The sequence below is a fragment of the Malania oleifera genome, chromosome 10, assembly GCF_029873635.1.
Source record: "Malania oleifera isolate guangnan ecotype guangnan chromosome 10, ASM2987363v1, whole genome shotgun sequence".
Classification (NCBI taxonomy): Eukaryota; Viridiplantae; Streptophyta; class Magnoliopsida; order Santalales; family Ximeniaceae; genus Malania; species Malania oleifera.
In genome coordinates this window covers 7,213,209-7,269,909 of record NC_080426.1, presented here as the reverse complement: position 1 = coordinate 7,269,909, position 56,701 = coordinate 7,213,209, and the positions used below count along the sequence as shown (strand labels likewise).

At 37.4% G+C, this 56,701-nt stretch overlaps 1 protein-coding gene across 6 annotated transcripts; it reads left to right on the top strand.

The window, feature by feature from the left end:
• Positions 1-28,569: 28,569 nt before the first annotated feature.
• LOC131165833 (ultraviolet-B receptor UVR8) lies at positions 28,570-52,080 on the top strand. Of its 6 annotated transcripts, none has more exons than XM_058123937.1 (11): positions 28,570-28,970; positions 30,073-30,146; positions 30,242-30,326; positions 30,461-30,592; positions 30,684-30,920; positions 31,093-31,332; positions 32,439-32,482; positions 44,630-44,812; positions 45,227-45,317; positions 51,378-51,421; positions 51,643-52,080. In XM_058123937.1, exons 1-11 carry the CDS (start codon positions 28,757-28,759, stop codon positions 51,763-51,765), a joined length of 1,467 nt encoding a protein of 488 aa, XP_057979920.1. In that variant the 5' UTR covers positions 28,570-28,756; the 3' UTR covers positions 51,766-52,080. The 6 variants fall into 6 exon arrangements, with proteins under 6 accessions (XP_057979920.1, XP_057979918.1, XP_057979919.1 ...); XM_058123935.1 differs by having other exon boundaries at positions 28,575-28,970; positions 51,619-52,080; XM_058123936.1 differs by having other exon boundaries at positions 28,576-28,970; positions 31,087-31,332.
• Positions 52,081-56,701: the final 4,621 nt, after the last annotated feature.

Genomic DNA, 56,701 nt, shown 5'->3' with positions numbered 1-56,701 from the left:
TAGAACCTAAAACCAAAGACACTAACTTATATCTAACTACCCAACCCTATACAATTCAATAATCAAAACAGTCATTTACTTTTACTTTTACTAGTTCAGCGCTAAGCCCTGCTGAACAGGTGTGGATATCTCTGACGCATTTGCTCCTCTAATTCCCATGAAACTTCTTCAACTGCATGATTGTGCCAGAGTTTTTTCACCAATGGGATCCTTTTTGTGCGTAATTCCTGTTTCTTTCGGCCCAGAATCTGAACGGACACCTCTTCACATGATAGAGTATCTTTGAGTTCCAACCATTCATAACTGATCATGTGTGAAGGATCTGAGATGTACTTCCTCAACATGGATACATAGAATACGTCATGGATTCTTGACAGCACCGGTGGTAATGCTAGCCTATAGGTAACTGGACCAACTCTTTCTAATATCTCAAATGGTCCAAGGTACCTAGGGTTAAGCTTACCCTTCCTCCCAAATTTTATAATTCCTTTCATCGGTGCAACTCTCAAGAACACGTGATCTCCTACATCAAACTCCAGCTCTCACCGACGAGTGTCTGCATAGCTTTTCTGTCGACTCTAAGCGATCTTAATTTTGTCTCGAATGAGTTTGATTTTCTCAAAAGTCAGTTGTATTATTTCCGGCCCCAAAATCTGCTTTTTACCGATTTTATCCCAATATAATGGGGATCAACACCTCCAACCATATAACGCCTCATACGGTGTCATCCCAATACTGGCCTGGTAGCTATTATTATAAGAAAATTCAACCAGTGACATATACTGGATCCAACTACCACCAAAATTCAATATACAGGCCCGCAGCATATCTTCTAGTATCTGTATCCTCTTCTCTGTCTGTTCATCAGTTTGAGGGTGAAATGCTTTACTGAATGTTAGTTGTGAACCCAAAGCTCCTTGTAAACTTCTCCAAAATTGATATGTGAATTGTGGGTCCCAGTTAGAAATGATGGACATTGACACTCCATGCAGTCTGACTATCTCCTATATGTATATCGCTGCTAATCTACTCATGGAATAGTTAACTCTGATGGGAAGAAAATGGACAGTCTTCGTCAGTCGGTCAACGACTACCCAGATGGCGTCCTATCCATGAAGTGTCGGCGGTAATACTAAAATGAAGTCCATGAAAATATGTTCCCATTTCCAATCATGGATGTAAAGTGGTTGCAATGATCCCACCGGTCTCTGATGCTCAGCCTTCACCTATTGGCATGTCAAACACTGCTTTACGTATTCAACAATTTTCTCTTCATATTGCTCCACCAGAAGGATACCCGTAAATCCCTGTACATTTTTGTACTTTTTGGATGTACCATATACAAGGAACGATGTGCCTTTTCCAAAATAGTCTTTTTAATATCAGCGTCATCGGGTACACATAACCTGCTACGAAACTGTTAGTTTTGGTACAATCCCAAGAGGGGGGTGTGAATTGGTATTTAAAAATTTTATCTCTTAGGTCAATTCACTAACATCAGTATTACACAAACCTAGGGTCAATCTATGCAATTTATAAATAAACATACATGTGCAGTAATAGTAAAGTGCGAAAGGGTAAACAGTACACGCAATATGTTAACGAGGTTCGGCTAAATTGCCTACGTCCCCGCCTTGGCTAACAAGTACAAGGATTACCACTATAGGCTCATTTAACGGGTGGAGCGGCACCTAAACAACCAGGTCAATTAGCTCGGAGCCTACCTCAACCTTTACAACCAGGTTAATTAACACAGGATTGACCTCAACCTACACAATCCTTCCCGGGCTGGATTACCGCCCCCTCAGGTCACGCCTGCAAATATAACAGTAAGTTCACAATAAAATGGTACAGTGATTATGTTTTCATGTAAAATAGATATGTACCCCAATACACATAGTATACTTAATCAATCATATACACATCAACAATGTAGGTAAATATAAGCTCAATGATGTGTATATATGTGCAAATAACACTCAACAAGATATGATCACAATAATGTTCAAGGAGGTTCTAAACAAGCAATACCTTGGAATTTAAGCAAAGCACAAATTAATAGAAAATTAGTATTCCAAAGATATCAATCAGATATTCAAACTAGTTCAAGAAAATTTTCTTCAATGAAATAGACACACTACTAGTTTGAAAATATTTTGCTTATTTGAAAATATCTTTGCACAACCAAAAACAAAGCTATTGGACACTTGCAATAACAATGCAAATATGCTAAGCTTACTAGGTTATCACTAGGTTATCCCAACACAAGATTTATAGTATAAAATCTGTGGGATAAACCTAAGCTAAACTCCCCAAAAATAATATCTCAATCACACAAGCACACTGGGAGTTTTAGCACTCACTAGCAATTACAAGCACACTCTATAAGCTCTCACAATCTCAAAATGTATCAAAGGAATGAAAATTTGAGAGTATTTGGACAATAAAAGTGCTTTTAGAAGAGAGGATTTTTGGCTATTGATTTTTGCTAATCTAACACTAATCCACACAAATGAACCCATATTTATAGACAAGGTAAAAAATATAACCGTTTGTGTAACGACTCGAATTTAAAAATGAAATTTAAATAATAAGGAAAGAAAAATGGAAACCGAAAATAAAAGGAAGCCGTAGACTTCGTCGACGAATCCCTTGTATTCGTCGATGAAGGCTTAAGAGAATTCGTCGACGAACACAGGGGGCTTGTCGACAAGAAAATACCGAGAGAGGTTCTGAGGCAGCCTGAATTTCGTTGACGAACACAGGGTTTCGTCGACGAAATTTGTGAAGGATTCGTCGACGAAGGTCGGGCTTGTTGACGAAATCCTGTTTTATAAGAATGAAAAATCCGGGAGAGATATCATTTTTTTACAAAACCTCTCTCTCTCTCTCTACGGTTCTCTCTCCCTTCTCTCTACGTTTCCGGCCCCACCAGTCGTCAGATCGACAATCCGAAGTCATCATGACGCTCCTGGCGGAGTTCTCTCCAAATCTTCTGGAGCAGATTGTGGGAGAAAGTTAGTTGGAAATCATCCCAAAGTTGAGGTAAGGCTTTTTAAGCCATATTTGGTCTTGCGCTAGTCAGAAGAAATGTTGTGTGCATGAAAATACTGAAATTTAATACTGGCGGTTTTCAGTTTCAGAGTGTTGGTCAGGGAACCCCTCAGGTGTTAAACTTGAATGCTTTTGGGTGAAAACTTTCTACTCAATATGCGGGTTTTTGACAGTTGAGGAAAATATTGTATGCTTAGAAATACTAAACTTTAATTCTGGGATTTTTTATTTTCAGGGTGTTGAGTTAGGAACCCTGCGGGTGCGGGGCAATTTTATTAGGGGTTTTTCAGGAATCAGTTAAGTGGATAAACTAAGCTAGTACTGTTTTGGAAAATGCTTATAAATATATATAGTTATCATTTGATTTATGGAAAATGTATATATTTATATATATGTATGTTTTATATTTGCAAAATACTGTGAAAATGATCGTATGTTGAGTATGTGGAAAATCTACTGTGTGGCATGAGTAAAAATATTGTGTAATGCTGTTTTCTAGGAATGTGGATTTTTATGAGGGAAAATCGGCGTACAGGCCGAGATGTTTTTGTACATATATATATATATATATATATATGTGGATGTGTTTGCCGACGTACGGGCCGTGCTATGTGATTTGCCGGTGTACGGGCCGTGCTATGTGGTTTGCCAGCGTACGGGCTGTGCTATGTGATTTGCTAGTGTATGGGCCGTGCTATGTTAAAATGAGAAATACCGGCGTACGGGCCGATGATTTTTATGATACATGTATATATGTGAAATGATACGATTGATGTGAAAATAAATGAAATGAGATATTTATGTATCATGGTTTCAGTATATGTATATGATATCAGAACCTAGTTGGCTTGGTTTAGGCTAGCACTTGCACGGTACCGTTGCTATATGTTCATGATCCCCGTGATCATGATATCTGTGTTAACGCCGCTGTACGGAGTGGTGTGAGATTGGATGGTCGATGTGGTTATTTTTGAGAAGTGTGTTGTTATCGCCCCTGGTGTACGAACCAGTCTGGGTAGACCCATCGGACCTACAGACTAGACTATTGACTTGACAGTGGTCGGCCAACCATTGTCAGGTCCCGCCTTCGGGCCACACAACCCAGTCATGTGGGGGTAATACATGACAATAGCCAGCTAAACCACCAGGATGATTTTTATGTTATTATTATTATGACATGAGTTGAGATATGTTATGAGAATGCAGTATGTTATGCTTTGTTTAGATATATATATATATATATATGTTTTCCCAGATTTGATGAAACAGTACTAAATGTGTTATATATGATATATGTTGAACACGAATTACTCATGTTACCACACACTAGTATTAGTTTATTTCCCTTATTGAGAGGTGTCTCACCCCTAAATTTTATTAACTTTTTAGGAGCCCCGGATAGGAAAGCGGAAAAAGCCCCGTAGAAGTAGTGTTGTTTATCTGCCCTCTACGAAGGGTAAGTTTTTGGTAGGGACAGTTAAGTTTTTGTGGGAATTGTCCCTAGATTCCATTTTTGGGATGTATGTATATTAAGAGTTAGTGTTTATAGTACTCTGGTATGTATTGGGCATATTATGATGAGATGTATATAATTTTATACTTTCTACTGCGTAGGCTTCTGCTGTATGTTTTGTTATATCCCTGTTACCCACGGGTCCAGGTGGATGGTGACCTGTTGAGCTAGATTGTGGGATATGTAGTATTGATTTTATAATGTTGATAATATATATAAAAAAAATATGTGAAAAATAAGCAGGTCGTGACAGTTTGGGTCCTATTAGGTATTATTAGAAAAGTTCAAAAATGCTTAAACACATTTAATCCAAATTAATTCGATTTTACCATGGTTAAATTAATTTTAACCCGCCGAGGTTTGGGTGGCTGAACCGAGGAATAAAAGTAATTTAAATGCGTTCAGTGGCCCGTGTCATGGTTAGGCAGCCCGAATCAAAGTTAGTAGCATTGGTTCGTAACTTCTAGTGCCCGGTCCTAGGTTCGATTGCCCAAACTCTTGTGTTCGGTTGCCCGGGGCTTATTTTGAACTATACAATTCGGTCGCCCGAGTTAGTGAAAAGCACTCTGACACGGGTTCGGGTGCCCGAGGAAGATACATTCAAAAAATGGTCGGTCGCCCGAAGCATGGTCAAACTATTGACTTCTCAACAGTTCGGGCGCTCGAGGTGATTTTTTCACCTAGGGTTTGGTCGCCCGAGCTCTCTCAAAGTTTCCTTATTTTGTCCAATTTTATTTCAATTCTTTCCCCTAATAATGTAAGTGATTATGGGGGCTTTGTGCACAATGTGTAGGAACCTAGGATCTTTTCAAGTACGCCTAAAAACCTGGCATCGGTTGATCGGGGCTAAAGTCATTCGATCCTTATGGTCAAACTACGGTCTTTTTGAGCTTACAAAACCTACATGCATGACATGCAAAGACTTTTACAGATCATTTCTCCTAATTACTATTATAGACCCTCATTGAATTAAAATGAATTACAATATGAAAGAAGTCTTCAGGGTCTTTAGAATTTGAGTCTTCATGTGCCATTAGTTGATCTGCTAATTATATACCTGCACACAAACTCAAAAGTCATCAAATACCAAGAGTATTTGTCATTATCAAAACCGGGTGTGACCTATAAGGTCAACAGAAACCTCAAAGCTCCGTCATCTGAAATATTAAAATTGGTTCCCTATCCACTTTGCACTTTATCCACTATCTTTACCAACTCCACATCTTTCATCTGAGTAGCCTTAATTCTTTCTTGTAAGGTGGGCTGAATTACCAGATTGGCGATGAGTGCCTGGTGATCTCCCTCTATCATCTCCACACCAAGTATTTCTAAATCTATTCTGATATGATATTGCACCACAACTGCTGATACTGAGGCACTTCCTAACTTTCAGCTCAAAGCATCAGCTACCACATTAGCCTTTCCTAGATGGTAACTGATGGTACAGTCGTAATCTTTGATTAGCTTGAGCCACCTCCTCTGCCTCATATTTAGCTCCTTCTGCATGAACAAATGCTTTAAACTTTTATGATCTGTGAAATGCTTCCACTATATAAATAATGTCTCCAAATTTTCAACGCATAAACAACTGTTGCTAATTCCAGATCATGTGTCGGGTAGTTCTTTTCATACTCCTTGAGCTGCTGAGAAGCGTAGGCTACAACTTTCCTCTGTTGCATTAGCACACAAACAAGCCCCTTCAGAAACGCATCACTGTAGGTTGCAAAACCCCCTTCTCTCGAAGGGATTGTTATTACCAGTGCAGTGATCAGTCGCTGCTTTAAATTCTGGAAGCTCCGTTCGTATTGTTTTTTTCATTCATATTTTACATTCTTTCTAATCAATCTTGTCAAAGGGCCTGATAGTTTAGAAAATCCCCTTACAAATCAGCAGTAGTATCTTACCAATCCCAAGAAACTCCTGATCTCGTGGACATTCTTCGGTCTTGTCACGCCTTGAACTCGAAAATGGGACCCAAGGGTGAATTAGTAACTTAACCTGTCCCTGTATCATACAAATAACAACGATACAACATAATGAATAAGGGTCCGACCCCGTGGGATTACCAGGCACCCTATACACATCCATTCACAAATCATATACATAGCGGAAAATGTCATTCTATACATGTATTGTACCATACCAGAGTCTATACAAGAGAAAACAGAGTCCAGGCTTCATACATACAAAATCGTACATTTGGGTGCCATCATACCCCAAAATGGCAACCCACGAAACAAAATTCCTAGCACTTACCTAAGCGCTACCCGTAGTACACCGGTCACTACGCTCCCAACTCAAGGACGCTTGTTCCGGTTACTCGATGGACCTATAAAAATGTATGTACAACAGGGGTGAGACACATCTTAGTAAGGCAAACACAGGTTATATTAGTCTGTGACATTCGATTGTTATCATGACGACAAATAAACACAGTTAATGCAATTCCAGTATTCTCATAATACAGTTCCAGTATAGTGCATACACGTACACACACACATACGCACGCCCATGATCTACACGGTGTCGTCACACCCCTCGGCCCGAAGCCGGTCCGCAACATACGGTGTTGGCCCGTAGCCAACCCACGAATACGGTGCCACCGACACATGACTAGTCCCAGACTCCTATGGCATCATACCAGTGCTAACTAGTGGATCCACACCCTTCGGTGATCAACTGGTATAGGCTCACACCCTCGGATATAGAGCCGGACACCCTTGCCTACATGGCAGGCGATAAACACACGCCCTCAGATATAGAGCTGGACACTCTTTCGTACCTGGAACAATTTGGAACCCAGTTCCTATTGCATTTTAACATAACACATTCATGCATGCTCATATAACCAAACCTACCACACCCATTTGGTAATCCGAAAATCATGTTTTCCATTCACATACAGTTAAAACAAAGTCAAGGCACGACCATCCCTAATACACAGTATAAATCACAATATAACAACGATTTTCAACAAAACCAGGGATGCAACCCAATACCCCCTTTTTCCCAAAACAGTAACATGAAAAACCCATAATTTTATCCGTCAGATTCACCTAAATGAGTAACCAAAACGCACACAGGACCGTGGACCACGTTCCACCGAGTCCGATTTCAAAAATAACTAATATAAACTGTATTCCCTTACCTTTCCCCTAAAAGACTGATCCTGAACTCTACGGCTCCTAAACAGCGAACCGAATTCTCAAAATCTACAAAACACAGTACAGATCCGTCCTCTATCAAACTACTTAATCAGAAAAGAAAATCGAGCCTTACCTCGATTTTAATCCTAAACTCGAAAATCTCTGAAACGGGATTCCGATCCGTAGGTTTTGTAGAGAATCCTTCCGTGATCCTTGTGGTAACGTTGGATCTACGATTCCAGAGACAAACGACGAAGAAATCTAAAAAGAGAGAGAGTGCCCTTCGAGCTCTAGAGAGAGAGAGGGAGAGAGGATATTTAGATTTCTTAGCTTGGAAGCAAAAGAATGGATATTTATAGCCCTTTAACTCAGGCGTCCTCATCAACGAATGGCGTCCTCGTCGACGAGGCCATATAGTCAGCTCGTCGACGAGATGGTGACATTGTCGATGAGCCTGAGATCCCCGGTTTCCTGAAATTTCTTAGCTTCTCCTCATCGACGAGCCTTTGAACTTTGTCGACGAGCATAACAAAGCCTTCATCGATGAAATTTGGCTTCGTCGATGAAGCTTGCTCAAATTCCAATTTGCCCATCTCTTATTTATTTAAACCTATATTTCATAGTTCGAGTTTTTACAACCTCCCCTCCTTACAAAAATTTCGTCCTCGAAATTTGCAATCTCTCATTTACGAACTCATACATATAATTAGACACTCATACATACTGAACTCTAGAGAAACACTAGCGACTACTACAGCGCAGCCCCAACATAACACATACATACATACCCTCACTTATGGCGAAGGAATACTGTGGTTACAACATAAACTATCTCAGGAGTTCACAATATACACCCTCCCGACGACTAACCACCTATCCCAACCCAAAGCAGGATGACGAACAAGTACTCAAAACAACTGTGGATACTTCCGGCATATTTTCGTTTTCAGTTCCCAATAAGCTTCCTCAACCTCGTGGTTTCGCCACAATACCTTCACTAACGGTATATCTTTGGTATGAAGTTTCTGAACTTTACGGTCCAGAACCTGAACAGGTATCTTCTTATATGTTAAAGTATCCCCAATTTCTAACTCATCATAACTGATAACATGTGATGGATCCAGCACGTATCTCCTGAACATGGACACGTGAAACATATCATGGACCCTCGAGAGTGCTGGAGGTAGTGCAATCCTATAAGTTACCGAACCCACTCGCTCAAGAACCTCAAATGGTCTGATATACCTTGAGCTCAGCTTGCCCTTCCTCCCAAATCTCATCACCCCTTTCATCGGAGCTATACGTAGATATACCTTACCCCCACCTCGAACTCTATCTCACCGCGGCGAACATCTGCGTAACTCTTCTGCCGACTCTGAGCTGATTTAATCCTCTCATGGATTAAACCCACCTTCTTATATGCCTGCTGCACAAGTCCAGGTCCTAACACCTAACGTTCACCAACCTCATCCCAATACAAAGGAGATCGACACCTTCGACCATATAGAGCCTCGAACGGTGCCATCCCGATACTAGCTTGGAAGCTATTGTTATAGGCAAACTCTACTAGTGGCATAAACTGTAACCAGCTACCACCAAAGTCTAACACGCAAGCTCGTAACATATCTTCCAAGATTTGCATCGTCTTCTCCAACTGTCCATCAGTCTGGGGGTGGAACGATGTACTGAAAGTAAGTTTCATCCCTAACGCTTCCTACAAGCTCTTCCAGAATCAAGAACTAAACCTCGGATCTCAATCTGAAACATGGACACCGGTACTCCGTGCATTCTCACTAACTCCTGCACATACAGGTCCGCTAGCCTACTCAAAGGGTAGCTAACCTTCATTGGTACAAAGTGAGCACATTTTGTCAACCTGTCCACAATTACCCAAATAGCATTTTGCCCGTGAAGCGCTGACGGCAATTCGGTAACAAAGTCCATGGAAATGTGCTCCCATTTTCACACCGGAATGGGCAAAGGATGCAACAGCCCTGCCGGTCTCTGATGTTCAGCTTTCACCTGCTGACATGTCAGACACTACTCCACGAATTGAGCAATCTGCCTTTTCATACTAGACCACCAGAAGGTTTCACGCAAGTCACGATACATCTTCGTACTACCAGGATGTACCGTATACAAAGAACAATGTGCTTCCTTCAGAATTGTCCTTCTGATCTCATCGACATTTGGAACACATAGTTTGGTCCCAAACCTCAACACACCTCCGTCAGAGATGTTAAAATTCGTAACTAATCCCTATTGCACTTCCCCCACAATCTCAGCTAACTCCGCATCACTAGCATGCGCGGCTTTAATACGCTCAAACAAAGTCGACTGGATCACCAAGCTAGTAATAAGAGCCTGATGGTCACCGGCCACTACCTTTATACTCGAGCTTTCCAGATCCCGTCTGATGTGATGCTGAGCTACGACTGCAGATACCGTAGCATGTTCCGACTTCCGACTCAACACATCGGCTACCACATTAGCTTTTCCCGGGTGATAACTGATGGTGCAATCATAGTCCTTAATCAATTCAAGCCACCGTCTATGCCTCATGTTTAGCTCCTTCTGCGTGAAAAAGTACCTGAGGCTTTTGTGGTCAATAAAGATCTTGCATTGCACACTATATAAATAGTGTCATCAGATCTTCAGTGTATATACCACAGCAGCTAATTCCAAATCATGTGTAGGATAATTCTTCTTGTATTCTTTCAGTTTCCAAGAAGCATATGCTACTACTTTACCCTACGACATAAGTACACACCCCAGACCCTTCATAGATGCGTCGTTATAAATCAAAAAACTGCCATCCCCCGAAGGAATGGTCAAAATCGAAGCAGTAACCAGCCGGTGCTTTAACTCCTAAAAACACTGCTCGCAATCACTGGTCCATTCAAACTTCACTCCCTTCCTGGTCAATCAAGTCAAAGGCCCAGACAGCTTAGAGAAACCTTCCACGAACCAACGATAATAACCCACCAGTCCTAGAAAACTCCGAACCTCCAGCACACTCTTCGGTCTTACCCAATCAACCACAGCTTCAATCTTGCTAGGATCAATTGAGATACCGTCTCCAGATACCACATGGCCTAAGAATGTAACCTGGTTCAACCAAAATTTTCACTTCTTCAATTTAGCATACAACTTATTCTCTCGTATAATCTGTAATACTAACCTCAGATGACTCTCATGCTCTTCTGAACTCCTCGAGTAGACCAGAATATCATCAATGAATACCACTACAAACCAGTCCAGGTACTCATGAAAAACTATGCTCATAAGATCCATGAACACTGCCGGAGCATTCGTCATCCCAAACGGCATGACTAAGAACTCGTAGTGGCCATGTCTAGTTTGGAAAGCAGTCTTCGTGACATTTGAAAAGACATGCGTCCCCTGCAACTGGTTAAAGAGATCATCGATACGAGGAAAAGGATAATGATCCTTGCAAAATCTCATGGTAATCAATGCACGTGTGCATCGACCCGTCCTTCTTCTTCATAAACGGTACTAGAGCTCCCCAAGGTGAAACATTAGGTCGAATGAATCCCCTGTCCAGTAATTCCTGCAACTGCTCTTCAACTCTCGAAGTTCCACTGGAGCCATTCGGTACAGAACTTTAGAGATTTGTGTCTTTCCAGGCAGCAACTCTATCGCGAACTCCACCTCACGATCCGGAGGTAAATCGAGTAAATCATATGGAAACACGTCTGGGAACTCGCTGACCATCCGAATATCCTCGAGCCTCAACTCATCCCGCGGTAGTTTCCCTATGCAAGCTAGATACCCCTGATAGCTGTCCAAGAGTAATCTCCTCGTCTGCAATGATCCTATAAACTCGTATTCCTACTCCCCAGGAGGTCTGAACACTACTACCCTTCTACGACAGTCGATCACAGAATAACTGGAGAACAACCAATCCATCCCCAGAATAACATCAAACCCCGACATGTTGTATACCACAAAATTTGCCAGTAGCAGTTTCCTCTGAATTACCACTGGGCAATCTTCCAACATCCTCCTATAGAATGACACACTCCCAGATGATGTGGCTACAGAAAACTTTTCATCTATGACTTAGGTCTCCACCCCACAAAGTTTCACAAAATTTACAGAGATAAAGGACTGGGTCGCAACCAAATCAAATAAAATTACAGCTTTATTTAAAAACAACATCGAAGTACCTGTCACCACATTCCCCGCATGCTTGGCATCCGTTGGAGTAGGCGAATACACTCGTGTCGTAGCTGTGTTCGCCTGATATGTCCTCTAGGATACCTGATTACTTCCCTGATTCTGAGTCAAAGAAGGCGTACCTCTCTTTGGCGCATGACAATCCCGAGCCATGTGACCTTATTGACCACAGTTGTTGCAGTTACCTCCAGACGACGGGCATTCATCGCTATGTCATCTGTGGCACTTGGTACAACGATCACTTGTAAGGCTTGCTTGAGAACTCTGACACTCGGTATTCTGACGGTAACTCGAGCCCCTGTTCCTCCTCCTCCATGATCCCTGACGAGATCCAGACTAAGAACCAGAAGGTGCTGACCTCTTTTTCAGCTCCTGATCCACCTCGTCCTCTCGAATACCAGTCTCAATCACAGTGGCTTTATCCACCAAAATCAAGAACTCGCAAATCTGAAACATACCCACCAATCTATGGATGTCCTTCCTCAGGCACTTCTCGAATCTCCAAGTCTTCTTATACTCGCTCGAGATCAAACACAACGTGAACTGGGATATCTCTATATACCGATCCACATACCCTTGTATCGTCATACTCCCCTCATTTAGAGAAGAAAACTCATCCGCCTTAGTGTCACGTGTGGAAGCTGGGAAGTATTTGTCAAGGAACACCTCCTTGAAACGGCTCCATGTCATCTTCGCTGAACCAGCTCTCTACTTCTCTAGCAGATTCACCGCAGTCCACCATCGACCCGCCTCCTTAGATAGCTGGAAGGTAACATAGAGGACTCGCTGCCTATCCATGCAGTGCAGGACCTCCAAGATCCTCTTCGCCTTCTCCACCCAGTCCTCTGCTATCGTTGGGTCATGTCCCCCAGAGAACATCGGAGGATGCATGCGTGTGAACCTCTCAATGGTGCACCCCGTAGCAGTAGGAGAGCATTCGCCTCTCCTGACACTCCGCCCGATCTCACGCAGAACTTACCTTGTCAGTCCTCGAGGCACAGTAGGAGACTCATCACTCGCAGTCTCCTAAGAGCAACTTCCTAGGTCGTTATCCTTGGGTTCCATTCTAAAAACACAGTAGAGTTCTATCAAGACTCCTATAACACGTACAGACGTACAATTAACACAATTATCTATCCCTAATCATGTTAACAATTCCTTGTCAGGTCCATGTCTATCCTATCACACTGACACGGAAGTCATCAATGGTCTGCCCTGCGTTTACTGGAATCGTCATTCCATGAAAAACACAGAATATCGCCAACAAGTCCCGGTCTAGCAACGTAACAACCCTCAACCAACTTTACCTACATCTAACATCCTATACTATGGTATGTACTCACAGCTAAGCCTAACCAAGTTACAAGACCTAACAATCTAATTAGCTCTAATACCAAGTTGTCATGCCCCGAACCCAAAAATGGGACCCAGGGGTGAAAATTTAATCTAACCTGTCCCTGTATCAAACAAATCATCCAAAAATACAGTACAATGAATTAGGGTCTGACCCCATGGGGTTCCCAGACACCCTATACACATTCATACACACAGAATATTCGCAACGAAAAAAGGTCATTCTATACATAATATGTACCATACCAGAGTATATACAGCAGGAGTCCAAGCTCTATAACATAAAACATAAACTTGGTTGCCAATCATACCCCAAAAATGACAACCCGAGAATAAAAGTCCTAGCACTTACCCAAGCGCTATCTGCGGTACACTGACCACTACGCTCTTACATAAGGACGCTAGTTCCGGTTACCCGAAGGACCTGAAAATATGTACGTACAGCAGTGGTGAGAAATCTCTCAGTAAGGAAGAATACAAGTTATACCGGTGTGTGGCATTCGAGTGTTATCATGATACACAACACATACACAGTTAAAATGCAGTTCCAGTACTAGTTTCACAACAGTGCATACAAGCACACACACACACACACGATCAAGCAACCCGGTGTCATCACACCCTTCGGCCCGAAGCCGACCTACAATACCCGACGTCAGCCCGTAGCCGACCCACAGTACACGGCGTCCCTGATACATGATTAGTCCTAGACTCCCATGGCATCGACCGGTACAAACTGATGGATCCACACCCTTCGATGATCAGCCGGTAAGGCTCACGCCCTCGGATATAGAGCCGGACACTCTCGCCAAACATGGCATAGCGATTTCATGCAAACAGATATAGAGTCGGACACTCTGAATACCTGGAACAACTCAGAACCTAGTTCTAATTGCATTCCACAAAACACAACTATGCATGCTCATATAACCAAACATATTACACTCATTTGGAAATCTAAAATCATGGTTTTCCAAATATATACAGTTTAAATAAAGTTAAGGCACGGTCATCCCTATTACACTGTATAAATTATCATATACATACAGTTTTTCCAACAAAAACAGGGATGCAACCCAATACCCCCTTTTTCTCAAAACTGTAATAATGAAAAACTCATAGTTTTACCCATTAGATCCCCCAAAATGAGTAACCAAAACACACACAAGACCGTGGACTACAGTTCCACAGAGTTCGATTTCAAAAATAACTGACATAAACTGAATCCCCTTACCTTTTCCCCAAATGGCAAATCCCGAACTCCAAGGCCCCCAAACAGCAAACCGAGTTCCAAAACCTACAACATACAGTAAAAAATATACTCACGACTCCATTCTTTACAAAACTATTGGAACAGAAATGAAAACCGAGTCTTACCTCGATTTTACGCCAAAACCTGAAAATGTCCAAACCGAAAATTCGATCCTTAGAACTTGTAGAGAATCCTTCCACGATCCTGGTGGTAACTTCGGATTTATGATTCTCGCCTCCTACGACGAAGAAATCTAGAGATATGGAGAGTAGGAAAAGTTTCTAGAGAGATAGAGAGAGAAATTGAGTTTTCTTAGCTAAGAAGTAATGAAAATATCTATTTATAGTACCCTTGTCTCAGCCATCCTCGTTGACGAATTGCGTCCTCGTCGACGAGGCCTTATAGATAGCTCGTCGACGAGATAAGGACCTCACCGACGAATATGATATTACCGGTTTCCCAAAATCCCTCGGTTTCTCCTCGTTGACGAGCCTCTAAATTTCGTCCACGAGCAGCGCATGGACTTCGTCGACGAACTCTAGCTTCGTCGATGAAGCCTACTCAATTCTCAATTTGCCCCTCTCTTAATTAATTAAATCCACCTATCATGGTTCAGGTTCTTACATATACCATGGTTTATGTGAAAACATATCATGTCTATAAAGTAGGTCAAGAACTGCATACTTGCCACCAAAGAAAAAAAGAAAATGACGTCAAATTTCATGAATTGTCAATGAAAATTGCTGCCAAATGAGCTTAGCATATTAGTGGAACTGCATACATGAAGGTTGACAATAATTAGAGGCTTGAACTTTGTTCCTGAAATTTGAACCCTATATCTCCCTCCCCCCCCCCCCAAAACTAAACTCAACATTCATACTCAAGCATGTACCAAACGAAGTCAAATTTTAAACCAGAAGGCTATCTTTTTTAGGCAACATGCCTACACATATGAAACATTATTACAAAAATTTATGATCACGTATCTATTTCAAATTAATCCTACGAAATAGTGTACGTAACAAGTGTAAAAAAGGACTTCGATAAGCAGAAACACCTGTAATGACCTACTACAATTTATAAGTATTTTAAACTTTTCCAATAATAGATACTATGAAAATTCCATATCTTTGATACCTTCATATATATATATATATATATATATATATATATATATATAAATTATCAACATATGCAACGAGAAGTTGAATTCATATGACCATAATCACAAATGTACAATACAACACCGGAGTACTAGATTGTTCCAAAAATACACATAAACAACTAAACTAGAGCTACACAAAAATACTCCCTTTCCAAAAACACTCACTCTTTTATCAGGGCAGCACTGTAGCTCCCTTTATCTGCGAGCCTGATCTGCTCGCCTAGCTGGATCACCTGAAAAATTTTAATTTAATGGGATAAGTCGACACTCAGTAAAATGAAATATGCTATTGCTAGTGTGTGGCAAGTGAATTACATTTATATAAAGATATGATTCTATAAAATCATGAATAATTGAATCTGGGAATACAGGTACAAATAATATATAATACCACCTTGTTCATGTTGCTTAACATAACTGTCTTTATAAGTTTTCTATTCATAATACTTCTAATATACATAAGTACATCCTCCGTTTCTGTAAACTGTATATACATATAAATACTAAAAAACTTCCCTGTGGATAATTGTATGTCATGATTTAACCCCTCATGACAGGGTTGTGTGGCTCATAGGCGGGGTCTATCACTGGCTGGCCTACTGGGATAAACCATTATACTCCGCTAGTCAGATCGGCTCTCCTCAACCCATATCTGATGAGGAGCCTATCCACAACATAGGCACGATCGACTTATCTACCACGTATTATCTGAATATGTGGTTGCACTCTGAACTGTATATAACTACGGTACCGTGCTCTGTAAACTATATCCGTAATGGTCCATCAGGGTCTGATACTATATAATACATTTCTATATACAACTATCTGTTTTACCATGATTTTGTAATAACTGTATTAACCATGACGCTGTAGTAAATTGTAACTATATTAACTGTATTTCTGAGATTAACTGTAAATTTGTATGTCATAGTACTGTAAAACTGTATAATCATGGTATACTGTAGAGCATATTCCTTGTCTATATATTCTGTTTAAACATAACTGATAAAATGTATAAATTCCAGCTCTGAATAATAACCTGGTAAAAACATATAATTTATACTGAAATCATACTAAAGTTACATAGCATAGCATATTTCCCCTACCTGATTCCTGCTAAAATCTCCTACTGTGACGGGTTTTACACCCACTGGGCTCCCCACTCAACACCCTAAAAATCAAATATCCTAGAACAAAATATCATTATTTCCTTGCGTACTACATTTCCTACAACTGCTGGAAGTCCAAACTTTGACAAAAAGACCTTACCCTGAATCTGAGATGAAATTAAACTCTGTCCCACCAATGATCCACTCTGGCAGGGAGAACTTCCCCAAGAGCGTCGTGGTGGCCTCAAATTGTCAATTCGGAGAACGATGGGGCCGAAATCGAAGATAGAGAGAGAGGGAACCGTAGAGAGAGAGAGTTCCGCTGAATTTTTGTGTAAAAATCCTCGTTTTAACACTATTTATACTATGACCTTCGTTGAAGAGCCACGTCACCTCATCGATGAGGTCAAGAAGGCAATTCATTGACAAATTTTCCCCCTCGTCAATGAAATTCAGAGCCGCTCAGATATATTCTCGGTATCTACTCGTTGACGAAGGAGACCCTCATCGACGAGCCCAAAGTGCAACGTCGTCGATGAACGCGAAGTCTGCTGCCTCCTTCTGTTTCTGTTTCCATTTCCCTCCCTCTTTATTATTTAAATACCATTATTCTTCAGGTCGTTACATTCTCCCCTTCTTATAAAATTTCGTTCTCGAAATTTACTATTCATATAACTCATGATCCCTTAAAGGCAAAACGGTCTATTTATTTTATTACCTGCCCTCACTTATGGTGGAGGAATACCGTGGTTACATGGGTAGTTCTAGGAGATTACAACTATAAAATAAAATTCCCCCAAAACCAAAATACTACCTATCCTATACTCTACATTACAATTACATTGTACAAAACAAAATTATCACTACTTAATTTACACATCACTGCTATAACCCACTAAACAGGTGGGGGTATTTCTATCTAATCTCATCTTCAAGCTCCCAAGAAGCTTCTTCTATCGTGTGATTCCTCTATAGGACTTTTACTAGTGATATCTTCTTACTACGCAATTCCTGTTCTTTTCTATCTAAGATCTGTACTGGAGTTTCGTCATATACTAGAACATCACTGAGCTCAAATTCTGCGGAGCTGATAATATGGGAAGGATCTGTGACGTATTTTCTTAACATAGAAACATGGAATAAGTCGTGAATCCAGAATAAAGATGGTCTAAAGCTAGCCGATAAGCAACTGATCCAATCTTCTCGAGTATCTCATGTAGAGACCTAAACCCGTAATAAGCTAGGTTCATCGATGAAGGAGCCACGTTTGTTGACGAAGTCCTTCAGAGCCTCGTTGATGAAATTTAGGGCCTCATCGATGAGCAAATACCGAGCGGGCCGAAGAAATATCCAGAATTAGGCTCGGCGACGAAGGAATGGCTTCGTCGACAAGCTGTGTGGCGGATTTGTCGATGAAGACGCCACCTCATCGGTAAGTTTGACTCGGTCAAAGGCTCTATAAATATCCATTTTGGTTGCTTAGAGGCTAAGTTTCTCTCCAAGCTCTCTCTCTCTCTCTCTAAACCAGCGAAAATTTTCTCTCTCTCTCTCTCTAAGATTCTTCGCCGTTCGACGTCCTTTTCTAAAAATGGAAGTTCCTACAGGGATAAGAGGAGGAAGTTCTGCAACTTTAGCGGATCGGATTGTTGTTTTGAGGATTTTCGGGTTTTCCCAAAAATCGAGGTAAGGATCTGATTTTGATTTCGATTGAATATTTGGATAGTAGTCGAAATTATAGTAAGATTATGTTCTGTGGTTTTTAGGTTTGGAAAAAAACGGGTTGTTGGTTTGGATCATTTTCATACGTAGTTTCGTTTCAAGTTTAAGGTAAGGGGAATTTGATTACAACAATATTTTGTAAAAACTAAATTGCTAAAAAGTTAGGTTATGCTTATATGTATGATTTAACTGGTTATTTGCTAAATTCTACCGAGTAGAAATGCTGGCTTTTACGATTTTACGATTTTTGGTAAAAACGAGGATTTTGGCGTATGATCTCCAAATTTTACGAAAATCACATATTTACATTTATACTATAGTAGGAGATGCTTAAATCCTTTACTTTTTCATTTAAATGTTGTTTACTCGACTCTTTATCATTTAGCGGATTTTTGGATTAAACTTGTGTGATATATGTTGAAATGGAAATGTATGAATTTTCTATACTTTGTATATGAGATATAGGAACTAGAGTTCCACTTTATTATACTGAAAATGTGGAAAATAGGGGCCGGTTATACACCGAGCTGTATCTGTGAAAAAGGGTAAACCGAGAGGATGTGTGCCGATTTATACCCGATGTGATTATCTGAATTTGTGAAAATACTGGAATTGCACAGGTTACTATGTTTTGTCATAAATTGTATATATGATACTGGAACCATAACTTGCTATCAAGAGAAGTTGAAAAAAACTTCGGTGATGGGGTTGAAAAATACTCTAAACTATTATAAGTGTGATGCCCCGATTTTCGTATAATTTTTTTTTTTAAATCAATAATAAATGAATTTTCACTCGTCATAAACAACATCCATAAATCGGCTACGTCAACAATCCTACTATCATTCATATGACCTAACCCGCATTGGGTACCGGGTAAAAAGTTATTTTATTTATATAACCTAACAGCGGAAGTTAATACATACTTAACAACCAAAATACAATACCAGAGTATCAACATACATACAAATATATACACTACCATCACAACCTAAAAACAACACAACTCTAGGGGAATTACACCTCCCCTAGTCCACAAAACTCACCTTATGTGTCAGGGTCCCAGCTCCCTATGATCACAAAGCTCTATCACCCGATCTATCCATGTTCCCTGAAAAAATTTAGATAATTTGGGTGAGACACATCTTAATAAGAAGGAATAAATTATTTACAGTGTGTGGTCATATGAGTTCAGTTATAACATGTTTTACTTTTCAAAAATTACATTTCACTTGAGAAAATACATCGGCAAATATATTCTCATAGTCATATAGATATACAACACAAGCTTTTATAAACTTTAAAAATCATTTTTCAAAATCAATCATTCCAACACATTTTTACCTGCGAAGTTCCTGAGAATAGGGAAGATTACCCGCCCATATAGGTAGCTTCCCTCTACCTTAACACGTTATGCAGTCGGGTATAACCACATCTGATACCTATCAGGGCACTCACATTACTCAGTAAGCCCTTAGGCGGAGAGTTTCACTTCACCTCAATTATTTATGTTATTAACTCACACAGTTCATTTCTCATATTTAACATTCTTTATTTCTCAATTTCCATTCTTTCTTTCATTTCTCATTTTAGCCAATTTTGTCATTCTTTCACTTTCCGATTTCATTTTACTTTCCGGCTCATGAGTATCCTCGATATCAAATACCAATATCGCGTTTGTAACTCATGGCCACGTTGAGGATCTTTCTATCCACGTCATGCTTCCCCCCATGGTCAAGGTTGTGCGGCCCGAAGGCTAGAGCTAACTGCGGTTGGCTGACCCAGTTAGATCAAAGTATCATATCACATATCACGTCTGTAGTACGACTAGTCAGCCTATAACTCTAATCCGGACTCAGGGGGCCTAACAACCCTACAAAATGGCTTAGTCGACTGTCACGCCACACGCTCCAAGAGTCCGTGTGGTTGCACTAACACCACTAGCAACGGTACTATGCTCAATATCATAACCATCTATCAGGGTTCACTACCACATACTCGCAATCATTATGCGGTATTGGCATTTCATCAATCATATTTCAGTATATCACAATTCAATTCAACATAAATATTTTCATCATTTTCTGTGCACATTTCATCATCTTGTAATAATATATATCATATTTCATGTATTTTCACATTTTCCCAAAATACTTATATTAGTAATTTGTACAAACTCATTTCTCATGCAAATAATTTTCACTCACATATAAATACCACATTTCATTATTTTTCACTAATCACATCAATCATTCTCATTTCAATATTTTCTCAAAAAATACCCATCGTTATATTTCACATTTTTCATCTAATATATTCTGTAAAATATAATCCTGAAAATACTGTAAAACATGTTTCTGTATAGATACTATAAGACATGATTCTGTACTGTATCCATATTCTCATGTCACACGGTAATTTAAAATATCTTAAACATAACTGATAAAATGTATAAATTCCAGCTCTAAATAATAACCTGGTAAAAACATATAATTTATACTAAAATCATACTAAAGTTACCTAGCATAGCATATTTCCCCTACCTGATTCCTGTTAAAATCTCCTACTGTAACAGGTCCTACACCCGCTGGGCTCCCCACTCAACACCCTAAATATCCCAAAACAAAATATCACTATTTCCTTGCGTATTACATTTCCTACAACTGCTAGAAAGTCAAACTTTGACAAAAAGACCTTACCCTGAATCTGGGATGAAATTAAATTTCGTCTGACTGACGATCCGCTCTGGCAGACTTAGGGAGAACTTCCCTAGGAGCATTGTGGTGACCTCAAATTGCCGATCCGAAGAACGACGGGGCCAAAATCAAAGATAGAGAGAGAGGGAACCCTAGAGAAAGAGAGAAGAGAGAGAGTTTCGCTGAATTTCTGCGTAAAAATCCTCGTTTAACACTATTTATATTGTAGCCTTCGTCGACGAGTTACATCACCTCGTTGACGAGATCAAGAAGGCAACTCGTCGACAAACTTTCCTCCTCGTCGACGAAATTCAGAACCTCCAGATATATTCTCGGTATCTACTCGTCAACGAAGGACACTGTAATAACCCAAAAAATGGATATAGAAGATTAGTGGAGTGATTCCAAAAAAAAAATAAATAAATAATTAATTAATTAATCGGATTTATAAAAAAAAATAAGAAAAAAGAAAAAAAATAAGAAAAAAATTAAAAAATAAATAATTTTTATTTTTATTTTTATTAATAAAATATATTTGTATTAATATTTATTAAATTTATTATTATTATTATGCTGAAGTTAGAAGCTTCAGGAGATTCATTTTTTTTTTCTTTCTTTTGGTTTTCTTCTTTTCTTTCTTCTTCTTCTTCTTCTCTTCTTCTTTTCTTTTTCTTTTTTGCCTGAACACAGGCACTCTCTCTCTCTCTCCTCTCATTCTCTCTCCCTCTCTCCTCGATATCGTGGCGGATTTTCGCCCGATCGAAAATTGGAAGATACCGCTGGACTTCATTCTTCGCTGCCGTCATTTCTACCCGAGCGGATCGGTGGTAGGAGCGGCGTAGATGTATCTCCTAGGGTAAGCCAATTTCTCATTTTTCTTTAATTTCTTGCAAATTATAAGCTCAATTGACAAACGGACGCCACCACGAGAATCTAGTTATGATTCTCTACAAGTCTAATCGGATGGAATTCTTGTGGAGTCATCGTGGGTAAAACCCCAAATTTGGGGTACGGGGATTATTAAAGGGCTCATTTTGAAGTGACTGGAAGAATAATATGATTTTAATAATAAGAGGGAGAGAAATAGAAATAGAAACAGAAGGAGGCCGTAGACTTCGTCGACGAACGCGGATATTGCATTTTGGGGGATAACCATAATTTCAAGGAAATTTCTAGACTTGTCGACGAGTGCATAAGAAAATTCTTCGACGAACACAGGGCTTCGTCGACGAGAAAATACCGAGAGAGATTCTGGGGTAGCCTGAATTTCGTCGACGAATACAAGGTCTTGTCGACGAATTTAATGAAGGACTCGTCGACGAGGTGACGTGTCTCATCGACGAAATCCCCTGTTCTATAAATATGAAAATCTGGATTTTGACTTCCTAAAGAAGCTAAGTTTGCCCTCTCTCTCTCCTCTTCAGTTCTCCCTATTTCTTTCGTCTATTTCGGGCCAGATCTTCGTCGGATCGAAAATCTGAAGTCACCACGACGCTCCTGGGGAAGTTCTCTTCAAATCTGTTGGAACGGATCGTTGGTGAAAGTTAGGTGGAAACCATCCCAAATCTAGGGTAAGACTTTTTACTCAATATTTGGATTTGTGAAGTTAAGAAAAATGTTATATGCCTAGAAATTTTGAACTTTAATACTGGGAGTTTTCATTTCTAGGGGTGTTGAATTGGGAACGTTGGAAATCATCCCTAAGTTGAGGTAAGGCTTTTAAGCCGAATTTGACTTAATGGTAGTTATAAGAAGTGTTATGCACGTAGAAATATTGAAGTTTAATACTGGGGGTTTGCATTTTCAGGGTATTGGTCAGGAAATCCTACGGGAGTTAGATTAGATTGTTTTGGGGGCTTTCTCTGTAGTCAGGTAAGGGGATAAACTAACTAGTCATTTTGAGAAAATGTATGTATATATGTATAGCATCTGATTTCTGAAAAATAAATATGTTTATATTAATCTATGATTTATGTTTTTGGAAAAAATACTGTTAAAATAACGATATGTTGAATATGTGGAAAATCAGTTCAGTGTGGCATGAGTATAAATGTTGTGAAATATTGTTTTCTGGGATGAGATTATGATATGGGTTTTATAATGGAAAAATTGGCGTATGGGCCGAGATTTTATATATGTGGTTGCCGGCGTATGGGTCGTGCTATGTTGTGATTTGCCAGCGAACGGGCTATGCTATGCTGTGATTTGCCAGCGTACGAGCTGTGCTATGATGTGATTATCGGTGTACGGGCCGTGCTATGATAAAATGTGTAATACCAGCGTACGAGCCGATGATTCTCATGATATATGTATATATGCAAAATGATATGATTGATGTGGAAATAAATGATATGAGATATCTATGTATCACGGTTTTAATATATGTTATATGATATCAGAACCTGGTTGGCTTGGTTTAGGCTAACACTTCCATGGTACCGTTACTATGTGTCCATGTTCTTCGTGATCATGATATTTGTGTTAACGCCGCTGTACGGAGTGGTGTGAGATTGGATGGTTGATGTGGTTATTAAAGAAGTGTGTTGTGATCGCCCCTGGTGTATAGACCAGGTCTGGCAGACCCATCAGACCTACAGACTACTGTTTAACTTGATAGCGGTCGGCCAACCATTGTCAGGTCCTGCCTTCGGGCCACACAACCCAGTCATGTGGGGGTAATACATGACAACAGCCAGCTAACTTACCAGGAAATGTTTTTATGTTATTATTATGATATGAGATGAGATATGCTTATGAAATGCAGTATGTTCTACCATGTTTTGATATACATATGTTTTCCCAGATTTGACAAAACAGTGATAAAATATGTTATGTATGGTATATGTAGAACACAAAATACTCATGTTGCCACACATTGATATTAGTTTATTTCCCTTACTGAAAGATGTCTCACCCTTAAATTTCATAAACTTTTCAGCAGCCCCAGATAGGAGAGCGGGAAAAGCCCCGCTGAACTAGTGTTGTGTATCTGCCCTTTTTGAAGGGTAAGTTTTGTAGGGACAGTTAGATTTTTGGGGAAATGTCCCTAGGTCTTATTTTTGAGATGTATATATATATGGAAATACGGTGAATGTAGTGGCTCTGGTATTTGTGGTAAAATGATGGATGTTTTGTATTTACAATATTGTGAATATATATATTTCTTACTGCTTAGGCTTCCGATTATGTTCTGATGTATCCCTGGTACCCACGGGTCTAGGTGGATGGTGACCTGCTGAGTTGGAATGTATGACATTGATATTATTATTTTAAAAAAATGTGAAAAATGAGCAAGTCGTGACATATTTTTAATTAATTAGGATTAATTTATAAATGCTAAAATGTTGAGCATCTAGAATTGAAGTAAGATTTCTGAAATTTAGGACCCGGGTGAGCACCGCAGGTGTAATTTTGGGACTCGCAGGCAAAATTCAGAAAATTAAGTGGGGGTGTTAAATAATAGTTTAAATGATAATTTGGGGTATATGGAGCTTAGGGAAGGTTAGTTGAGTATTGTTTTACGGGAAATTAAGTAATTAATATAGGAAAAATGTGAATTTGAGGATTTGAGTTTCGGGCGCCAAGGGCGTAGGATTTGGGTTCTAACGAGACTCTCAGTAAAACAGGTAAGGGGAATAAATTATAGTAGTATTTTTAGAATTTCTGTTTAAATTAATATGTGAAAATGTGCTTATAGTATTTTGTTTGGAAATTATTATGATATAAATATCAGATAAATTGTGTGGCATTTGAGTAATTTTAAATTGTGATATTTTGGAGTGTGAAAATAATATGTTATGAATATTAGATGAAAATTGTGTGGCACATGACATGTGTTGAAAAATGTGAAATATAACGATGGATATTTTCTAAGAAAATATTGAAATGAGAATGATTGATATGATTAGTGGAAAATAATGAAATGTGACATTTGTTTTTGAGTGGAAATTATTTGTATGAGAAATGAGTTTATACGAATTATTGATATAAGTATTTTGGGAAAATGTGAAAAATACGTGAAATATGATATATGTTATTACGAGATGATCAAATGTGCACCGAAAATGATGAGAATATTTATATTGAACTGAATTGTGATATATTGGAATATGATTGATAAAATGTCAATATTGCATAATGATTGCGGGTATGTGGTAGTAAACCCTATTGGATGGTTATAATATTGAACACGATACTGTTGCTAGTGGTGTTAGTGCAATCACACAAACTCTTAGAGCGTGTGGCGTGACAGTCGACTATGCCATTTTGTAGGGTTGTGGGTCTACTGAGTCCGGATCAGAGTTATAGGCCGACCAGTCATACTACAGACGCGATATGTGATATGATATTTGATTTAACCGGGTCGGCCAACCGCGGTTAGATCCAGCCTTCGGGCCGCACAACCTTGACCATGGGGGGAAGCATAGCTTGGATAGAAAGATCCTCAGGGTGGCCATAAGTTACAGATGCGATGTTGGTATTTGATACCAAGGATACTCATGAGCCGGAAAGTAAAATGAAAAAGGAAAGTGAAAGAATGATAAAATTGACTAAAATGAGAAATGAATGAAAGATTGGAAATTGAGAAATAAAGAATGTTAAATATGAGAAATGAACAGTGAGAGTTAATGACATATATAATTGAGACGAAGTGAAACTCTTTGCCTGAAGGCTTACTGAGTAAGATGAGTGCCCTGATAGGTATCAGATGTGGTCATATCCGGCTGCATAATGTGTTAAGGCATAGGGAAGCTACCTGTATGGGCGGGTAATCTTCCCTATTCTCAGGGACTTTGCGGATAATTATGTGTTGGAAATCACTAAATTTGAGAAATGATTTTAAAACTTATAAAAGTTTGTGTTGTATATCTATATGATTATGAGAATGTGTATATTAGTGTGTTTTCTCAGATGAAATGATGATTTGAAAAGTAAGTGTATTATAATTGAAACTCGTTACTGTCCTAGTCCTACTAATTTGACTTTGAGGTCAAAATGTTTATGCACTCTTAAACCACTTGGTTCTAAAAGCTAGTCGTTAGATTGAGGTGCAACAATGATTTAACAATAGTCGCACATCAAAACTTTTAAGATCGAATTGATAGAAAATAAGTAAATTACACATTACTGATAAAAAATATAGAAAATAAAGAATACACTCACCAATGAAGTGATGCCCGTGGTTGGATTAACAAACATGTCCTCCAGTGCTTGGGCTAAAGTCTCATAGCAAGCGTCGGAATTTAGATCCACTTTCCTCCCTATTGGCAATCCATCCATGTTAACCTTAACAAACCCAAGATGTCCTTTTTCCATAGCAACAGTATTGTTCTTATTGCTACCATTGTACACTTTTTTCTTTGAAGTATCCTTCAATTTATCATCCTCGCATGTCTCATCTTCTTCAGAGGTTAGAGTCTTTGCCTGGTTAGCCAAGCTGTTCATCCTACAAGCCCTTATAGGCAGCCATCCTACAACCTGACTGCTCCCAAGGAACAAAATGAATTATAGTAATGACTAATGAGTAATATATTAGTTGAGACATAGAGAGAGAGAGAGAGAGAGAGAGAGAGAGAGAGAGAGAGAGAGAATAAATAGTGACATGAAGCAGCAATTATCCCAATCTTTCAGTTGCAGCCATGATCCCAATCTTTTAATAATCCAAATTAATAGAGGCAGATCCTCATGAGTTACCCTTCTCAAAGTTAACTAAATTTGAATGGTTTTACGGTAGCAAGAAATAGACGGTGAAGGAGAGAAGGACAATTTCTCAATTACACAAAACTCCAAATAAAAAATAACTCTAAAGGATTAGTTGATATATGCTTTGCCTGGTTGCCGAGAAGATTAATTTTGCAACAAAAATGGATTAAAATTTTAATAAATTGGTTTTTCTTTGCAGCTTTTTAAATCCGAGAAAATTAGAAACTTTACTTCGGTATTTTACATATAAAAATAATCAATATTTTATTCTCTACTCTTAATCATTTCAATTTTCTCTACAATTTATAAAAGGACGGTTAACCCTTAACAGAAGAAAATTGAAACACCCATATCAATAAAATAAAAATGAGATTAGAATTTATAAGGAAAATGGTGGAACAAAAACACAGAGAGAGAGAGAGAGAGAGAGAGAGAGAGAGAGGAACAAACCAAAAATAGGAAATGTCAGAAATGCGGAAATTAAAATCCTAACTCTATCAAAGGGAACATGATCCCTAAAACTCATTGTTAGAGAAAAACAAATTAATAATGCTAAAAGAAAACATGAGAACAAAAAGAGAACCAAAAGAGAATAAAAGAAGCGTTACACTTCCATAAATATTTATGCTGACAACGGCAGCAGCAGCAACAACTTCTTGGGCAACAGACCTTAGGCTCTCTTTGTGCTAGAGACAGCGGCAACAGAAAAAGCAGAAGTTCTGTTTGGAACATATTAAATTATTTAAATACTAATTATTTTTAATTAATATTTAAATATTTCCTACTCAAAAAAATAATAGAAAATTTCTCAATTTAATTAAATATAATTAGTATATATTTATAGTGTATGATTGTTATATTAATTTTTGATAAAAAATATTTTAAACTAAATTACGAACTGTAATTTATTATATGTCAAAATTTAAATAAATAACTGAAGAATTTCTAATTTAATTAATTATTAATAAATAATAACGAGGAAACCTAAGTGCACAGAAAATCTTGCTATTTTGTGTAGTGAGATTTAAATGTTAGACCCAATCTGGCACAAACGCGTGGCAGTCAAGGGATTTGCATACGTGGGAAATCTCGTTACTTCAAGTAGCGATATTTAACGAAATCTCGCTACTTCGTGTAGCGAGATTTAAATGCCAAACCCAATCTGGTACAAATGTGTGGCAGCTAAGGGGATTTGCATATGTGGGAAATCTTGCTACTTCGAGTAGTGAGATTTGCTTAAATTTCGCTACTTAAAGTAACGAAATTACGTTAGAATCATTATGAAAAATACTTCAGGTATTATTTAATATATATATTTTTAAAAAAGTTAAAACGTGAAAAAACTCTAATTTTCTAAGCCATATATGACGTGGGATAATGGTGGAGCGCGTGTGCCTAAGCTGCTGCAACGTAATGATTGAATTACGCATAGAAATGAAACACGTGGCGCAATAACCAACGAACACGCGGGCCGGCCCGCATGGCCTCTCGAGTCACAGAGGTAGCTTGAGTTACTGACCTTCGAGAAACTTCTGGGCAACTCCTGGCTAGCAACGGCCGAATACTCTACCGGTCATAATCATGCCACGTGTCTCCTTCTCCACGTGAGCATCCTACATGGCATCCCCATTAGCTTGAAAATGATACGCCCCTCTTTCATGCACAGGACACGATTAGGGCACTTTCTAATAGCCAAGTCCAAGGGACCTCTTTAGTCTCTCTCTCTCTCTCTCTCTCTCTCTCGCTCTCTCTCTCTGTTAAAGAGGAAAAGGCAAGGAATTAAGAAGACGTTCAGGCAGAGACTCCTACTGCGATTTTCTTACTCTATTTTCTCGAGAAATTCGCCATGAATGGCGACGGAAAAGGTGAAGATGAAACCGTGAAAATGGAGGAGGTCAAGGAGAGACTAGTGTTCATGTGGGGATACCTCCCTGGAGCCTCGCCGCAGCGGTCTCCGCTTCTGTCACCGGTCGTTGTTAGGCTGCCGCCGTCGATTGGTGCTGGTTACTCTTGGAAGGATGTCTGTGGCGGAGGCTGCGGATTCGCCATGGCCATTTCTGGTGCTCTCTTTGATCTTTGTTTTCGATTCGCCTTTCGATTTTGATTTCTTCATTTTGCAAAGATCGTAGCTATTTCGATACGGTACCTCGAAATGCTGCTGAGTGGGGCTATTTTAACCCTAAGATGGTATCGTAGGCTTTTTTTTGGCACATCCGCCTACCGTTTGCAGTTACTTCTGTTTAGTTATTGGGAAAATGTGGAAAAATTAGGAAACACAAATTTATTAATTGTTTGCTTTCTCTTACCTTGTTTTCCGAAAATGAAACTTCAAGTAAGGTGTTAAGCTAAGTTGAATGGAGGTTTTTTTTTTTTTCTGCGTTGCGAATTAAATAAATTTTAAATTAAAGAATTTCTAGTTTTTTAAAAATATTTTGGTCTTCCGATTTCTCAGCAACTAGCTTGTGGTATTTACGTTTGCTTCAGTTCGATTTGTTTTATGTTCCATTTTTTAACTTCTTGCAGTCAAGGTCTCAATTTTTGGTGCCGTCCTGCATTCTATTGTTTCTCTCTCTCTCTCTCTCTCTCTCTCTCACACACACACACACACACACACACACCCACACACACACATTCAAATTTTTTATACATGTTCAAATCATTTACTTCCCGTTATTTTAGTTTTAGTAAACTATGTTGATTTGCAGCTTTCTTACTTCCTGCAACATATTCACATAATTTTTTAATCTAAAAACCATGAGTTTCAGATGTGCTGGATGTAATTAGCTCTCTCCAAAATTTAACTTTCGACGCCTAATTAAGCTTACAAAATGCGTGTTCGCCGTTTTGAATTTTTGTTCAATTTCTTGTTCAAGGAGATTAAGTGCCCCTACTTTTCTTGAAATATCTGGGCTTTTTTCTTCAGGAGGATCATCTTTTACCCATTTTCATGAAAAGGTTCACCTTCCTCTTCTTTGGAGGTTGAAAAATTCTTGCTTGTAATGATTTGAAATGTAGATAAAATGATAATTCTTATATCTTCTTTAAATACATTTTAATTAGGATTCAACATTCATTGTCGACATACATTTTCTGTGTAAAATTTGTTTCCGTCCATTATTTTTGAAACAGCTGTGTATACGCTCATGCTTCTTTTTCAATCAGAGTCTGGGAAGCTCATTACATGGGGTTCAACGGATGATCTAGGTCAAAGCTATGTGACATCCGGAAAGCATGGGGTAGTGCAGAACTATATATTCCATTTTATTTGATAGTTTCCTTATTATATTTGTATAAACTAAGGTGCATTTCCCCATTTTTTTCATATGTTTAGGAAACTCCGGAGCCTTTCCCTCTTCCAACTGAGGCTACAATAGTCAAAGCTGCGGCTGGATGGGCCCATTGCGTTTCAGTTACGGGTATTGCTGTTGTCTTTCAAATTGCAATGGAAGGACATATCTTCACCATGATTATATCCTGACTAATTTCTTATATAAAAGTATTTATAGCTAATTGATATGTATTTTAAAGTAAATCCCATTTTTAAATGCAGACGGCGGAGAGGTTTACACATGGGGGTGGAAAGAGTGTGTCCCCTCTGGGAAGGTGTTTGGAGATCCTTCTGCTGGAGGAAGCATGGAAAAGGATGTATTTGAAAGACAGAGTTCATTTCTGACAGAACAAGGTAATTTACATTTGGTTTTTTTATCAGGATTACATATAGGCCACTCTCTGTTTGTTGCTGACTAATGTAATTAGTGGTAATTTTGTTCCAGTGAGTCCTCGTTCTCAAGGCCCAAAATCCACCAGCGTAACTGTGTCAACTACTGACGGCAGAGGAGGTGGAGAGGAAAGTACAAAGAGAAGAAGAATATCAACAGCTAAACAAGCAGCTGAAAGCTCGAGTTCGGGTGATGAAAATCTCTCCGCATTGCCATGTCTAGTCACATTAAACCCAGGAGTAAGAATTGCCAGTGTTGCTGCTGGTGGGCGTCATACCCTTGCGTTGTCAGGTACACCCCCTGTATTCTGGAATGTCTCTTCTCAAGCCACAGCTTTGATGCATTGTTCACCTTGCATTGTGGTTGCAGTAAATAGGTTTCTAGGCAGTATGACTTGAAGCTGTGGAAGATCTATTATGTAATGCAAGTCACTTGATTTATCCTGTTTTTCCCGAAGTTTCAGATACAGGACAGGTGTGGGGTTGGGGCTATGGAGGTGAAGGGCAATTAGGTTTGGGCTCTCGGATACGCATGGTGTCCTCTCCTCACCCCGTTCCTTGCATTGAATCCTCTTCTTATGTAAAGGATCGATCTGCAGCAGTCTCTCGAGGGAGCATGAGTTCAGAGGGACAGGGTTTTAGAGTTCCTGGAGCTTATGTTAAGGGGATTGCCTGTGGGGGAAGACATAGTGCAGTAATCACAGGTATGCATATTTGACTTCCTGTTTAACTGGTTAGACTGCCCCATGGTGCTGTGAGGTCAACAACATTGAAGCAAAAAATAATTTACAGCAGGGTTATGTAAGTCTCACACATTTGTCATACATCTATCAATTATAATATGAAAACATGGGCATCCATGGTGGATAGTTTTCTCTGTGTTTACCTTCATTCCTTAAAAATTCTTACAGATTTCAGTGATGACACCCAGAGAGAAAAAATGACCTCAGAAAATTTCCATTAAAACTAAAGGAAAAATATGCATAAGTTTGGGTAACTTGCTAATACCATGTGAAAACTTCTTAAATAAATATAGTATGTTGAAAAAAGAATCACTATTTGCAAACCTTATGTAAAGTATTTGTTGGTTTGAAAAGCAGGAGCAGATGTCGATCTTGAAAGAGATTATCTGCCTACCAAATGGGGATAATTTGGTTAGGAGAGGAACAACTTTAAAGCTTTTTCCTGTTTATTTGCCATAAATTTTGTTTACCAATTATCATGAAATTATTAATTATTTTCGACTAATACATTAATTAATAGATCAAATTTAATTTTGAAAATTTAAGCCCCTAAAGGAGTGAATGCAATAAACAATCATTCCATGGTGAGGATCATTTGATCTTTGGATTCTTCCAATAGGTAGATTGAGATTTGAGCCAAATAGCTTTAACAGCTTCAGATGAAGGTCGTTGACTTGTTAGAACTATATGAGTTTAACTCACAAATTCATAAATCCAACTGCATCTAATTGGGAGTCAAATTGGATTCTCCTGACCAATGGTTTTGATTGGGAGTCAGATGGAAATGTGCGTGACTGATTTTGAGAATTGCAGGCTTCTAACTGTAAGAAATTTATTACTTCTAATGTGACATTTCTGGCAATTGAATGCCCGACTTTTCTTCTCTATCTTTGAAGTGTTTAATTTCACATGTGCTGATATAATATTTTCCATATGTGATTTCTTACATCACAATAGATAATGGAGGACATCTTGATTAAGCTTTATTTTGTTGTTTTTTGAGGACATCTTCTTCTCCTTATTTGCACATTTTTTAAATATATATATTTTTTCTTGTCCAAAAATAGATGCTGGAGCACTGATTACTTTCGGTTGGGGACTTTATGGACAGGTGAGTTACCATGGACATCTTGTTCATGTGCCTCATGTTCTATTTTTCCTTTTAAAATAACTAATTCATTTGATTACATTTATGTTACGTCCATAAAGTTCATTATAATCAGATATTTTGAGCACCACTCCCCCCTCCCTCCCTTCTGGACAGAAAGTAATTTTGACAGGGATTCAACCTGTCCTCAGACCAAGTTTCTAGAGAAAAAAATGATTTTCAGTAACCATTTCTAAGATTTATCTTGTGTTAATTCACCGACTTAGTGTGACATAGAGACAAACATGTCTGATCGTGACACTGGGTGAAATATTTAATGAAAGTGAGAGAAATGGATTTTAAGGTTAACCCCCCTTTTTTGCCCCTTTCCTTTAGTGTCTGTGGAAAAGCACCATACTTTTACAAAGCAAGGCCAGCATTGAATGTGTGGTTGATCCCCACAAAGAATCTATACTCCTGTCACATACAATTTTGTTCTGATCTATAAAATTGTGTTCATATACCATTATGTATTGATCTATAAAATTGAGTTCTGATTATCAAGGCAGCAATGCTGTAGGGTTATGTTTTATGGTATGGCATGAATAGGAGAAAACAGGTCCTGGGCCTACATAGATAAGTATGGACTATTATTGGTCTTTGTTATTGTTAAGTGCCAAATGCTTTTGCCTAGCATGGCATAACAAAGCAGAAATAATAAATCTTCAAAAAAAATAAAAAATAAATAGTGCCATGATTCTCTCAATGAATACAGCAATTTCGGCAAAGACAATAAAACATTTCTTGGGCTTTGAACTTCTCTAAATAAAATAAATGGTTGAAGAAAATTTTGTTTGAATTTGATTAAGGAATTCACTGAGGCTTTGTTTAATTGTTAAGAGAGAGGGGTTCAATTCATTTTTTTTTTTTTATAATTTTTTTCTTCTAATTTTTTTCATGGTGGTGTGGTGTGGGGGTTGAACGCACAGGAAAAAGATAAAACCAAAGGAACAGAGAATTGTGGAGCTGAACTCATCTCCTTGACTGCCACCATAATATTTAAGCCTCCAAAATTGGACAAAGCTTTTTATATATTCTCTCTATTGAGGGTCTTTCAAGGCATAAGTTTCTGCCTTACTTTCAATTGTTCTATTGTCTCATTAAAACTTCAAATTCATATATGGGATGCATTGGATTTATTGTGTTGATGAGATTACCTTTTACTTCCCTCATTGCCTTCATTGCCTCCATACATTCTTTAAATTAATTTGTTTATTTTTTTCCACCGTGGCATGCACAGTAGATCTTCCATAGGAAAATTAATTTCTCAATTTCATATCTTCTGTAGTGGTAACCATCACCGACCTGGAATGACCCGACCAAGGTGACCTATGCACAAGTGAGCAACCAACCTCATCCAAGCTCAACTGAGCTCACCTCTACACGTGAGGAACACGTAAGCAACTGACCTCATCCGACCTCATCAGAGCTCAAACTCAATCGAGCTCATTCTGCATGTGAGAAACATGTGAGCAACCGACCTCATCCGAGTTCAATCGAGCTCACCACTGCACGTGAGGAACACATGAGCAACCGACCTCATCAGAGCTCAACTGAGCTCACCCCTGCACATGAGGAACCTGTGAGCAACCGAGCTCATCTTACCTCATCTGAGCCAACCTAGCTCCACCTTTGCACGTGTGGAACACGTGAACAACCGACCTCATCCGAGCTCACCTCTGCCTGCACGTGAGGAACATGTGAGCAACCAACCTCACTGAGCTGCTGGGTCAACCATGTGCAGCTGACCTTAGCTGACCTGCCTGTGATTTGATGAGCTGCTTCAGAGCAAGTAAAGAGCTTGAGTCATAGACCACCATTAGAGGAGTAATCTAATCCCTCTAAGACAGGTATCAAGAAAATGAGGAAGTGGGAACCACTCACAAAAACTACCAAGAGCAGTTGAATATGGGCACCCACATAGATAGTTCATAACCACCCACGGCCTGAGTGGGAAACCCACGTCCGAAAGATAGTTTATCGGTGAGAAACCAAGGAATAAAAGGAGGGACAGCGAAGGGGAGTAAGTTGACTCAATCACGCTAAGAGCTTTTATTCTAAAACTCTTTTTCTCTCTCACTCTCTCTCACTTGTATCCCAAAACTATTCACTAACTTAGGCATTGGAGAGATTCTCCAGAGGCCACCGGGACCTCCCAAGAGCCTATTCTCATCTTTGCAGACCAGAAATGGCAATGATCCTTCATCAATTCTCCATCCAATCAACTTCTGAAGGGCGATTTATTTTCAAGCATCAACATCTTCTAAGAAGAAACCAAATCATTTCCATAAAAGAGGGAAAGATCTTTACCATAAGTTGCATTGTTTTCTCAAGCATTCTCCAACTAGTTGGAAATTTTCCAGTTGGCAATTTACAGGATTAAGGTAGTTGGATCGTATCTCGTCTGAAATTCCTTTAGAAGGATTATGTTTTTTAATATGTGGTTATTTGACGTTTCAAAAAAGACATTTCAGGGGATGTTAATCCTTGGAAAATTAATGATTCGTAGGTGGTTTATTCGCAGTTACAAAGTGAGCATTTATTCTTAAATTTAGGGGGAAGAACAGTAAAATTCCAAAGCTAGTTGAGAGTTGGGGCTCCACTGTGTTTTCCATAATCTGGCTCCACTGTGTTTTCCATAATCTTTTACTGTTTTTATTGGAACCCTCCTTCACAGGCTCTACCTGAAAAAGCAAGATTGCCAAATCATGCATGAGTGATTGTAATCCTAGCTGTATGATGTGCAGAAACTCCCTCTAGCTCTCCACATTCTATTTATTTACATGAACAATTGCGTTTTATTCTTCATGATCCCAAATGTTACCAGACATTTCTGTTGAGACTTAAGAGAGCACCAACTCTCTCTCTCTTTCTTGGGGAAATTCTATCTAGAATTCTTTCTCATGGATGTTGCCGCTTTGCTGCAGGAAATTTCCTGAAAATTTTAAATAGCCTGCTTACTGCTGTTATTGAAGGAGCTTAAGGCTCCATTGCTGGGTGTGTACAGGAAAGTATGGAAAAAACTGTATGTGCACAAGAAAATGCAGAGAGAAAAAAAGCATGCGAGTCACCTGTCATATTATAAATGTGGGATAAGCTTGAGTGTATGTGAGTCTCTTTTAAGTTTGGGTGTGAGTCCAAGCGTAAGGTGCTGGGAACCATCATATTTCATCAATAAAGTAGTAGTTTTTTTTTTTAATTATAAATTCCACCACTTTCCAATTCTCAACAAGTGCTATCAATGCTAGCAACCATTGCGAGGATCGTGTTATGAGGAGATTTCACTAGTACACAGTCTGGGATTGTGACATTAATGGGTTTGGGACCAGGCTTACTTAGTTAAGTGCAGGGCATCACTAAGTAACGATGGTGGATATTGCAATCTCTCTAGCAGAATAGAGAAACTCAACTACAATAATTATAATAATTAGAGTATACACATACAGTTTTACCTCCTTGTTCTAGGTTTGTGGGGTATTGCTGGTGCCGGTGGTGGTTACGCTACACCACTAACTATTGTTGAAGATCTGAAAAAAATGGAAAGTGAGGGCCAACAACAAAGTGTTGTACATGCTGGCAGTGGCATTGGAAGATGATCTATTGCAAATTTGCAACACATCAATGATGCAAAAACTCTCAAGGATGCATGGGACACACCTAGCAGCTCTTGTCACGAGAACAAATGACACACAGCTCCAACGGTTAGAAAAATGAGCTTCTATATTTCTTGTAGAAAAATATGACAGTAAATCAATATTCACAAAAGTTAAATCTATTTGTGGAGAAATTTGAAAGCTAGAGCCTGAAAATAAAATTTTAGAGACAAGAATGAGAAGAATTATTATTCACAGCTTCAGGTTGGAATGTAATGGTTGCATTCCTGCCGCTTGCAGATGGGCCAAAGAACAACTCTAACAGAGTGGGAAAATATAGTAGCCAACCAAGAGGGTTTCAATGAACAAGTCTGTATTTTAAGCCAAGGATTAGGAAAAGGCCCTCTCAAATAAGAGATGATTTAAAGGAATGGATATAGCTGCGAGATCAGAGGTTGGAGAAGGCAAGTCAAGAAGGAAGCAAGAAGAAAAGGCCAAGGTGGGACAACAAGGGAGAACTCAACAAAACCATGACTGAGAAGAAAACAACAATGAAGGATTGTTATGGAGTCAAAGGAAGTATGCAACAGATCTTTTACAAAAAAATTGGGATGATCGACTACAAGCCACTTTCCACTTTGATGAAAGTCATGGCTTTGCTTAGTTGAAGGCAAGGAATTTGAGGATGTGACAATGTACAGGCAAATAATGGGTGGATTGGTCTACCTCACAATGACACGACCATTCATCATTTGCAAATGGATCTATTGAACCAAAGTAGACTCATCTAGATGCAGTGCAATGAAATTTTTGATTTATGTGAGAAGAATCATTGACATTGGGCTTTTATATGGAAAAGGAGGAACAAGTGGAGTAGTAGGACATTGTGATGCTGATTTTGCGTAGTTCTTCTGCTGGATATGTGTTCAGTTTTGGCATAGTTAAAGAAAACCAATAATGTAATTATCAACTATTGGAGCAGGGTACAGGGCAGCAGCAAATGGCTGCAGAAAAGAGTGTTTCGTAGGATCTTCGCCAACCAATTGGTTATCTGGTGCAACTAGACTATGATAATGAATTTGCATTACACTTGCTAGAGAACCTTGTATTCCATGCAAGAACTAACCATATAGAGGTGCACTATCACTTTATTAGGGATAAAGTATTGCAAGGAACAAATGAGATAAAGCACATTCGAGTTAGTTGTAGATCTATTCACTGAAGGACTCAGCGATTTCAAGTTGAAGTATTCACAAGGCAACTAGAAATGACTTCTAGAACAACATTGATAGAGTATAGCTTTTGAGGGAGAATTTTGAGAGACGGAGAGAGCATTGACTCTCTCTTTCTCTCGAAAATTTTCTCCGTCTCTAGACAATTTAAGGCATGTTGCTGCCTTGCCGTATGAAATTTCAGAGGACAAAGAATCCTCCTGCAAAAAATGATGTAGGATAAATATATATGATTCAAAATCCATTTTGTAGCTACAAGAGCAATAATATATATGTTTATTATTCCACTATTACGTTAGATTAATAGTTTACCTAAAAGCTTAAGCTATTAGGTTGTAGGTTAACAATGTATATCAAGCTTTGACACTCCACTGGCTTGTATATTAGAATAGAAGAAAGAAAGTGTATTACAAGAAAGTAAAGAGAAAAAACAGAGTCTTGGAGAGGAAAAAATGATCAAAATTTGTATTGTTTTTCTTACCTCTCTTTACATGAATCAGACCTTTATTTATACATTGATAGCTAACTAATATAACTAACTAACTAACATAAGTGACTTGTACCATTTTTGACTTATAATTTATTACTCCCCTCAAGATGGAGTGTAATTGTTAATAACACCCATCTTGGAAAGAGTATTAGAGAAGAGATTGTAGCCAAGAGGTTTAGTCAAAATATCTGCCAACTGACCAGCTGAAGAAACATGTAATGTTTTCATAGTGCCTGCCAACAGTTTTTCCCTAACAATATGACCATCATTGTCAATATGTTTTGCACGTTAATGAAAAACTGGGTCACCGTCACAAAAAAGCACAGCTAGTTTGCACTGTGGTGCAAATAAATCTTTCAGCAAGTGTTGTAGCTAAGTAATTTCACATGTTGTTGCCATGGAACGGTATTTAGTCTCTTCTGTAGACCTAGACACTATATTTCACTTCTTGGATTTCCATGAAATGAGGAACTGTCCAAGAAACACACAAAAACCATTAATGGATTTTATAGTGTCTCTGCATGCAGCCCAATCTGCATCACAAAATGCCTTCAATTGTAGATCATTTGCTGATGGGAAGAATAACCCTTGACCAAGGTTGCTTTTAATGTATCTCAGGACACGATGAGTAGCTGCCAAATGAACTTCAGTGGGATTTGCAACATATTGACTTAATATATGAGCCAAAAATGATAAGTCTGGTCTTGTAATGGTTAAGTAGAGAAGTCTGCCCACTAATATCCTATAACAAAGTGGATCTGAGAGAGGTTTTCCTTTTGTTTTGGATAATCTCAAGTTCTAGTCCATAGGAAATGAGGCTAGTTTGCATGCCAAATACCCTGAATCAGACAATATCTCGAGAGCATAGTTCCTTTGTGAAACTGTAATTCCTTTTGTGGAACGAGCAATCTCAAGACCAAGGAAGTATTTCAAAGGTCCAAGAGCCTTAAATTGAGAATGAAGATATTCCTTTAAATCAACTACAGAATCATTCTCATTACTGGTGATGATGATATCATCTACATAAATCAGCAATGCAATGAAAGAGTTATTTTTCTGTCGAGTGAACAAAGTGTGATCAACTGAAGATTGGATAAAACCATGGGCTAGCTAGGCAGAGGAAAACTTTGAGAACCACCGTCTTGATGCCTGCTTAAGGCCATACAAAGACTTATTCAATCTGCACACAAACTGAGTGCTAGTGGAATTAGCTTGAGTAGAAGGCAGAAACTCCCCATGAGCAGATGATCGAATTGCAATGAAAGCCAGGAGGTAGAGACATGTACACCTCCTCTTCCAAGTCTCCATGCAAAAATGCATTGTTGACATCTAGTTGGTGCAAAGACTAGTTCTTGGATGCAACTATGGCTAACAAATTTGTATAGTGACTGACTTAGCAATTGGTGAAAATGTTTCCAGGCAATCCAATCCTTTGTGCTGTGTATAACCCTTAGCAACCAATTGGGCCTTGTATCTTTCCCCATAACCATTTGAGTTATATTTAATCTTGTAAACCCACTTACATCCAACAACTTGCTTGTTGGGAGGTAATTAAGTTATAGTCCAAGTTTTATTATCTTCCAAGGCTTTAATTTCATCAGCCATGACATTACACTACTGGGCTTGTTGAATGGCTTGTCTAAAATGATGTTGGTTCTTTTTTAGAAGAAATAGAAAGTGTGAACGCTTTATGAGAACAAGAAAGATTAGAATATGATAGAACAGTAGAAATTGGATATTGAGTACTTGAGAGAGGACCTTTACTCAAAGAATCAGATGATGAGGTGGCATTTGCAATATTAGCTAAGTTGCAATGGTAATATGCAAGATATGATGGTTTTTTTTTGTGAATTCTAGTGGATTTTCTAATCTTAGGCTGTGGAGTAGCAGAGTCAAGATTTTGCTGAGAGGTAGTTGGGATTGAATTATTTATGGGTTCATTTATGGAGTTGGAAAGAGTATCAATAGGATCTGAAAGAATATTTTGAGTAGTCTGAGTTATAGAAGATGTGAATATATCAATAGGAATGAGATCATCTGTTTGGGGAACTGGTATGACTATTGACTGAGTGGAAAGATCATAACCAGTTTTGAATGGAAATATAGATTCTCGAAAAATGACATCTCTAGATAAGAAGATGACATTGGTTTCTAAATCATAGAGTTTGTATCCCTTGGTGCCATATGGATGTCCACAAGACAAACACAAGGATGAGCTCTAGGTGCAAATTTAGAACGATTATGGGATAAAGTGGATGCAAAGCAGAGACAACCCAATACTCTAAGATGAGAATAATTTGGTGGTTTTGAGAATAACATCTCATATGATGTTTTATCAGATAGGAGAGGAGAAGGTGTTCTATTGATTAAGTAAGCTGCTGTGAGAACACATTCACTCCGGAAAACAAAAGGTAAATTGGCCTGGAATCTAAAAGATCTTGCCACATTTAATAGATGTTGGTGTTTATGCTCAACTACACCATTTTGTTGAGGTGTAGCAACACATGTTTGTTGATGTAAGACTCCTTTAGAAGAGTAGAATTCTAGCATATCAAACTCAGCCCCTCTATCAGTCCTTATAGTTTTGATATGATTATCAAATTGTGTCTCTATGAGCTTAAAAAGTGACTGAACTAGAGAGTGATTGTCAGATTTATTTTTCATTAGATATACCCAAGTACAATGTGAATGATCATCCACAATTGTAAGAAAATATCTTAAACCAGTAATTGACTCAACAGAGAAAGGACCCCAAATGTCATAGTTTATCAAATCAAAAATTTTATTTCTAATGGAATGACTAGTATTGAATGGCAATCTTTTATGTTTTGCCAATGGTCAGATATTACAATTGAAATTTGAAGGAGTATGTATATCAGCCAACAACTTCTGTAGTGTTTGAATCTTATTGAGAGAAGGATGGCCTAGCCTAAAATGCCAAAGATGAAAAGAAGGAAGATAAGTGAGATTTACAGTAGAAAAAACACTAGAATTCATAACAGATGCTTGCAACAGATATAGTCCTACTACTTGCTTAGCCACTCCAATCGTCTTCCATGACTGTAGGTAATGTATGAAAGCATAAATGAGAAAGAAACAGAAAACAACAAGAATTTTCTGTGAGTCCTTTGACTGAAATGAGGTTAGAAAAGAAAGATGGAACATATAGAACATTATGAAGAACTAATGAATTTGATAGTCGTACAGTTCCAACATGTGTGACAAGAACACATGTTCCATTTGGCAATTTTACTGATGTGTTTATAACAGAGGTAATTGTAGTGAGATGTGAAATAGAACTGACCATGTGATCAGTAGCACCACTATCAATTATCCAGGAATTTGATTGCTTAGAAACAAAATCAGGGTAGTATGATTCTGATAAACTCAAAGCGTTTGAAACAAAAGATGAGTTGCTAATAGCATTCATGGCTGTAGGTTGAGGTGTTTGTGAAGAGGATTCTAGAAAAGAAAGAAGTTGTTGACATTGTTCTTTGGTGAAAGCAAACTGAGGGGTGGAATCTGTGGAAAAACAATTTGGGTCATTGGAAGATAATGAAACTTGATGCACAGAAGATGTTTTGGTTCTTGGATTTTGACGATATCCAGGTGGATATCCATGTAACTTGTAGGTGTAGCGTCTATCAACTGTACGCCCAATGAGACCACAATGAGTACAAGATGGCTTAGGACATTGCATTTGATAATTCTTGGCCATTGTTCCAGGAACATTCTTGCTGAACAAAGTTCAGTCATCAAGGATGATCCCACCACCTTTCTTTACTTTTCTTCTTGTAAAATAAGAGATAGAACTCTATCAATGGATGACATTGGATCCATGGGCAGAATTTGTCCTCGAATATGTGTAAAAGAATCATTGAGACCCATAAAAAATTGAACAACATATTCTTTTTTATGTTGATCAATTACTATTTTTAAGGCCCACAAGAACAGCCCGGATTACAAGAGCAACTTGGAATTGATTTCAAAGTAGAAAATTCATCCCATATAGCTTTCAACTTCGTGCAATAAACAGAAGATTGATCTTGAACTAATGAAGCAAGATCTTTCTTGAGTTGAAATAAACTGGGACCATTACCTTGTGTAAATCTAATCTTCAGATTCTTCCAATCTTCTTCAGCAATCAAAGTGCTGATAACACGAGTAGCAATTTCTCATGTGAGAGAATTCATGACCCTTGAAAGGACCATGTTTTTGTAACGAAACCATAGAATGTACAATGGGTCAGACTGATTTTTAGGCTAAGAAAATGTTTCATCCACGAAACCCGTCTTGTTCTTGGCATTGAGAGCTGTCAACATTGATCTGCTCCACGTATAGTAGTTCTCACTTCTCACTATTCAAAGGCTGAGAAACCAAGATCAAACTAGGGCTTTCCCCATGATGAAGAAAATAAGGGTTGGAAAAATCCTCAAGCAAAAAATGAGAAAAGGATATGGAAGTTGAATTCATATAAGAGTTTATTGCTTTGATACCATATCAGAATAGAAGAAAGGAAGTGTATTACAAGAAAGTAAAGAGAAAAAACAGAATCTTGGAGAGGAAAAAATGATCAAAACTTGTATTGTTTTTCTTACCTCTCTTTACATGAATCAGACCTCTATTTATACACATACATTGATAGCTAACATAACTGACTAACTAGCATAACTAACTTGTACCATTTTTGACTTATAATTTAATATATAGCACATGGAGAGAAACACACGATAAATAACACCCATTATAGGGAATGTAATATTTTTTTTAAAACACAACACAATAAACGCGGGCAACAAGACTAGAGCCTAGGACCTCTTGGAAACAATTTCTAATACCATGTTAGATTACCACTTTACCTAAAAGTTTAAGGCCTATTTGGTATCATTGCTGTTTTCTAGTTTCTATTTTTGTTTTTTCACAAGGAAGAAACTATTTATAAAACGTCTTTGTTTATGTTTCTAGTTTTTTTGTTTCTACTGTTGGTTTTCAGATGTTTGCAAAAAATTAAAAATTAGATTTTATGGTTTTCAATTGTTATGGCAAACACAATAACAACAACAACCAAACCAAGCCTTAGTCCCACTAGGTGGGGTCGGCTATATGAATCTTTTTCCGCCAATTTATGCGAAATTGTTATGACAACTTGTTGTAAAAAATTTTTATATTGAAAAATAGTTTTATTAGATTAAATCATTTATTTTATACACACTTTTTAATTAAAATAAAAATAAAATGATCAAATGAATTTAAATATAATTAAAATAAATATATGCATAAATTTAGAAAAAATAAAAAAAACCAATTACAAATTTTATTTATTTATTTATTTTACTATTTTCAATTGTAATGTAGAATAAAATTGTTATTGTAAAGTAAAATTTGAAAATATAGCAATTAAGTGAAATAATTATAATAATTTTTATTTTATTTATATTATAGTATTTTTTTTAATTTGTATTATTTTAAAATTTTATTTTTTTAATCATATTTTCATAATATTATTTGATTTAAAGACAAAAATGAGCATTTTTTAATTAAGTTTTTAATTTGTTTTAGCTTTACAAATATTAACCAAACAGGTTGCAGGTTTTTGTTTCTAGTTTTTTATTTTTATTTCTGGTTTGCGTTTTCATAATTTTTTGTAGTGTACCAAACAACCCCTTAAGCTATTAGGTTGTGGGCTAACAATGTATATCAAGCTTAAATAATTCATTCTTTTTACCAGCCAGCATTCATCTTTCTAATGCCCAAGGCTTGTTATGTTTATTTGTACAATGACATTGTAATTTTAATTAGTACTTACTCTCCATTGAGAGCAACCTTTGCTACCAAAATAAAATAATAATAATAATAATAAATTTAAAATTGAACAATGGATGCTCGTTAAAGAAGTCATTATGTTTATTTTAAGCTGATGTCATTGGAAGAATATTGTAAATATTTAAAGGACATGAAATTCAGAATATGACTGGTGATCAATCCAAACTAAAGAGATCACATGTGTTTGGAAAAAAGTTATATGACTGGTGAATATCATATTTAAAGGACATCAGAAAGAGTTTGACTGTAAAATTGTGTGCCCAAGAGGGATAATGTTATAATAAAACAAATAATACCTACTTACAAGTGTCATATATTGTTTGCAGTATAATAGTAAAAGGACAAGTATACCCCTTTAAGATCAGACAAGCTATTTTTGTAGAAAATGAGGATGCTGGGAATTGGGGTTTGTTATATTATCTAGTTCTTCAATGGAAAAAGACTGTTAACTGTGTTTTCCCATGATGCTTTATATGTTTGTTAATTCCTTATGAAATTTTTGAAAGTTCCCACAAGTATTCGTCCAATCCTGCGGTACGAACTTTGCCTCCCGAAATTGATGGTACTCACTTAGATCGCATATTAAACCAACTGTGATCTTTGAATTTTATGTGAATTTTAATGCATTGGATTGATGCCGCTAACTGATATTTGGAGTGCACAAGTGTTATTTTTTACCTGGAAGACATTGGCACATATGCATCTTTTCTTCTATCCATCCCTGATCCTGGAAGGAGTTTCCAACTATTTATTATTCTTCAGGATCAACATGTAGGTAAAGTAGAAAATGGTGAAGAAAAAAGCACAGTAGATGTTCATGATGAGGTTCACTCTAGCAAGGGATAATCTAACCTATTCCTTTCCAATATACTCTTTATATGTTGCATTATAATTAATTTGTTATTTCATGTTTTCTTGATTTATCATGATTGAGGATTAAAATTGTTTTTATTGTGACACTGTTTTGGTAAAGTGTGGGCAAGGAAGTACAGATGATGAACTAAGCCCAACTTGTGTATCATCCTTACTTGGCATCAGAATAGAGGCAATTGCTGCAGGACTGTGGCACACTGTCTGCATTTCTGCTGATGGTGATGCGTATGCATTTGGTGGAAATCAGTTTGGGCAGTTGGGAACAGGAGTTGACCAAGCTGAGGTGCATTAAAAATTCTTTTATGTTCTATATTTGCCTCTTTTTTTTGAACACAGGAAGGACAATATCAATATTGTGAAATTAAATTAAATAGCACGACATGCTGGAGGAAGGCTGAGAATATTACTTTAAATTCAAGTTCAAATTGCTGGCCATGACACAAACTTCTAATTCTTATTCTTTCTATGAACTTTTTCTCATAAAATTTTCAGTGGATGAGTAGGTTTACATAGAACAGGAACCCCAGGATTCTTCATTATTTCTATTTTTGTATTGTCTTCAGACCACTTTGTCCTATACGAATCCTCCAGCATATCATCCATCTTCCTCCAGCATATCATCCATCTTAATTTACTGTTTTGATTGCATGGAGATCTCTGCAGTTAATTTCATTTATTTATTTGAAATCTATATCAGACTCTCCCTAGGCTGTTGGATGCTCCAAGTTTGGAAAATAAGCATGCAAAAACTGTTTCTTGTGGTGCTCGTCATAGTGCTGTAATTACAGGTATGTTGTCCATGGACTTGTAGAGGCCCCGTATTTCCTTTTCAGTAAATTCGAATATCCTCTAATTTGCGGCACTATACAAATTTTGGTACCTACCAGGTTTTGGGTGTGTGAATTGGCACATTCATTCCAACCCTAAGACCGTCCAATTATGCTTTTGTTTGCTTTCTTGCAAGCAGTGGAGTAGTGTAATCTCACGCCTGAAATTTTTTATTCTCAATGAATTTATGCCTTTGGATTTTGGTTAGTTTTACTGTTGTTTCTGGATAATGTGCATGTGGATGTCACTGTCCTTTGCAAGTTGCAAGGGTGGAACTTGAAGCAAAAAATTGGAAGAAGAAGAAGAAGAAGCTTAAGGATGCAAACTAGGTGGTCATGCAAAAAAAAATTTTTTATTTCAGTAAAATGTAAAGCAGTAAATAGTTAAATTTCTCATATCCTGGCGTTCAACTTATACTGACAAAGACTAAGAATGATACTCTTATAGAATTGGCCAGTGGTTGGAAGTGTCTAAGAAGAAGCTTAAGGATGCAAACTAGATGGTTTCATGACAAAAATAAATGTTTTATTTCAGTAAAATGTAAAGCAGTAAATAGTTAAATTCTCATATCGAGCTGTTCAACTTATACTGGCAAGGACTAAGAATAATAGTCTTATAGAATTAGCTAGTAGTTGGAAGAGTGTAGGAGTTAGATAGCTGCAGTTGAACATAAACACTACTTTTATTGCCAATAAATTTGAAGTCAGTTTTTGTACATTAGGCATGCTGTAGCGTTATGAATTAAGCACTGCATACTTAATGGTTAGTGGAAGATGAGATTTAATGGAGTAGCCGAATAGGAGGTGTTTCCATGATCTGGAACTTTGTTATTACATGGTTTGTCTTTGGCAAGTCATGTACCAAGAGTAGTAGTGAGGCTACAGACCTGAAATACAATATGTATACACGTGAGAGAAGCAAGTGAAGATTTCCTTAATTCTATGCTTGGAAGAGGCCTTGGATTTGGATTTGTGTGGATTTGGAAAAGATGTAATACAAAATTGTATTGAATTTTGTCCAAATTCACCCAAATCCAAATCCAACTCCCAAAATCCATAAGTCTTCTTTCATATTGCCAAACTCCAAGACATTGAGCACTACGCTCTTGGTTCAAGAGAGAGAGGGGGGGGGGGGAGAAGAGAGAATAACCAAGGAGGGAGAGAGAGAAAATGTATAGATGTAAGAGAGAGCATAAGGAGGCTATTAGAACTCAAATTTCTTCTCCCCTTGGCCCTTGTCCCGTCTATCTATAAGCATGGAATCCTAGCCCTAATTAAACTAGGTTTCCAAAACAATTATGGAAACAACCTCATGGATAAAAGTTATCCTCATTAGGGTCCAGACTCATTTTTCTAAATCTCCCACTTGGAAGGCAAGGACTAAAATTTCGATTTTTTCAGAAACTTTGGTGGTCTAGATTTAAAGAAATTTTGATGGGAATTTCAATTTCAATGTAAAGAAACTCCAAAAACTTATAATAAATTATGGAAATTATGAATGAAACTTTGGAAAATATTAAAATAGATTATTGTGAATGTTTAGAAATAAAAAAAAAATCTCACATTTTTTTATGTAGGATGGGAATTGGATTCTTCAATGGATAAATGTGACCAATTTGGAAACCATTTCAAAGAATAGGGTCAAGGGATTGTTGGGTCCTAAAACCAGGATGTCTTTAGTTTATTTGTTGAAAGCTTATGCTTCAGGTAATTTGGTGAAGAAAAAACTACACAAATAAAGCGCAGAATGAAAACAAAAACAGATATAGATCATACTAAAGGTATTAAGCATAACAAAACAAACATTTTATTCTCAAAGTAGAAAAGAATATTAAGAAATTATACTTTCATAAAATATCTTAATTGAATTCTATGTAATGATCAATGAATTCGATTTAATTCTATATCTACATATCTACACGTGTCAAAATCCTAGCAACAATTTAATTGATTCTATAGATATTTGGACTAGAATTGACAAACAACCAATACCCATAATACTTAATTTGGGGGTTTGTTTGTAATAAATGTTTCTCTATTTTTTTTGGGGGGGGGGGGGGTAGTAATTTCATTTATCTTTAGGGATTTATGTGTAATATCTCGTTATCTAGGCTTACTTAGAAATAGGATGTAAAAGCCAGGTAAGAGTTAGTTTTAGATGAAGTTGAATTGAGAAGTGGAGGTGTGTTCTTCCCCATGAATGCCTCTCCTTCTTTTTGGTTTCTTCTTCCTTCTCCTCCTCCCCCTCCTTTTCTCTCCTCTATTTCTCTCTCTACTTTTGCTCATGGGCAGTACCTATACTGCTGTTCCATTCATCAGCCTAGCTGCTACTCCTGCATTGTTTTGCTCGTCTCATTTTTGTTTTTTTGTTTTTTTGTTTTCGGTTCTCATTTTAAATCATCAAAATTACCAAAATTTAAGACCATGATAGTGGGTTGCAATATAACAAATTTCTCTACCTTCTCCATATATCTCTTCATGCAGGTAATAGAGTTTGCAGCCATTCAACTACACTAGATCTACACAACTACACTAGATCTCTGTGTGAGGCCTTGCATTCATGCATTTGTGCTTATGATCATATTTGAAAAGCACTATCGATATAGTCATCAGTGCCATGAGTTACAAAACATGTATGTTAAATCAAAATATCAAATGACTCTATTTTAGATCCTCATCTCCTTCTATCTTAGTTTAACTTCTTTTCTAGACATGGTTTGCTGGATCATATATTACATGACCTTGGGTTCCATGCCAAGCTAGCAATATGAAGCCGTAAGTTCATGACATGGTGCTATGTTCCCAAGGTCGTAGTTATTAGAATCTTACAATTTGCAAATCAATTCATATGATCCCAAATCGATTCGAATCTTACTAGAAAATAAAAAAAACAAACAAATTGTTGCGGAATCTATTGATTCACATTGTGGATCTAAAGAATTGATCTGAATCCTTTGATTCACACGATTCTAGGCCTTTGATGCCCTGCTAGATCAACTGGTTTAAAACCCCCAAAACATCATTTTAATGCTATTTTTTTCCAGATAATTACCTTCAGTTAGTTCCATTCCTTGTGTACGTCGATTCTGCACTAAAAAAGAGGAGAACACTTTACTTATGTTGCCTTTATGAAACCATTCATCACTTTTGGAGCAGTATGGCATTCTCTCATTGAGAAGGGAGAACACTCATTGGCTAAGGTGACACTCATGTCATGTTTCATTATGTTATTAAGATTCAAAGGTTGATTTTTTAAGTAATTTGTCAATTATTATCAATTTTATTTCCTTTTTAATTAAAGCATATGCAAGAAAAATTATTTTTTTAAAGTGCTGATAAACTCCTTCCTTTTTTGGAGTCCTTCCCTTTAAGTTATATTGTCTAGAAAAAGCATACACATGAAAGCTGATTTCTTAATTGTCAAAATTTAAATATATTTTATTAGTTTGCTTGTTGTTTATATTACATTACATGCATGTCACTTGGAAACTGTTTTGGAATTCGGTTCTCGATTTTTTATTCCTAAAATTGGGATTTTGGTTCACAATTTGAATCTCAATTTGACAACCATGCCCAAGGGTACAAGATGGGACATGCAATGTCTGTAAGGCTCACATGATGATGATACAAAGGTTCACTCAATACCCTATGGTGTTTACTCTCAAAGAAAGTACAGTATGAAATGTATGCTAAGGTGGAGCCCCCACTCAATGATCGAAGTCACTCTCCAACACCATACAAATTTAACTGATTCAGCTTCAATTCAAAAACTCTCCAAGAGCTAAATTAAGTGCTCATATTCGCCTATAGTAGGCTCTATATGTAATGGTGGAATGTTTCTATTTTCAACTCCCTTAGCATCTCATCTTAAACTAAGGCAGCTTCCATTAAAAATATTATGCTATTTGCAGCTGAGCAAATAGAGTCATATGCTCACTGTCTCAGTGCCATTATGACTTCATTAGTTTTGCCATTCACCTTAAGTGCTTGGAAGATCATTCTTGCAAGAGAGCTAATATGGGCCTCATGTCTCTACCAACCAGTATCTATCATGCAATCTAAACACATAGACGAACAAGACATCCACTAATATAATGCATGAGATATATCAAAACCCATGTATGTCCATAAATAAACAGTCTAAGCAAAACAAATCTTACATAGATCTAATCCTGTAACATGTGTTCCGAGTACATCTTCACTTTGGGCTTAGTCAATGGATTAACCACCATCCTAGTAGTAGATATGTGTCCATGTGTCCAAGGGCTAACTCCTCTTATCTAATCATGTCTTGAATGTAGTAGTTGCTTCTCTAGCCATATAACTAGCCAGAGTGATGGGTCTCTAGTTCAAGAACTCATCAAACAACTCTTTCTTATCGTAATGGGTATTTATATGAGTCAATCTCTCATGACTCCCAACTAGGTACTAAGAGATTCATCAAACTGTTGGAGGGACTAAACAATTTGCCAATGCTTTTTGGGCTGGACCTACAAATTTTGTTTTAGAAAATCGGACTTTTTCCTCACTCCTTGCAAGGTAACACTCAAAATAGTCCTTTATTTCCCCTATCTAATCTAAGAAGGCAGCGAGATCCAACTTTCAATCATATGCACGCACATTTGTTTTACCTTCTATGTGATATATGCCCATAGGCCCATAGTCCTTATGATCAAACCCAATTGAATGCCAATTACTCCTCGTTTGGGAATTTGTTGTCATAGGCATAGTTTGGCTGCTGAACGGTTTGTTGACGCTTGATAGGGTTTTCTTCCTGATAATACCTATCTTCCAATTTAAATGAGGGTCTCTATCTGAATTAGGCCTATCATTCACTTGACGGGGTCATGCCACCAAAACCCACCCTTTTGGTGGCTACTAGGGCCCCAAAAGTGGGAAGAAGACCTTGGGCTAACCCCATTAGGTTGCCTACCAAATTCGTCGGTCCTTTCATCAACCAAGGGCTTACCCAAAAAAATTTAGGACATATAATTCATTCATTGAGTTCTATTTTTGATAACAAGAAATTGAACAATCCAATTTGTTCATTAAGTCAATTTCTTGCAGTAAAAACTTTGGAATGTAGAGGCAACTCTGAAACTGATGAAGGCTGCTCTGAAACTGGTGTTGGCAGAATTAATTCCTCGTCAACATTTTGTGAAATTCTTGCTGCAAATCCTCTTATTGCTACTAGGTTCAATTTTTGTTCATTATCCTTCAAAACTTCATGGCAGAATCCCATTTGCCTTTGATGCAGTCACATAATGCAGGAACAGTCAGTATATCATCAATTTCTTAGGTAGCACTGAATCTTCCTTAAGCCAGTCAAAATCTCTTCTCATTTGGTCAAAATTTGCTGGCTTGGGCTGCTGGGCACAGGTAATTGGGTTTGGTGGGTATAGTCCAACTAGATATGTATAAATCAAGTTGCAATAACAGATAACTAGACTAGTTGTCTCTGAGTCTCTCTCGAACAGACCAAAAATCAGATCAAGGGTTTCAATATTTTGCAAACCACATGTTTGTTTGCCATGAGAATTTAGGGGGTTATTTATGATCCATAGGCAACATATGCATTAAAAACAGTGGCCACCTTGTCTGTATTTTTAAGATACTAAACAAACCCAATAAAAGAGAATAACTCATGATCATAGATTATAGGTATCAAACACTATCAAATCATCGACCTATTTCTGATAGGTTCAAAGATTATAAAAAGCAAAGCAAAGGCTGAAAAGTGATTACTGAATTAGTGAACAAGGGTTTTCTTACATCAATTTGAGACACAAACTGTGACAGGTTGATGGTGGAAAAAGATAATGTTCTTACTTCAAAATAGCTAGTAAAAATTCTCCCATCTTGCTTTTAATAGTCATGTCCACCAAAGCTAATCTCTAGATCCAATAGCCTCACAAATGTTAGAATTTTAGTCCTATATGAACTGATGCTTTGAAATAGCTTTTTACTTATATATGTATGTATATCACACGAATGGCTCACCCTTTGTTTCTGTTTCTTTAGGGGATGGGAAAGTGTTTTGCTGGGGATGGAACAAGTATGGCCAGGTATTATGTTTTCCACTGTTTTTTGCATCAAACATGAAATGAGGGCATTTGGACATCTCCATTTTCTGCTTCATTTAAAATGAAATAAGATTGTTTATCATTGAGTATGGTTGAATATGGAAATATAATGTTGCCCCCATTACATTCCCTAGCTGCAGTGTCCCAAATGCCCTGAACTGTCGCATATTATATAACAGTATTTTGTGAACGGGTTGACACAGCTTGGCTTGGGTGACGTGATTGACCGCAACATCCCTGCTGAAGTTATTATTGATGGCTGTATTCCTAAAAACATTGCATGTGGCTGGTGGCATACCTTGCTTCTTGCTGAATCACCCGCTTGAGTTCCCATCCTTGTCCAGCAGGGCCAAGGCACAGTTTTGTTAGGTTAGTAATTTTTATATGAGATTTGATATATCACAGTTTAGGTGATATGTATATGTACATACAGTAGCTTGTATACATATACATATATGTGCTCATTCTTTCGTGGCTGAAGTTCAATATGACCAGTCCTATCTTTTTTTCAAGGTTTCAACACTAAATGGTGCTTATGAGATGTACAAAACATCATTTTTAGTCCATTGTGTATATTTCCATCTCTGATAACTTGTCCTTTGTATTTAAATGCCATGAATGTATGTTGAATTGGAGATGTATCTGAATTTCTTCCTCTTTTTTTTTTTGGTCCCTTTTTTGTTTGTTTTATTCAATGGAAAACGCAGGGAGCACAGTCAGCTGACTTGTGGTAAGGACACCAATAGATTAGGCTTAATTTTTTACCATACCATTGCCTCTGAACCTGTAGCTTAGTTCGTCCGAAGTTTTAAGTGGGTTGGTAGCAGATGCAGTCGGGTATGGGGGGATTTGGTTATTGTTGTCTGTGTCTGTCTTTTAACTGTTCCCAACTCTTTTGTGTGCTCTTAATGTTGAATGGCAGCCGGAGAGTATTTGAGTTAAGAGTAGGATAGAACCTAAGTGGGGGACCAAAATGAGTTTTCACGAAGCACTAATTTTATTTGTACTTTACTGTTGCCGTAGGACATAGCTTGTTTAGAGAAAAAGATTGCGCTCTATTGGTTTGACAGGAGAGATCCATGTATGTACTTTCAAAAGCCAAGACTAGAGAGCCAGTCTTCATGTGCAATACAAAGTTTTGCACTGAGAGAGAGAGAGTAGATAGGAAGCCAGTCTTCATGTGCAATACAAAGTTTTGCACTGAGAGAGAGAGAGTAGATAGGAAAAACATCAAATAGAACAGAAGTCAATATCCAACTGTGAAGACTATTGTTGTTACCATGTGTGTTTGTTAATATGCCAAATCCACCAGCGCACTGAAGACGAACATTCTGCTCCACCTTCCCCAGCTCCTGTTTTGTGTTGATGAGATATCCATCATCCACAGTTCCACACCCTTCTGTTTCAAACATCTCTCTCTCTCTCTCTCTCTCTCTCTCTCTCTCATCAGTTTTTTGTGGCAGCCTCGTGGTCCTGTAGATCCACGAGCTTACCACACTGTTGTGATCAAATCCTAACAAATGCACCTGCATTGCAGCAGATAATAATAGGTTTTTCCCAATTTAATATTTTTTTTAAAATATATTAAATAATATCCTATTCTGAAAAGTATTTCTCAGAATGATTTTGACAGAATCTAACTACTTGGAGTAGCGAGATTTGATTGCCACGCATCAAGACCAGATTGGAGCTGCCATTTAAATTTCGTTACTTTGTGTAGTGAGATTTTCTGTGCACGAAGAATTTTTTGTTTTTCCCCTTATTATTTATTTATTATAATAATGATTAATTAAATTGTTTTCTGAATTATTGGAGAAAAGAATCATATATTAATTTAAAATTTAACATAGAATAAATTACACTTCGTAATTTAGTTAAAAATATTTTTTTTATCATAAATTAATATAACATTCATACATTATAAATATACACTAATTATATTTAATTAAATAAGAAAATCTTTTATGATTTTATTGAGTAGGAAATATTTATATATTAATTTAAAATAATTAATATTGAAATTATTAATCAATTAGTTGATAATAGCAACCTTCTATTTAGGCCCTATTTAGAAAATGAAAAATGGAGGGAAAAAAAGGTAAAAGAAATATAAGAGAATTTAATTTTCATATTTCATATCAAGAAAATTGAGAAAAAAAAAAAGTATAGCAAAAGAATGCATAAAAATATAATTTTAGAAATGATCAATATTTGAGTTTTCTGAATTATTAATCGTATAAAATAAGTTATCATTTTTTACATGAGTTTTCTTTTTTAATACAAAATCTTTCATATGAATATGAAAACATACTCGTGTCCTAGAGATCAACGAACTCAATCCGAAAAAGGAAAACCCGATTCCACAGTAAATGACAATTACTTGGGCTGATTTGATAGTCAAATAGGTACAAGATAGCCTTTTGAAATGCTCCTTCAGTCCTCCTGGGGAGGGAATCTTCTTGCAAGCCATTTCACCACCTTTTTTCACCAAAAAAAAAAACCTACCAAGAAATGAACCCCAATCCACACCAATTCGCATTACGGAATAAGTCTTTTGAGTTCCCCAAAATAATAAAACAAAAACAGCAGAGCCAATACAGACACCGATCAGAACAGAAATCATAACCACAAAACCCTCCCAACACAACAAAAAAGTAAAGATCAAAGCTCGAAAGAAATTGGAAGATGAAGAAATGAAATTACCGACAAAAGAGAGAGAGTGGGAAGTGATGCAGAGGCCTTCAGGGAGAGATTGAGAAGTGAGATTGAATTCAAGAATGAAAAAGATGGGCTTGTCCGTTGCCCTATTTATAGGTGGGCTTTGTTAGTGTTACGAGGAGGGTATCTATCCGAAACCTCATTGGCTGAGTTCGATCTATGACCATGGTCGCGACCTTGACAAGTCGCTCTCTGTTCATCGAATATGCCCAACAGGTTTCGGCATTCTGTCTGAATTCAAGCTCTATTGAGTCACTTTAATCTTGTACGCCATGGAAATGACATCCAGTCCTCGAATTGTAGAAGAGATCTTCAAGGATTACAACGGTAGCCGAGCTGGCCTTGTTTATACCTTAACCTATGATGTTGATGATTGTTATGGCCTCTGTAATCCAGAGGAGGAGAACTTGTGTCTGTATGTACATCCAAATAAAACTTGGAAAGTTACTCTTTGGTAGAGGAAGTTCCACTTCCTGAACCGGCACTTGGGATTAATGATGGACAAGTTAAAGGCAACCCGAGACTTGCAGATGAAATTTACGAAGAAGATGAAGATGAACATAGTGAAACCCTTTGTCGAAGCTACGGTGGAAACTACAATGTTGATGAGTTTTGGATTGGTTGCAACATTTGTGAGAAGTGGTTCCATGTAAAGTGTATGAAGATTACCCCCGCTAAGGTTGAGAGTATTAAGCAATACAAATGCCCATCTTGCAGGACTTTTTTCCCAATTTATCTTTTTTTAAAGAAAATATATTAAATAATACATTTTTTGGGCAAATATTTTGCGGGAATGACTCTGACGTAATATCGCTGCTTGGTCCAGCAAGATTTGCCACGTGTCACAAAACAACATCTCTCATTTGATGTGGTCTTCTAGATTTGTATGTCATGTGTGTATGACATAATATTTTAGCCTTACTAGCATGTTCAAACCCCCCAAAAAAATTCCTTTTTCTTGCTTGAATCATTCACCTAAATGGAAACTAAAACATGGCTTTTAATATTTGATAACATCAAGTATCCATATCCTTTGGATCCATTAGTTAACTAACTTAGAATAATATTCACTAATTAGTTACTTAACTGTTTGATTTAGGGATGGGACTAGCAAGTCTCAGTTCAACCAAGTTTTGAATATTGAGTTGGATCAAATTATAAAGGTATTTGTGCTTATCCAAGTCCTTTTTTTTACACTTGTTACCCACACTATTTCGTAGGATTAATTTGAAATAGATATGTGATCATAAATTTTTTTAATAATGTTTCATATGTGTTACCATGTTGGCTAAAAAGGATAGCCTTCTGGTTTGAAAGTTGACTTCATTTGGTACATGCTTGAGCATGCATGTTGAGTTTAGTTTTGGGGAGGGGGGGGGGGGGGAGAAGGGAGTTATAGGGTTGAAATTTTAGGAACAAAGTTCAGCCCTCTAATTATTGTCAACCTTCATGAATGCAGTTGCACTGATATGCTATGCTCATTTGGCAGCAACTTTCATTCACAATTCATGAAGTTTGACGTCATTTTCTTTTTTCTTTTGTGGTAAGTATGCAATTCTTGACCTACTTTGCAAGCATGAATTGTTTTCACATAAACCATGCTATATGTCAAATGAGTTAGTGCATATTTTAAACGTATGATTGTTATATTAAGTTCTTTAGTCGTTGTTGACTCAATATTCTATAATATGAATAATAGTAATCTGAGTACTGGAACTCTAAATTTGATATACATTTAGCGTAGTGTGGGCATCCAATTATATAAAGAATCATTACTGTAGAAAATTCGGCAAAGTCCCCTTTAAAAATTAAGCATATAACATCCATATACCTGTTCAAACAAAACATTTATCCAACACAATCAATACCAGTATGTTCACAACGTTACATTCACCAGTTTCATACACATCCAACCTATCAAATCACTGTAAAAATTTCGACAGAGTCCCCTTTAAAAATTGAGCATATTCATCCACGCATCTATTCAAAGAAAACATTTATCCAACACAATCGATACCAATATGTTCACAACGTTACATTCACCAGTTTCATACACATCCAACCTATCAAATTATTGTAAAAACTTCAGCAGAGTCCCCTTTAAAAATTGAGCATATCCATCTACGCACTTGTTCAAAGAAAATATTTATCCAACACAATTGATACCAGTATGTTCACAACGTTACATTCACCAGTCTCATACGCATCCAACCTATCAAATTATTGTAAAAATTTTGACAGAGTTCCCTTTAAAAATTGAGCATATCCATCCATGCACTTGTTCAAAGAAAATATTTATCAAACACAATTGATACTAGTATGTTTACAACATTACATTCACTAGTTTCGTACACATCCAACCTATCAAATTATTATAAAAATTTCGGTAGAGTCCCATTTTAAAATTGAATATCCATCCACGCACCTGTTCAAAGAAAACATTTATCAAACCCAATTGATACTAGTTTGTTCACAACGTTACATTCACCAGTTTCATACACATCCAACCTATCAAATTAATATAAAAATTTCGACAGTTTTTTA

What these genes read in the sequence shown, in the direction of transcription:
- LOC131165833 (XM_058123934.1), top strand. Translation starts at nt 28,757, where the DNA reads ATGAATGGCGACGGAAAAGGTGAAGATGAAACCGTGAAAATGGAGGAG. An exon ending in TGACATCCGGAAAGCATGGG is followed by an intron (nt 30,147 to 30,241) that starts GTAGTGCAGAAC and finishes TCATATGTTTAG; the next exon opens with GAAACTCCGGAGCCTTTCCC. An exon ending in ACATAGTGCAGTAATCACAG is followed by an intron (nt 31,333 to 32,438) that starts GTATGCATATTT and finishes GTCCAAAAATAG; the next exon opens with ATGCTGGAGCACTGATTACT.